Below are 52695 nucleotides of genomic sequence, written 5' to 3' on the forward strand. Positions count from 1 at the left end.
TGTCACACTGATGAGTCAGCCATCTGTATCAAGGTGTCCTACTTTGGTGTGTATGGTCTTTTCTCACTAAATGTTTTCCCTAATGTTTACTGAGGGACCAGCTTTATTCTCAAAGGATAAAACAATGACTTTACTTAACAGCTATTTACTATACAGTTAAGTCCTTCAGAGAGAAAATTAAAAAACCACAATCCTTAAAAAATCCCCAAAACCTAAAACTAGTCTCATTGTTCATAGCCTAAATTATGGAGCAGCAAATGCAGCCCTTGTGTTTCTGCAGAAAAAACACACGAAAGAAGACACTTAAGCTTTTACTGGCCTTAAGTGTCAAAACACACCTGCAGCTGAAATCCAGTGAGGTGATTTCTCACTGCTCAAAGTAGGAGAGCAGGACCGGGCACTATGCCAAAGCAAAGAAAGCACTCCCTATCCTGGAAGTGTGGTCCCACTTTGAAACACAGCTCTGTAAAAAAAAAAAATTTAGGACTTTCCCTCTTCTTTAAATCAAGTGGGCTCTGTTTTCCTAGCTGCAAACTCAGCCTGGAACTGGAGAACCAACTTGGCGCTTGATCATCAGTCATAAACATCCTGCAGCCAAAACCAAAGCGTTACTTACATCTGCACGGCCCCAGGCCTGTAAATTGGCCTCAGATATGAGCGTCATGTTTGAATACGTGTTCGCTTTAGACATTGTTAATATAAGGTTAATACAAGGTGCTAAGTGTTTCCGACAGGAGCTATTTCGCAAGGCCACGTTGCTCTTAGCTGTACTGCTGCAGTGGAACTGAAAACTTCAGCAAGTAATTCTTATGAAGGTGTACTCCAAGCTTACAGCAGCAGGGACTTAATTTTGGCATTAGCAGGAGGAAATATGGGGTGGAATATACAGGAGGACCCAAACTGTTTGAGAAAGAAGACGCCATTTTTACCACTTTCCATTAGCAAGAACATATTGGAAAGATACTGTAGCACAGAAGTAGTTTTGGAATTTGGAAATACATAGATAGATAAAACCACTTCAAAGTAGACTTTTTTACTATGTCACTCCAGCACAGCTGACAGAAATCAAAAAATGATCAAAATTCCTAATTCTGTTCCGTCTGCCAGTTTCTCTTCCGCAGGAAGAGATCTTTCTTCATCTGGGCAGTTGGCCAGCTCAGAGTCCGAGAGGGTTACTCCAGTTAGGAATAAAGCATCTTTAATGCAGTTTGGTTTATTTACAAAAACATACCCCCCTGCTTCTTTGAGCACAGCGTAAATCAAACAGCTGGAGGCAGCTTCTTTAAACACAGCTCTTTCAGCCAGCACCTGACCCAAGACCCCTTTTGTAGTGCTTCTCCTACCAGTTCTCCATAGAGCAGCACGTTGGGTGCTCCTCACCGCCATCGAGTATGTCTCAAAGTCTAGCTGATACTCCAGAGCTGCTGATGAGCTGTCACACAGCCATTGCCCGCCCCAACGTGGGACAGCCTGCTTGGGCTGCCACAGCTAAGCAGTGAGGATCTGTTAATCGCCAGGCTGAGATTACTGACCTATTAACGCAACATGTACCTTCTCACAGCAGGCCCAGAGAGACGTGCAGGAGGAGACCTGGGAAATATGAATCAGTGGGTTATTTTAGCTGAACAAGATCTTCCTGCAGCTGTAGCTGTCTGGGTGGCAAACCAATAGTTAAACGAATTGAACAAAAGCTAGTAAAGATGCATAGAATACATTTTCTACACCTTTAAAACTCAGCCATGTCTAAAGGGACTGAAAATCCCACCATAAAAGCTCTCCAAAAACTCGCACAGCCAAACAGATGCTGTTAAAGGGTGTAACTATTTAAGTGTTTGTGGTGGGTTGACCCTGGGTGGCTGCCAGGTGCCCACCAAGCCGCTCCATCACTCCTCTCCCTCAACAGGGCAGGGGGAGAAAATAGGATGAAAGGCTTGTGGGTTGAGATGAGTACAAGGAGAGCACTCACCAATTACCATTACAGGCTAAACAGACTTGACTTGGGGAAAATTAATATAGTTTATTGCCAATTAACATCAGAGTAGGATAATGAAAAACAAGAACGAATCTTAAAACATCTTTGCCCCCATCCTTTCCTTCTTCTCAGGCTCAACTTCACTCCCAATTTCTCTACGTCCTCCCACCAAGCGGCACAGGAGAATGGGGAATGGGGGTTCTAGTCAGTTCAGCACGTGCTCTTTCTGCTGCTCCTTCCTCCTCACACTCTTGCCCTGCTCCAGCGTGGCATCCCACCCATGGGAGACAGTTCTCTGTCAACTTCTCCAGCGTGGGTCCTTCCCATGGGCTGCAATTCTTTATGAACTGCTCCAGTGTGGGTCCCTTCCATGGGGTGCAGTCCCTCAGGAACAGACTCCTCCAGCACATGCTGTCCGTGGGGCCACAGGTCCTGCCAGGAGCAGGCTTGACCTTGGGCTTCCCATGGGGTCACAGCCTCCTTTGGAGCACATCCACTCGCTCTGGCGTGGGGTCCTCCATGGGCTGCAGGTGGATATCTGCTACGCTGTGGATCTCCATGGGCTGCAGGGGGACAGCCTGCCCGACCCAATACAGCGTTTCTTTTCCCCCCACAGGTCCATGGAAAGAAGGGCTAAAGCTCATTTCTCCACTTAAAAGAGTTCAGGTGTGTTAAAGCATTCCTTTTCAGTCCTGTGATTAAATTCACCTTTCAACTTTCTAGTTCAGTACACTAAAATATTATTTAACTAACTGAATATAACTTTTCAAAAGAAAATATCTTGGTGGGGGGAATATCCATATACAACACTCCTCTGACAAATGCGAAGATGTAAATCAGCTCTTCCCTCTGAGCGTGCTTTGCAGCTCCATTTGCCTTGTGAGGATGGAGCTGGTCGGCAGCACATTGTGTATTAACAACTGAGAGGGAAAATGTTTGAAAAGGGGAAGGATGCCTACCAGCCTAAATGGAATATTAATGTCAGCATGCAGCACCCGTAGGGCTATTATTACTTTAATAAGATCCAAAGATTATGAAGAAACGTTTATGTTTGGTCGTCTCCTGCTGCCTAAGTGAGTCTGGGTCCCTGGTAATGGTATTTCAGCTCTTTCCAGCATCCATTATTACCTGTGGAACTCCAGAGGCTTTGCATATCCATGCAGCCTCTACTTAATACCAAGACATTAAGTAATGGTTTTACTATAACTGTATTTCATTTCAGTAACTAGCCCTTTTAATCATCATTTCTGCCAGATACCCATTTAGCTGCAATTTGAATCATAAAAAGGGCCACTGCCTTAGGAATGACGCCAGGTGGATAAATAGCCCTGGAAAATTAGGGTCACTCAATCAGAATGGAGAGAGCTCCATCCTACACCTGAGACAGACAATGGGCTGTGTATGGACAAAGTACATCACCTGCATGAAATCTAAATAAAAACAGGAAGAAAATAAGTAAAACATGCTAAAAAAAGGTGTTGCGAGGGGGGAGTGACCAATCAGCATAGCTATGTGTGGCTGAAGCCTGAAAGAGAAAAGCAGGAATGCAACAGGAATCCAAAATCACTTTCCAAGAAGTGGTTGTTTTCAGATTACAAGTCAGAACATTATTTTTGCTTTTCAACAGCCACACTCAATCACTGCTTAATCACAGCCCAGGCTGCACAATGGTATTTAAAAACTCTGCCGGTCCAAACCGAAGCACAGCCTAAGGCCTGAAGAGCATCAAAGTGTGCTTGATGGTCATAGATTGAATTAACTGGTTTTGTGCATCTTACCTTCTTAGTGTGGCAAACAGGTTAGATGCAATCCAACTATTCTTTAAATCACTCTGTAAGGTTTCTGCAGGCAACCTCAAACCAAAGCTGTTTGGGGTTGTGGTTTTTATTTCTTTTGTCCTTTTTTTTTTTTTTTTCCCTCAGATGTGTTAAATAGCTGGAGTTAGCTATGCATGTTATTTAAAACATTTCAGCTAGCCGCACATTAGATGTGGTTCCCAGGATTTACCTCTTCTTCAACAACACAGCAGTTTTGAGAGCCAGGTTTAGTGCACTTGTGGTTCCACTTTTCACCTTGCCTGCTCTAAAAAGAGCAGCCTCAAACAATTTGCTCCTGCTGCTTCCCCGTGCACCCCCATGATGGGGACTTTGGGATCGACAGGCTGATCCGATACAAAACTACTCCACGAAATAGGTATTTGCATAAAATCAGCCTGCAGCTACTTGAGGCTAACAGCAACGGTGGTGGGAGTGCACTGCAGGACCCCCGTTGGGCAGCTGCCTGTGGTTGCCCCACATCGGGTATAACACAAACCCAAACCCTGCTGGGAGAAGAAACCATCGTTCTTTGGTCGCTCATGACCCTCCAGTGCAGGCACCAGTGCAAAAAAGTACTGAAAGCTACGGGACGTACGCTGCATTAGGAGACACAGCTTGGGATTATCACCCAGCTCTTTCTTTGATGCAGTATTTGTTCGTGAAAAATGCTATGCAGGAGAATTTTACTTATTCTAAACAATTATTTTTTAATTATTATTATTGCAGGACAACTTCCAGAGCTGCCATGCTCCATATTGGCAGGGAAGCGAGGGAGCTTGTACTTTGAAAAGACTGGTTGTCACCTGTAGCGCTTCTTATCTGGCTTTCAGATATTCCCACCACCTCAGGAGAATGCAATGGGAAAAAGCTAAGTAGAGATGGCAGGTAGAAAACCGGTCTTTCCCAAACTTAAATGAACAGCCATCAGAAAAGCATGTCAAGAATGATTCTTTAAGAGGGAACTCACAGTGGAAAGTCTGGGATGGGAAACTGGAAAATGCAGGAAGTAGCTTGTAGGAAACAAACTGGGCTCATCTGTGTAGGGAACTTAAAAGAGCTTGGTAAGGAGCATCCTGTTTCGATTTCTGATTTGGGGTCATAGTGAAAGTCAAAATATCTTCTTGCATCATCATTAAAATATGGGGCAATGAGCAGTTCTGCCCTCTGCATAAAATTTACTTCTCTGTCATCACATTCATGCATAAACACACTTTAAATCAATGCCTGGAGAAACACGAAAGGATATGAATCCCACTGACTGCAAGGTGAGGTAGGTAGCAACCCACAAAGCTCTGACATTTAAAAGCTTACTAGTATTTATAAAATATTTGAAGATTTACACTCTTAATTAGCAAAAATGTAAATTAATTCTAGCTATGTTAGCTGTTCTTAATTGGAATTTTCCTTGGATGGGAATAAAAATAAGGATTATAAGTAACCTTTCTAAAGTCATATAAATGTCACTTGATTTCCAGGAAACTCAACAGTTCCCTAGCCTGAATTTTGGCTCCTACAGTATAATGAAAAGCTTATTTCAGAACACAAACCCAGACATTACCCAAGATTAAGAAAAAAAAAAAATTGTTGCGTGAACTGGGGTGCCTGATCTGACTGTAAATGAGCGGATTTTCCTGCTTTAAGCACACAGGCATAACATTAAGGGAAGTACCCATTTCATTTTACTGGATTGCTGAAGTGAGAAACTGAGAAACCAAATGCCCACTGCAAGTGAAGTGACATGATGCAATTGAGCAAGTGTTTACTGTTCCACAGGTTTTCCAGGAGGACAAGTCCAAAACGCAGCAGTGCCAAGCATCCCTTGCCCTAACAAACACTTGCCAAGACGTCAGCAGTCCTCTGTGAACCTCTTCTCAGCCTCCACAAGAAGTGTAAAGCTGATACTCTTTAAAGTCAAATTTATCTCCCAAACAAGCCTCCCCAGGACTCGGAACTGTTCGCAGCCTCTGCCACGATCTTCTAACACAGCCTGAACAACCCCACTTCTGCTCCCTTTGTATTCAACGTGGCCGTGCCCTCCCCACAGAATTGTTTCTCCAGCTCAAACATCAGCTCTCCCCACCTTCTGTGCCCACTTCTTTCCAAGACAACTCTACTATCCCAGCAGGCCAGAGTTCTGCCTTCCTGCAAACGCCGACAACACAAGCTACCTTTGCTATAAACCAAGAATAAGGAGCGGAGACCAGAAGAAGGGTTTTGCCTCTCGCACCCACTAAATTCATCTTGGAAGAGCGTATTACTTCTGTATACAGAATGCTCTCTTTAGACTCAAAAGTTCATTAATCAATCTCCTCCCTGTCCCAGAAAATGAAGTCCATCCCACATAATTTCTAAACTCTTCAATGCAAAACCTAGCTCTTTTCAAGAGAGCACCAGGCAGCAAGTACTGCATTTGAAGTTTCCGGCTAAACATTAGAATGAAGGCCTGACAGAACTAATCCATCGGAAGACGTCTAGAGCAGAAAGTATTCCATTGCCTCCTGAGGAAGTTATGCTTCCGTGCTTTGGGGTGTGAATGGATAAAGTTTTAACTGGAGCAAGGGATCAGGAGGCCAAGTTGGCTGTGAGTGCCTTCATAAAGTACACGTTTGCACTGCACTATGGTGTACATCAATAGCCGAACATTTTCACTGGTGAACGCAGTCTTAAATCAAAGCCAAGCGGCCAAAGTGCAGTCGCTGATCTCTGGGAGACCTGGGTGAGGCAGAGGCACACCTTGTGTTACGAGGCGACCCGGCACTTCAGAGATGCTGCGACAGCAGCTGCCGTATCAGACCCTCCCCTCTGTCGCAGTCTTGTGACACTCCCTTCAGTAAACACCCAAAGTGGCATGGTTTTTGAATGTGTGATTCACACTGGTGCTGTTTTTGTACAGAAGCTAGTAATGTGTAATCTCTGGAAAAAAACGAGGAGTTTAATAAACCCGCAACAGCGTTTAATAAATCCCCAAATACTGACATTCAGCAGATGCTTTCTAGACCACCTCGGTAACTTCCCACAGCCATCCCACGGCACTGCACTGAAATTCCCACTTTCCTGAGCTGGCTGCACCCCTCCAGTAAGTATAACCAGGTCAAAACCGCACAGCTTCCTCCCCATGACCCCCTGTAAATACCCAGTGTGTGACCAGAAAAGCCTTGGTCGCTGCAGATTGTCAAGCTCGCTATGATTTAACCCACCATTTGCAAAATATGACCTTAAACACACATTCTCATTTCAGGACAAATATATCAAAGTATATTTTATTGATACTCTCCAAACAGCCTGCTAGAGAGAAATGACAGTATTTAAAAAAAAAAAAAAAAACAAAACCAAAAACCCAAACCAAAACTGTAAAGCTTCTAGCTTGCATTCAGTGTAAAAACTTGGGAGGTATAAACAGAAGCCCGGAGTAAAAATATTAAGTACATTTCCAATCCCACAGTGCAGAAAACCAATAACAATCGTATTTACTCTACATTAGAAGTGTTTCCATGTTCAATTCCACATATATGTTTCTCTTTATATAAATCTGGTAACTTATGTACAAATAAATGTCCAACATCTGTTCTTTAATATAAATATGTAATTTTCATAAGGAAACATTACAACAGATTGATTGAAAGAATAGAAAAAGTTCATTTAGTATTTTTTCCTAATGGTAGCATTTATAAAAAACAACCCTTGAACCCAAATGACCTTAAAATGATAGGTGTTTCTTCACCATAAAAATGCATTGCTCATTCAACATGCAAAGTATTATTGCATACAGGAGTCACTTGAACTACAATAATTAAGTGTGAAGGACAGGTGCTGGACAGCCCATTCTAGCAAGTACTAGCTGTAAGATCATATGTATCACAGAAGAAAGCATAAGTACTAGTGTATTTTTAAATAAAATGCTACAAACTCAAGTATTGTCCTTGCACTAAGACTTAAGGCAATCAAGAGTTGGGAAGCTTCGGTTTGGCATAACTGCATTAAGCTCTCCCCTTATCCCCATTAATACATTTGTTTTAACATATTAAGATTTATTTTTAGAGTGCTGCTGCTAAGTTTTTGCTATACATATTACTACAACTCAGTGTGAAGTGATTAATCAGTAACCTAGTTTAATATCCCCGCTTACACTGAGCTGATCTAATTTAAGCAACATTTTCTCCACCAGCAAAGTTTTCCAGCATGGATTTCTAAAATGGTAAGAGAACAGAGAAAATATTAAACGTCTGCCCTCTCAGTGTAACTGATTTTATGACTTGCATCCATTCTTGGGGTATTCTAGAATTTAACAGTTCAAAATAGATTTGACAGTTAAATAATGTTCAGCTTTACAAAGGATGATTATTTGCAGTAAAAATACTTTATATATAAACATCCACACAGTAGATCAAAGTCAACAGGCATTTCTTTATGGCTTTTTTCACTGAGGTACTGTTGTAACATCCAGCAACAGGATGCGAGTGTTCATACGGTATGAACGCCACATTCATCAGCTGTGCCACCAACTCATGACAAGTGGCAACAGGCTGCAAATCCAGCTTTGCTGCAGGACTGCAGAAAAAGAGTCTTCCCTTCTATGTGGAGGGTCTCAGTGCAAGCTACAGAAAGCCTCAAAGGCAACTGGCATAAGTGTGGAAAGTCAAAACGAAAAGTCTCACTCAGTCAAAAGGAGAAAAGGTACTCATGGCAAATTAGCGTCTCGCAGTCAGGCCGTTTCTTACCATTAACAGCAAACGTTTGGGACTTAATATTCCAAGGCAGCAAGGGCGCATAGCACAGCAGCCACACTGTAAGACTTGAAATGTGTCACTAAGCTCTTGCATCTGATCCTTAAGCGAAGTGCATGCACAGGCTCAGAGCAGCCACGCGGCTATCGCAGCGTGGCACACCGTGAAGGGCCGCAAGCCAGAGACCAACGCTGTCGGGAGAGAGGAGGCTGACAAAGGACACGACTTCAGCTGATGCCACAGCAGACAGAAGACCCCTGGTGACCACAAGTTTATTCCTCAGCTGTAAAAAAGTTATTTGGGAACTCACGTTTGTTTAGTTGCACCTTTCCCTCTTTGTTTTACACGAGGGGGAAATGTATTGTATTTGTATTTATATTGCAGATGTAGATTATGACTATGTTCCTAGTCACAGTACTTCCAATCCTAGTACTCTTAGCAAAAGGGGAAGCGGTTTATGTTAAGATAGTGATTGTTGCTGTATGTATTTAGTATTCCACCTTTACATGAGAAAAAAATGGTTTTTTGTTGTTTGTTTTTTTTTAAACAAAGTAGCCATATGGCTACTCCAGCCCAGACTTCTGTTTTTATTACACCTACGCCAAAAATGTGTTTCTGCAATAAATACTATTAAGAGTGAAATGGAAGTTCAAAATATGCTCAGCTAATCATGGCAACTAATTCTTTGCAACCAAGGTCTTTTTTTAACGCCGCAAACTCATTAAACAGCCTGCAGATACTTGAGTGAGTTCCTTATATGAGGATACAGTACAACAATTAAAACTCATAGCTTAGCCACATACAATTCATACTTTAAGTTACATACACTTTATGGCATATCACCAGTTAGATCAACAAATTCATCATCCCTCTTGACCAAGTCATCTTCGTCTTCCAAGTCTTTCCAGGTGCTAGTGGGTAAAGCTGGTTTGACAGACTGTCTCTGAAGTAAAGCAAACGGAAACAAGGATGACAAACGGGCAGAATTTCTCAGCAGCGGAACAGAATGTACATCTCCAGAAATCGCTTGACTATGTTCTTCATCCATTTTCACCTGCAAGCTTTGCACTTCCTCCATCAAGTCCAAAATCTTGGCAGCCGTGGCTATTGTACCACCACCATGAAGCTGGGCTTCAGGAATCCATCGTAAATACCGTTGTGCCCAGACTTTGATTTCAGGGCCATCGATGCGAGGTAACAGGAGGCCGTGATAGTCAACAGGTTTACTATGCCAGCTGTCATAAAATTCCCTGAAGCTATTGGGAAGTTCATCCGAAGAATTTATCAACTTGCCAATTCTTTTACCCAAAATGTTTTTAATGAAATGATCCGTTTCCTCCCTGAAAAATCCTCTCTTCGAGGAAGATTTTGTTGGCGTCAATGGCAAAGAAAGTTGCCGTTGATGCTTTAAGAGTAAAGAAAAGGAAAATATACTGAGTTAAATAGTTATGGGACTGTAGAAAACATCTTAAGAGGAAGAAAAACATAACTTGTGTTCAGAAAATACTTACAAGCAAAGTCACTTAGACTATATAGGAAAACAGTGGCTGTGTTTAAAACTGTTACTCTTCAATGGCTAATACACCAAATACTTCACACAACATAGTCAGTATTCCCAGATACTTTCCCTGCGCTGTAATTACAGCAATGAATTAACACTGAATAAAGCACTTTTCTTTGAAAAAGGAGAATTCTTTCATACATTCACATATTACAAACTTCCATGTTTAGTTTAAGCTAGCCACACAAATCAAAGAGCACTTGATTTAGAAGTTTTTATCCAGTGGTTCCTCATTGCATCCACTGCATAAGAGTTCCCTGATTAGTGCTATAGATCATACTGGCAGTGTCTCACCTGAAAATGCTTTGTACAGAACAGAATTTAACCAACATATTTGGGTTATATTACAATTGAAAAGGGCTACTCCAGACAAACTTTTCTTACTGAATTTGTGCTACTTTCCAGTAATGAGGCGGTGCACCTGTAATCCTCCACACCCTAGACAGTTTTTGTTGCTGTTGGTCACTCGTCCTAGTGCATACACATACTCCAGTTACACTCAGACAAAATTAGGGAGGCAATTATAAACCTGCTATGTATTTCTATTAGGTACTCCACAGAAAAAGAAAGTAAACTCACTTCAAACATGTCAGTGCAGCTCACCTGGCTGTTAACTCCCATGGGTTATCACTAAACTTGCACAAAAGTATGGAGAAAAAAGTTCACGGCTACACACAGTAACTGTAAAACAGTGATTTATAACTGAGATAGGTGCACACTGCATTCTTAAGACCCAGGTAAGTCTAAGGTGTATGTGTATTTTGTCAATTAAAAACCTTGCACCAATACTTCCACTGTAAGCACATTTGAAGTATGAGTTGTGCAAAATATTTTTATAATTAAAAAATAAAGTAGTTAAGCAGCATATATCTTACTTTGAATCGTGTAGTTTTCCTTTGGCTTTTATCTGGCTTTGGCTTCTCTGCATAAAGAGGGTTGTTCAGGAAAGCCTGGGCCTTGGGGTCAAACTGCACAGACCAGTCCCACACAGTAAGAAATCTGAAAGGACCGCTTTGTGTCTTGAGGCTTTCACCGCTCTGCCAAAGCAAACAGGTCACAATTAATACTGCTAGAAAGGAATTCTGACCAAGTCAAGGTGAAATTAAGAAAGAGGCTTTTCACAAAGGAGGCCACAGACTTGCAACACCACTCATGGTTTCTATGTATTCAATAGCTGAATAACGTTATTAGATGCGAGTACAGACACAAAGCCTATCTATGTATTATTCTCTGTAATGTCAGACAGTATTTCATTTGAGCAGTGCAATTAGCACCAAAAATGCCTTTCCCAGCTGAAAATAAGATTAAATAATCTGAGAAAAACCCGAAGTTTTGAAAATTGGGCAGGAGATAGACACCTGAATTTGTCAAACACAGGGGGTGTGTTAGGATCGCAGAATATCTCTCTCCAAACTCTGAAAGTTATGCAGTGCTACCAGTTTAACTTCTATGATCAACACTTTATTGAAAAGCAAGACAATGATCTTCACCATTATTTATTTTTTTTTAAGTCTGTGCAGCCTTGCTGAGGATATTCTAATTTCTTCCAGTTTCTTAGGCTAGAGAAAATCATGAAGCAAATGTAAATCAACATTAAGTAAATGTTGATTTTGGAATACAACACAATATACTGTAGAAGAATTTTGTAGATAACTTATCCTGCAGGACAGCATGATGTTCCTCTTAGGTTAAGGAGCTCCATTTTCACTGCAGAGCAATAAACATGAACCTAAAGCTACACATTAGAAGTAATATATTCCTGAGTTATCTTCCTTTTGCCATCATAAACTCCTAAGTCCTAAACTTGATTCATTACATGCAAAGTTGCACTCAGTCACCCTTCAAGGCACCACCCTTCAATCTGAAGTATGGAAAAACATGCTGCTAGGGATTTTTTTTTTTTTTTTGAGTGTTCCCTGCTTACTGTTCAAACCTGTTCTCCAACACATTGCATCCGCAAAGTAAGAAACCCTTACCGTATTAGTGTCTTTTTGATGTTGTGAGTTGAAGAAGAAAGTGCTAAAAATAGGCACATAGAGGCTGTCTGACAAGACAGTTAAGTAAGTTTCTGTGAACTCAAATGCTGGAGGATACTGCTGTACCAACTGCCAAACACAATTTAGCAGGAGCAGAAAAACAGGAGCCTAAGTAAAGAAAATATTGCATTGGTTTCAGAAAAGAATACGTTCTACCATGCAGACTACTTATTTTATAAAATTTAGTGTCTCCAAATACAAATCTTAAGGAAACCAATCTGATTAACTACAGAACTGCTGCCCCTGACGTTGGCCGAACTCTGAAGAAGTTATCATCGGAGCTACCTTTGGGGAATTGTTGCCAAAAGAGGTGAACACCTTCTAACCTGAATTTACACATATTAACTTGCTATGAAAGTTGCTGCTATGCGGCTTTTTAAAATTGGCAAAGCAAAACTAGGTTATATTGACATGATTTCCATTCTGTATAGAAATCTGATCTATTCTCAAAACATAAACAAAAATGGAGAGGTGAGGCTGCAAAGTTTAGCAATACAGTATAAAGTTAAACCCTAAATATGACAAGAATAAGCCATTCACTTGAGTTATTTCTATGGACACTACCACCATCTAACACAGTTTAAAAGAACAAAATAGTGACACTGTACAAAACATCAACTCATAGAACAAAACACAAAATTCAAGATCCTCAGAGTAATTGGAGCTTCTAGACTGACATCTAAATCCCTTCTTTTGCCAAGTAAACTTTAAATAGTAAGGAAAGTAATAAAATCATACCTCCTCCTTGTCACTTTTATGTAAGTGGTTACAACGATCCAAAAAGCCATGTCCTCCAACTACCCACTCTTTCTGAATAAGGCTCTGAAACCCTGACTTTGTTCTGCTGTACGAATCCATCATCACTTGCACCAGAGTAGAGATTACACAGCACAGATCAGTCGCACTCTCTTCTACAGAAGAGAACAGAAACCACATTGTCTACTAAGCCATTCCTAAAACTTTGGATAAGAAAGCAAAGTATTGCTAGCTTCACATAGACAAAACTGTATTTCAAGATCACAGAAGCACACAATTTCTTGGATGTGTTATACCATCAGAAAGAAGTTAATCCAATGTTTCCAATACTTCCCTTTGTAAAACTGTAAGGTTTCTTGCACACTTACACTAGGATAATACTTTGACAATAAAACCTGCAAAACCCAAGCTTTTACTACTATAACTTTGATGCCTATGCCCTTCAGTCTCCCGCAATGCACATACCGCTCCTCCTGCCCTGTGCTACCTGTCTGGCTATCTGCCCTTACCGTTCCTACCCTGCGTGCACCTTTTCACAAGGTGTGAAACTGCCTCCTTAAGCAACATGCATTCTTTCACCCTACAGGTGCCTTCTAGAAACATCTCTTCCCCATGCTAGGTTTCTCAAATGGCAGTGTGCGGAAAAAATACAAACAACCGAATTACTAATCCAAAAATAGCTTAATGGTTAACACTGAGTTTGGTTTTCCATGTGATTACTTCACTCAGTCTAGGAAAACAAACTGCTCAAGATGTGTACAATAATATCCTTTCATGTATTTTTAATAAAGAGACTACATAGTATTCAGTGTGTATCTAGAACATAAAAACATCCTTTCAGAAAGTTTTCATGCTCCATGTTCTTTGTGTAGGTGCATCCGCCCATGTCCTAAAGTACAGCAAAAGTTCTAGTAGACCTTTAAAAAAAATAAGTTAGGAAACAGGAATGCATAAACAAGAGGTAGCACGACTCTCCTGACAATTTATTAGCAGCTTTCTAATTCACAATGTATTTCTCATACTCTGGAACTATGCTTACCATGGTTTTTTTCTAACTACAGGAAGCGTTTCCAGGAGTGTGACAGATTTAGGTGTCTGGTACTTTGAGTACTCTATGAAGTTTACTAGCCTCTACTGTAATTATAAACATACAGCTTAAGCTACATCTAAAGAAATTCAAAATAAATTTAAAAAAAAAAAAGGATAATCTCATTAATTCTTACCTATAAGGAGAACGTTTGTATGCTGTCTTTCCAGACACTCAGCAACTTCTATTGCTTTCTTCAAGACTCGCCTGTTGTGGTACAGGAAAAGATAAGTGAACATTTTCATAGCATTTTTACAATTAAGTTTCTTACATTAGTTTCCCCTAAAAGAGGTTAGAATGTCATACTACTGAAATTTGACTCGTGCTCTAAAACAACAAAACCCATGCTCAATTTTTGTAAATGAAGAACTGTTTAGCCTCAAGAACAAACTTTCAAGAGGTATCTTTATTTGGCAATTGGTCATGCATTTCCAGTTGTTATCTTTGTACATCTGTAATACAATACTTTATTCTGGATCAATAGCATCCATCACACACACACTAAAGTATTACAGTTGCTAAGAGCCAGATCTTTACCCTGGAAAGAGTCGACATCACCACACTTATGTTCTAATCTACTACATACTACATTTCTCCCATAATCTGGTTTGAAGAGGCAGAGGGAAGGATCAGCAATCAGATCTTGTAAACATGCAGACAAAATTTTTTTGAGATAAACATTACACAAGTGGAACTAAAGATCACATAAAACCAGATGTAACGTCGGTTTCCAGACCTAACTCTTCATAAAGTCGGTTACTTTCAGCAAAAGCTTGCATACAAATTAGGATTCTTGCAACTGCTTAGGTTACTAACAGAAGCTGACAGCTTACTGTGTAAGTGTGGAGTTGTCAGATTCTTTGTTCTAGCATCTAGAATATCTGAGAACGCATTCCTACTAACTGCAAGAGCCAAGAACAGACTGATCCAGGAAGAACTGGATCAAAGCATGGAAACAACCAGACTCAAAACAACGTAAGGACAGGAACTTGGGCTGCCATTTACTTTAAACTACTTGTGATCTTGGTTATATCAATGCATTTCTCAACATACAATCTTCACTAGAACCTCCCATTCAACATACTTTTAAATTCTGGATTAAGGAATGAATAATTATCAAGAACTCAAGCTGACTGCAGAAGCACTTCACGGTAACAAGCTGATCACAGAATAAATTTGCAGACAACAGAGCTAGCACAAAGTAACACTGAAAACAAGTAAAGCCCCTCAACATTCCACTATAACAAGCCTTAAGTTAGCCAACACCATTCCAACACTTACTGTGGACTGCTGGGAGAAGAAAAAAGAACTTGAGGAACAATCAGGAGAGGAAGGGGACAAAACTGAGAACAACTAATGGTAGGCTAATCTCTTGAATACTGTAGTTCATCCCGTCCTAAAGGATATTACAGAAGTAGAGAGTACAGAGAAGAACGGCAAGGCTAGTCAGAGACACGGAATAGGTTTCATGCAAGAAACAAAAACAGGATTCTTCTACAAGACTGCACTGTAAAAATAACTGTCTGAACTCGTAGAAATAGGATATATAAATGGGACCATAAGTCTGTCTTAATTTTCTTTCATACTGGAGGTGAAGAATGTCATCATATTTCAAGAAACTAGCTAGAAAACCCACTACAAATGCATTTAACAACAATTTGAAACCCAGAAAATTACAGATATAGCAAACCTGATTATCTCCAGCCAGTTTGTGCTCTCCAGTAATGAAAACCATTTCACATCAGTTGCCCAGAAGTCTGTACTGTTATCTGCAAAAACACCAGGACCAAAAATTGGTTTACTCACACATATGTAGCACTAATTAACAGCCATCCATTGCATTGCTCTTCAGTTATGAACTGTTAGAAAACAACCAATACTAAGGAGCCAGTAAATTCTAGTCACTTAGAATTAAAGTCAACACCCTATAACTGAGGAAGTGAAGCAGTCCTATGAACACCAGTTTTATAGCACCACAAGCATTTAGAAAATGTATGATGTGGGTTCACAGCAACCAAACAGTAAATAAATCTGTTGACAGAATGGGAAAGGAAAAGAAACAAAGTCTAATCAGAGGTGATGGTTCTTCCAAGTTCCAGTTGCCTTGACTCTAAAGTATGATCTATATAAAGCTTAACATAATGAGGCTGGATTTTCAAAGTCATTACCATCGGAGCCAGAAACACAAATGGGTTTTAGAAGGAGGTTACACAAGTTTATGGGATGTAAGACTACCTCAAAAAGGTTTTAAATAGTTTTCACTGCAACTGAATAGGTGTTAAAATACACCAAAAAGGGAATAGCTAAGATAAACCACGAGGCCAAGTACAATACCATGGAGTCATTAAACTCTTATGAATTTCACTAGGATTTTTGTAGCTTCTTAAATGCAACGCAAATCTCTATTGCTTTTATTTCTATCAAAGCCAGTATTCAGAAACTGGAAAGCTGATGCTGTCAATTAAAACCAGAATAGATTACCTTTCCTGTGTAAGACACAAACCTTGAAGCCTCAGTTCTACTATTGAGAACGAACTGAGATAAACCACACTTCCCTCCTTCCCTACATTCCCTATACATTCCGTACAGGGATGGGACATCTACCACCTCTCTGGTCAACCTGGTCCAATGTTTCACCACCCTCAGTGTAAAAACTTTCTTACTTATATCTAGTCTCAACCTTCCCTCTTTTAGTTTAAAGCCATTACTCCTTGTCCTATTGCTACAGGCCCTGCTAAAAAGTCCCTCCCATTGTTCCTGTTGGCCCCCTTTAGGTACTGGAAGGCTGCTGTCCCTGCAGCCTTCTTTTCTCCAGGCTGAACAATCCCAACTCTTTCAGCCTGTCCTCATAGGAGAGGTGTTCCAGCCCTATGATCATTTTTGTGGCCTCCTCTAGACCTGCTCCAACAGGGCCTTCCTGACCCCATTCCTACACAACTGGGCAGTGTCTTTATAGCCCCTCCAGGATACCTGTTCCTGCATTTCCTTCTTGTCCTTTAGTTTGACCAGCAGCTCTCAACTCATCCATGCCGATCTCTTGCCTTCCTTTCCTGATTTCTTACACTTGGGGATCGAGAGCTCTTGTGCTCTGTGAAAAGCATCCTTAAAGATCTGCCAGCTCGGTTCTGCTCCTGGAGGGCAGTTTCCCAGGGGGTCCCATTGACTAACTCCTTGAACAGCTGGAATATTGCTTTCCTAAAATTCAGCCCAACCAAGTTACCTAAATCAAATTAACTAGGCACATATAGAACAAAAATAATAGTCAATGTGTTCAGATGTTGAAAAATAGTAGTAAGGTAGTCAATTCCTGCAAGATCTTAATACTTGCGCAAAAAGTTACCCGAATGATTTTTCTCAGACTGCTCGTGCATAGCGCTGTATTCAGAAACACTTACTGGAATGCAGTATTAGCATACTCAATTTTACTTCAAATGATGTAAGACGATACAATTGTACCACTGAAATATGCAGTATTTCCTGAGATGTGTTAAATGACTTAAATTCCAGCTTTGGCCTTTTTCCTATAGGAAGGTAAGTTATCAGAAGCTACATTAAAATATAGGTAATTTTTTTTAACTACTAAGATTTACTGTGGATTTGACAGTGTATTCTGGACAAAATCCTCAATGTGAGACTCTGGCAAGTACTTCATATTTTTTGGACTTCTCTTTAGACTGTACATGATATTGTTACTAGAAGACCATTCATACTATTTTGCAATCTATTATCAACTTACCAGCTAAATTCCATGTACAATACCAATAGGACTTGGATATTGGATGTAGGGTACACTGCAAATATACAGTTCCTCGATGCTGGCCAGTTCAGTTACGTCCAACATCAATAGCCACAGCTCCAGTGTTCAGCATACCACCAGACAAAGGTTATTGCAACATTTACCCTCATTATGCTGTAGAAGACCCACTGTCCAAAATGGCCCAGTGGCACACTGCAGAGTTGCAAGGTGGTGTGGTGCATTTTCGATGACTAGATGCGAGGTTGAAGTACTGTTTCATGACAGCAAAATAGTTAAGGAGTCCCAGAAAAAAAGTCTAAAACCTAGATTATATTTTCACATGGCTCTCATTTGTACTCCTTTCAAGTGGATTTACTATTTACAGCAGTCGTGGTTTAGTCCTACAGCTATAGACAGAATTTTAAGCAAGCTCACTCTTCCTATCTTTTGAAATGTGATTCGTTTGTAATACAAGCTAGGGCAAAAATTAATTGGCATTTAGCCTCAACTCACGACATAGCACAAAGCCTTAAAAGGTTAACACTTAACATTCAATTTCAATGGACCACAGAACACTGAAAAATCTCTAGTGTATTCCAACTAACATTTAAACTCTATAGTCACTCTCTTTAAAAAGTCATTTTCAGATACTACGAATGCTTAGCAAGAAGTAGTACGTCTAAGAACTTCAAATCTCCATTACCATGCCAGTCATAAGCACAGTCTTCAGTTACATGTTTAAAAGTCTGCTCTTAACCACCCTCAAAAAAAAGACACTAATCAAGATAAGGACTGCATTCATGAGACATAAACCAGCATTGTTATCCTTGGCATCTCAGTCACTTCAAAGCCAAGAGACTACTTTTAAAGTTTGACTTACCTATCAAAAACAGCTGTTTAAATCTTGTGTATGCAGTCTGGATATCCTGCAGAGATGGAAGGCTGCTTGACAAGTCATCCGTCTTCAGGAGCTCATAGGGAGCTTTGCTAATTGTCTTGTAGATTCTAAATCAAATCATCAAGAGATTAAAGCCTTCTGCTTCGTAAGTCAAATAATGCACCAATCATTACCACTGAAGAAAGTTCATAGGCATGGTTTGGGAAACAGCTGTAAGACCAGAAGATATACAACCTGGAAAGCTAATGGCCTCCATGCATGTTTAAGTACTGGCTGGAAGCTTGCCTACAAGCTTATGAAAGGTTTTGCTGCTCTTAACTGTTATGCCAGTAAAATGATATCCATGCATATTTGTGCAGTTATGAATATTACAAGCACTAGTTGATTTTTACTACTGCTTCTTTAGTATTGTCTTCACTAGACACACCAAAATTACTTTCTTAGCAGGCTTATTTAGAGGCGAATCCAGAAAGAAGAGATGGATAGAAATACCCAAACCTCCCAGCAGACACTATTTTTCTTGACCTTTACCAACCAAATTACATTCTAATACCTAGCTGCCGAGTCTGCTTATGAAACACATGAGAAAGAAGAAACAATTTGGACTCAAACAAGACAGCATATGGGCCTTTTACTTCCCTAAGTACCTGCTAATTTTTTTCCCTAGAGGAAAAAATACCAAGACAGATGAAGGTTCGGTTTGGGCCCAGAACGCTCCCTTTCATTCAGCCTCAGAGTATCAGCTTAGTAAATACCTCTGTTATCATGCTGACTTTTTATTGTCAAGATTTGTGAAAAGCTGCTCTATCTTGTATTTCAGACACGAAGCCTTGCAGGCACTTGCCCAGACAGGACAAAGCACTTTGTTTCCCGTAAGCTGTAGCATAGAAGCCTGCTTTAAGCGAGGAGTCCACATCAGAAATGCAGGTTACTAGACCTACCGGAAGAAGCATCAGATAAGGCAACTGAGGGAAAGCAATTACTTGTCAGTTACAGTATTTCCTCCAAGTTGAGGTAAACAATTTGTACTAGAACATTTGGCTCTAAACAGCTTTTTCAATAAAAGAAGCTGTTAATTGTAAACATCTGCTGTGTGCTTGAGTTCAGATTACTGTTACGTTAACACACCCTTATGGACAGTTTGTAGATGTATTTTTAAATATTAGTGGTTAACCACCAGTACCCTATAGCAAAGAAAACCACCCACACTGACCCAAGTTCACATGGCGCCAGACAAGGGATCAAAATATCAGTTGATACCTTGTTACAGCTTACTGCTAGTTTTACTTACTTTCACATTACGAAACAGCATTAAAAAGTGCTGGAAGTCATGTAAACTTCCCCATTTCAAGAGAGAAACACTAGAGAAGCTGCAGGAAGGGTCAAAAGCCTTTGCCGGGCAAATATAATCAATTTTAAAAACAAAAGAGATTTTAAGAGCCTAATCAAGCTATTTTCTGTTAGTTCTGTGTGATTAACAGGTTCTCCATCTACAAGGAAAAAAGGAGCTGCTGGTGAAGCAGCAGCAGCTGTGCACAGGAGCCTGATCTAACAGCTCGCTGATAAGAGAGAAGTTCTCTCCAGGACATCCAACAGCTTAAAAAAAGCCAAGGAAAAAAAAAAAAAGCAACAGGTCATTGCTGTAACTCTCAGCCAGGCAGCTGTGCTCTTCCCCGTATGTTAACTTTGGCATTTTTCAGACTGCTGAGCTAATTCAGCTCACTGCCTCAGCTGAAACAAAGTGCTGTCTGCCGCCGCATCTGAAAGTAGCGGTACTGAACTGCTAGATTGTCTCAGTCATTTTTGGTCACTTCAGATAAAGTTATTTAAGAACACGAGTCTTGTTGTGAGAAGACAGCAGAGTTCAGAGAAGTTTAAAACTCAGCTTGCAAATTCATCTTTAGAGATGGAGCCTAGACTTCTCTTTCTTGAAAACACAACTGAGCCCATCAGCTGATGATACTCTAACTGTACTTCCGACCTACAGGCTTTGGTGCTGCTTTACCTAATAACAAGCCACAGTTTGTGCAGAGATTCATCTGATATACACATATATACACACACGAACGTCCGCAAATAAGCCTTCAGTGATGTTACAGTCCTGCACAATTGACCAATGTGGTTAGGCCAAGGGCTTAAACCCATTCCACTAGAGAAAACTACTTTTAAATCTAGAACTTGTATCCTGATGCGGGCAAGCTTAAAGATACAGCATATATGGAAAAAGAGAAGCAAGGTCCATACCAAGCAAAGTGTTGTGGACAGAATAGCTATTACTGACCCATCCAAGAAGGCTTTTTGCGTTTGTGAAGTGCTGTCATCCTGTTCTTTGGGAAATGCAGACATTTTGAGAAGAGCAGCACCATTATGGCAAGACCAACACCAAATCTGCAGAAAGACATTTACCAAGTGATAAAAGTTGGTAAACTGTCCTGTATGAAGTACTTGCTTAAGTGACTGAGTGATACCAAGAAATTTCTCTATGCTGTGTTTTATTGAATTTTTGGTGCATTCAATGAACCCACCTGCAGAAGCAAACTTCTATATCTGCACCAAAACTACATTCCTCAACACACTGCGTTATCACTTGCAAGTTTTAAGTTAAGTTTTACACAGGCACAAGGAAATATAAAATGTCAGATTATATCAGAACACTACTTTCTCAATAGATGAAAAAAAATTGGTCAAACTGCCTACAGCCATATTAAGTTGGAAGATACGCCACAGCAAGATGGCTCTTGTAACTCATATATATTAGCCATCAGTTTCTCCATAAAGAGTAGCGTTTTTCTTACAGTTCAGCCTTGAGATAACTCACAACAGATACACTGTTGTGCCTTTCCATGTGAGCTACGCATAAAGGGTCATCTAGGCCTATGAAATAAGACATTAAACAAGAACTCCACAACTGAACCAGACTGCACAGTTAAGAGGCATTTGTTGTAGCAAGTCAGCCCTCAAAGCTTCTTACTTCCCTTTACACTTCCCTTACTTCCCTTTCCCTTGACTCACACCTGCTGCTTGATGCTCTCAAGCTGATCTTCAAACTTGCTTTGAACCTGGGAGTCAGAATCATTTTCATCTGGAATATTACACTAGCCAAATCAGGAAGTTAAAGTTCTGCTACCATTTTACAGTAGCCAAGAGGTGCACCTGAGAAGGATGCAGAAACCTCACAATCATAAAGAGTGGAAAAAGCGACTACATTGCCCTTTCAATGCCATTTCAAACTGATTTAATATGGTCAAGCTATTTTGACTGTAGCTTCCCAAAACAGATTTGGAAATAATTATAAGAGTTCTATAAGGCCTCTGAACAATGCAAGATGCAATTTAATTAAAAAAAAAAAAATCACTTCTATTTCTGTGTAACATCCACAGTAATTTGTCTGGTTGGCTATCAGAGAAAAAGTGAACCAAACTATTTTGAACTTCACTATCTAAAAGGACAATTTGGGCAGGACAGGACATCACTGTCTTCTCCATGGACTCAATTTAAGAGCATGAAGTAAATATGGTTTTCCTTGGAAAACTTGACAGTCATGCAGCAACTACTGTAAGGGCTCATAAATGAGGTTACTTTGCTCCCTGCTTCTGTCTACTGTGTCTTACTGGTTCTTAAATTGTGGTATGAGGTAGAAAGCCAAATCCAGCTCGCTACAAGGGTGCAAAACCGTATCTTTAACTTAATTTTCTGTTGAGACTGGTAGAACTAGTTTTTCAGCAAGGCTATTTAGCTTTGTAAAAATGCTGCATCATCACAGCCATACTACTTACCTGTACCCACGCCAGGCAGCTGAAGGCATTCAATTACATCTGCACATTCATGATCTTCACTTCAATATCCAAACAGCATTTCAAGCCCTATATCCTGCCCAGCTAGACAGCAGTCAGTACTCACTCTCACGAAAAACAGACTGGGGGATAGACAGACTAGTAGTATATGAAGACAATAGGACATTAGACACCTGATATAACTAAATGGGGGCTGTGAACTCCCATTTTGCTTTACACTGTTTAAGGGGAATACAGAATACTTTAAGCACCTCTTCTTCCAGCATCTATTTCCCTTTCTGTAGATGACTAGGTATAACCATGAGCTGTTGAAAGTAAGTTCTAAATATCATATGCAGTAACATCTGAAGTGCTCATTGAAATTATGTCTTCTCAATAAGATTTCTTACCCTCAGTAATGCATATATACTTACAGGAATGCCTCTGCCTTCATACTTCAAGATACTCTCTTCAGAAACGCATATGGGAACAACAAAATACAAAGGCAGCCTAAGATAACAGAAAAAGAGTTTCTTGCACTTAAAAACTGAACAAAGAAACATTTCCAAGCTCCTTTTAATGATGGTTGAGTGTTTCAGCCCACATGCTAATTATATTTTCACTCTTACAGCTACAATAATCTTTTCTACTAGATAATTATATTGTCCTCAACACCCGCCCTTTATCTTCAACTGGATATTTTCTTCCAATCTTGAGGTGCTCATTATTTTGACTGCAACATACCCCTGCCTTTCCAAGGCTGCAATTAAGTTCTACATTTAATTGTAACATCCAAGACTGATTGTTAAGACTGCCTTAGTACTCTAACTTTTCGTTGTTTCAAAAGATACCTTTGTACTATTATTGTACTAGCTCTATTTCCACGCCTTGCAAGCAGTTCGCATCACAATTCAAGGATATAATTTAATATATCATGAATTTCAGTATCAGCCAATGCTATTTATGTTCAAGGCTCACAGAAGAAAAGATAAGTACTTCAGGTCAGCTTGGGTCTCTCAAGACAGAGTTCTAGAATAAATAGTTGAAGACTGTTTTGAAAAACTGGTGTTTGTTTCTAAAGTCTGTGAAAGCTTATAGGATTTGACTATTAAACATCAGTAGTACACAAAGCCTTGAGTACATCCTACGGGGTTCATCGATAGATGCTACTTAGCTAAACTGGTAGAATTATATACCTATAACCTTCCACTAAAGAGAATGCAGCTTAACTTTTCATCAGCACATTTTGCAGATATACTTTAAACCAGTTACTCTTTCCCCACCCGGCCCCCCAACTAAAACAACAGAAAATCTCATAGTGCACGTAAGTTGAAATTTTACCAGATTAGAGGTACAGGACTGAGAAAATGTCATGCTAACCAGTAAGTATGACAAAAGCATAGGTGCCAGAGCTACAAATTTTCTATTCCATTTTAAGGTGGTATTCTCCACCCCTACAGATATTCAAAGCTTAACTGACCAAGGTCCTGAGTAGCCTAACCTAATATTGAAGTTAACCCTGCTTGAACAGGAACTGTGTAAAACGACTTCCTGAGGTCCCAAATAAAAGTATGCCATGAACCAAAATGGAAACCAGATCCTAGAAAAACCCCAAACAACTGATGCTCAGCATCAAAGGTAGCACTGATTTTTGCAAATCTTCATGAGATATATGTCTAAAGTTCACTATTAACCAGCGCAAGCTTACTTTTCAGAAACTCTGTAGCCTTCATTGATAGTCACTGCTTTGTATTTCACATTCCCTTTGGTCCGCTCCAACTCATCACGCCAGTCCTCAAGAGTATCAAACATCACAGTTTGGTTTCTTCCATCTGTCAGACATCAATAATGTTAACTTTGCAAAATACCAGGAATTCTAACAGGAAAGCATTCCTAAATCAAGTAGTTAGTTTTCATTAAGGTAAGCAGGCAAAACCTCTTGGGTATGGAAAGCCATGTGTAGAGATAAAATGCCTTTGTGCAACATTGCTTCTGTCTGATCTTTAACAACACATCTTCTGTCAAATACTGCTTAAACTAGTAACTTCAGGAATAGTTTCTCTTACAGAGCTTCTACACAGTTGAGGCTGTCCTCACATTGAGCCTAAAACCCAGGATGCTGTGCAGGAAATACCATTGTATGATAGTGCAGCTGACTGGCATCGAATAATACAGATTGAAATGTAGAATTAACAGTCATACCAAAGGCCTTTCTGCAATTCAGATATTGCATTTCGTTTAAAGTTTGTTCTTTCATCATGGACAGGAGTTTTGGACTGAACAGAACATTTTGGGCTCGATAAGAGCAGAAAATTGATTAGAGCAATTCAGTCTTAATCATTTCCACCGAGAACTTTTCCTGTATTTCCGTTAAGCCACCTCAGCAACAGTATTAAGTATCCTGCAAAACCAGCTAATAATAACCACCGAAATACCAAACAGAGCTAGAATTACCACAGAAGATATAATGGCAAATTGAAACTCCCCACTGTAAGAAGATAAGGTAGATGAAATATTTACAGCTGGAAACAGAACATTATTAATGATCTCTAAGGAATGAGTTAATATTTTAAGAGTATCGGACTGTAACAGGCATAAACCCCAATTTCTAAATTTTACTTGGTCTGTCCTGTAACATCTACAGGTTGAATGAGTTGGCTGTTGTTCTCGGCTCAGCGCTGGTGAGGCCATGCCTGGAGCTCTGGGTCCAGTGCTAGGCTCCCCTACGAGCACAGGCCTGCTACACCAAGTCCAGCGAAGGCCCATTAAGATCATTAAGGGCTTGGAGCATCTGATATGAGCAGAGACAGAGAGCTGGGACCATTCAGCCTGGAGAAAAGAAGGCTCGGCAGGCGCTCAGAGAGGCAAGAAATCTTCCCAGTGTGTATAAACACCTGACTGGGGACAGAAGCAGGGGAGGCGGGTAAAGAAGATTGATTTAGACTCAGTGGTATCCAGTGACATGACAAAAGTGTACACAAGCTGAACTACAGCAAATCCCATTTAAACATAAAATAAACTTTTTCACTATGAGTATGGTCAAATAATGAAACGGGGTGTCCAGAGAGGCTATGAAGTCTCAATCCCTAGAGATATTCAAAACCCAACTGGACATGACCCTGGTAAGCTTGTTGTACTTAACCCTACTCTAAACAGGGGCAGATAGACAGAAACATGACTAGATGATCTCCAGAGGTTTCTTCTAACCTCAATGATCTGTAATTCCTTGACATATTTTGGTAAGTGTCCAATTAATACCTTGGGTGCATCAAAACTTTCCTCTGTGAAAGGAACAGGCGTTCCTTGGGCACCAAGAATCAGGTTCCTAATTCAAAACAGTGCTATTACTTCAGTTGAAGTCTGAGCTGTGAAATGCTAGAAAGTGCACTGGCAACTTTTTATCCTGAATTTTGCAGCTTACTATATTATTCAGCTAAGCTTGATCAACTGGGAAGATTACGTAACAAGTTAGCTATAAGAGGAAGTCAGATGTCTACTGGAATCTTACTATGCAAACCTATGCTTTTTTTTTTTTTTGCAGTTGCCTAGGAGAAGCAGATCGCTTGCAAATAAGAGCAAAAAGGGAAATACTTTCTGTCAGATGCCACCAAAAATGTAATAATTTAAGAATTAAGAGCAGGAAGTTTGGTTCACTGCAACAGTACAGGAAAAACACATTGATAAAATAAGCAAAATATTTTCTAGATGAGAGCACTCTAGTCAGAAACACATGAAAAGCATTTGCACATATTGATCACAGTAAGTTTCCAACCCAGTGATGCTACTCTTGCTTGGAAAATTTCTGTGCAACTATACTGAGGGACACAGAAACCAACAGTAAACAATTCAGAGATTTTTAGCAACAAGTCACAACATGTAACAAAAGAATAATGAATCTTCTGAGGCTATCTGCCAGCAGGACAGAGACATAAGCCGAGCATAAACTCAGCTACTAAGTGTTCCAGACTGCTGAAGGAACTAACAGTATCCAAAAAATACAAATCAAAAACAGAAAAAACATTTACCTGTATTGTTTGGGGCTGCTGATGCATAAGAGAACAGAAACAAGCGTTTAAGCAGCTTAGGAGTCTGGCTATGATGAACTATACCACTGACAATCTAGGAAAGGACGAAAAATTAACAACGAAACACAGGCTAAGACTGTCAGAGTAAAAAAGATGATTTTTCACACCACCACCCCCCCCCCCCAAATTTTAAACAAAACTGTTCAACGGGTTCTATCCCCAACAGCTGAAAACTGACTTTTAGAAAGCTTTCTCCATTGTCTGCAAAACACTGTATATACTTGGTTAAATGAGAAGTATTGTACATGTTCAAGAATTACTCATTATTTAAATAAGGATAGTAGACTCCTAGTTTGGCGTTCAGATTAACCTGTGAAAATGTCACGGCTTCAGTTGGGGTACGGTAAGTCTCTTACTAGCAGCTGGTATAGTGCTATGTTTTGGATTTGGGATAAGAAATACTTTTGATAGTGCACTGGTGGTTTAGGTTGCTGCTAAGCTCTCAAGGCCTTCTCTGCTCCTCATACTGCCCCACCAGCAAGCAGACTGGGGGAACACAAGAAGCTGGGAAGGGACACAGCCAGGACAGCTGATCCCAACTGACCAAAGGGATATTCCATGCCATGTGACATCATGCTCAGTGTATAAAACTGGGGGCAAAAGGAAGGGGGAGACGTTCAGAGTTACAGTGTCCGTCTTCCCAAGGAACCATTGCACATGATGGAGCCCTGCTTTCCTGGGGATGGCTGAACACCTGCCTGCCGATGGGAAGCAGTGAATTAACTCCTTGTTTTACTTTGCTTGTGTGCACAGCTTGTGCTCTACTTATTAAACTGTCTTTATCTCTTCCCACAAGTTTTTCCTTACTGTTACTCTTCTGATTCTCTCCCCCATCACAACTGGGGGAAGTGAGAGAGCAGCTGCATGGTTCCAGCTGCCAGCTGGGGTTAAACCGCAACACAGAAGAATTCAAGTTATCAGAAAGCCATCAGGGGCCCAACTTAAATGCCTCTATGCAAATGCACGTAGCAAAAGAGGAGTTAAGAGATGTGTGCACACCTGCAGGGGTATCTTACTGGCATGACGGATGACTCCTAATGGGATGGCTCCTATGACTAGAGTGTTGGAATGGAAGGGTACAGGATGTTTAGGAAGAACAGGCATGGGAGACGAGGAGGGGGTGTCGCCCTCTATGTCAATGACCAGCTGGAGTGCATGGAGCTCCACCTGGGGATGGATGAGGAGCCAATGAAGAGCTTATGGGTCAGGATTAAAGGGAAAGCAGGGACAAACAACAAAGAGGAAGTTGAAAACACCAGGAAGACTGTGTGGATGAACAAGGAACTCCTGGACAGCCTGAAACAGAAGAAGGAGGCCTACAGAGGGTGGAAGCAAGTACAAGCAGACTCGGAGGAATACAAAGAAACTGAGCAGCCAGGGATCAGGTCAGGAAAGCTAAAGCCCAGGTAGAGTAAAATCTGGCCAGGGATGTCAAGGGCAACAAGAAAAGCTTCTATAGGTACATCAGTGATTAAAGGAAGACTAGGGAAAACATGGTCCCTCTCCAGAAGGAAACGAGAGACCTGGTCACCTGGAACATGGACAAGACTGAGGTGCTCAATGACCTTTTTGCCTCAGTCTTCACCGGCTAGCACTCTAGCCACACCACCCAAGTCACAGAAGGTGAAGGCAGCGACTGGGAGAACGAAGAACCACCCACTGTAGGAGAAGACCAGGTTTGAGACCATCTAAGGAACCTGAAGGTGAACAAGTCCATGGGACCCCATGAGATACATCCACAGGTCCTGAGTGAACTGGTGGATGAAGGTGCTAAGCCACTATCCATGGTATTTGAGAAGTTGTGGCAGTCTGGTGAAGTTCCCACTGACTGGAGAGGGGGAAAAATAACCCCCGTTTTTAAAAAGCGGAAAAAAGGAAGACCCAGGGAACTACAGGCTAGTAGGTCATGCAGCAGATCCTCCTGGAAACTCTGCTAAGGCACATGGAAAATAAGGGAGTGACCGATGACAGGCAACATGGCTTCACTAAAGACAAATTGTGCCTGACAAATTTGGTGGCCTTCTACAATAGGGTTACAGCATGGTAAATAAGGGGAGAGCAACAGACATCATCTACTTGGACTATGCAAAGCATTTCACGCTGTCCCGCATGACATCCTTGCCTCTAATTTGGAGAGACAATGATTGACGGATGGACCACTCAGTGAATAAGGAATTGGCTGGATGGCCATACGGAAAGAGTTGCGGTCAATGGCTCTATGTCAGGGTGGCAAGCAGTGACGAGTGGTGTTTCTCGGGGGTCAGTACTGGGACTGGTGCTGTTTAACATCTTTGCTGCTGCCATGGACAGTGGGATAGAGTGCACCGTCAGCAAATTTGTTGACGACACCAAGCTGTGTGGAGCAGTTGATACACTGGAGGGACAGGCATACCATCCAGAGGGATCTGGACAGGCTTGAGAGGTGGGCCTGTGCAAACCTCATGAAGTTCAACAAGGCCAAGTGTAAGGTTCTGCATGTGGGTCAAGGCAATCCCAAGCAAAATACAGGCTGGGTGGAGAATGGATTAAGAACAGCGCTGAGGAGACTTGGGGGTGTTGTTTAATGAGAAGCTCAACGTGAGCCAGCAATGTGCACTCACAGCCCAGAAGGCCGAGTAGATTCTACCCTCTACTCTGCTCTCCTGAGACCCCACCTGGAGTACTGCGCCCAGCTCTGGAGCCCTCAGACAGGAAAGACATGAACCTGCTGGAGTGAGTCCAGAGGGGGGCCATGAAGATGATCAGAGGGCTGGAGCACCTCTCCTATGAAGACAGGCTGAGAGAGTTGCAGTTGTTCAGCCTGGAGAAGAGAAGGCTCTGGGGAGACCTTATCGCTGCCTTCCAGTACCTAAAAGGGGCTACAAGAAAGATGGGGAGGGACTCTTTATCAGGGAGTGTAGTGATAGGACGAGGGGTAATGGTTTTAAACTGAAATAGAGGATATTTAGATTAGATATCAGGAAGAAATTCTTTACTGTGAGGGTGGCCAGATGCTGGAACAGGTTGCCCAGAGAAGCTGTGGAAGCCTCATCCCTTGAGGTTTTCAAGGCCAGGCTGGATGGGGCTTTGAGCAACCTGGTCTAGTGGGAGGTGTCCCTGCCCATGGCAGGGGGGTTGGAACTTGATGATCTTTAAGGTCCCTTCCAACTCTAACCATTCTATGAAAATAACTGCTTTTGTATGAAAAAGAATAGCGTCTAAAATGTAATAAAATCACATATTACAAATAGAACAGCTTTACAAGTTTGCCTGAGCTGAAGCTAGTTTCATATAGTACTCACAAGCTCCAGTTTTCTTCAAAAGAGCCAGTGCATCTGATCTTTTTAACTGCTACACATAGCAAAGTTTAATGAGTAAGGTTAGCTAGAAATCAAAATCTTTTATCTTCTCTCTTAATCAGAAAACACTTTAAGGGATCTCTCAAGGTGAATATCATTGTTTCCTCATCCCCACAACTAAATACCCAACACTAAGCTTAAAGACAAACAAATTAAGTTATTATACTTACTCTTTTCACTTCTTCTTCTTTTGTATATCTCAGGCAGAAATGAAATACTCTAAGATCTTTACAGTAGATAATTAGCTTCTCTGGGTATTTTCTCAGTTGTCCAGTTAGAAGTTTCTTTTTCTCATCATAAACTGCAAAATTAAAAAGTCTAAGTAAATATCAAAAAGAACTTTGCCATCAGTTGGTACAGCTATCCCTGCTTGACTTTTCCAAATTCTCAAGAAACCAATTCAAGCCCAAGTTTTAGCAAGTCAAAACAAGCATCCTACAACATAGACTGGCATGCTCTTGTGCTAATACACTCAAATTTTTCTTAAACCCACCCAAACTACTTCCTGCAAGGTAGAAACCAAACTTGCAGTAAGCCAGCTGCTCAGCAATTATTTCTGTTCACATGCTGCCTGCCTAGTAAGTACAAAGTTCTGAGATGCACGAAGAACATAATTTAGTAGTTTTGCCCAAGAAAAAGTCCCCAAACAACTAAGATCATTTTAAGTTCCTAAAAAAACCTGTTGGTTTTTTTTTTTTAACCACCATAAAATCCCCAAGAGAGGCCTTTGTTCACTTCTGTTTGAGGATGTATCATTTCACAACTTCAAGTGCTGCCAGCTAGGCCATTGTACATGAAACTAAATAGTGTCTTAGCACCAGCTTCCACTAGTCTTCCCCCTAGTCCGCTCCTTCATGAATCCAAACCACCATTCATGAATACTCTGAATACTCTTAACACTAGTCCAAAGTCAGGCTTCTCAATAAAGCCCTCCCCGCTATGTACAAATTACCAGCCCCATTCTCATTTACCCTTTTTAGCAATACAGGCATACCTGCAAGCCCTGCTGCAAAACACTCATTGATTTACTTGTAAATTAAAATGTTTTCCATCTCCTTTGATATTTTGAAGACGTTATAAATCTCACAAACCAAAGTTTCTTTAGACAAACAAAATATATAGTTTGGGAATCTGGTACCTGTACTGCTCTGCAGTACTATGGCTCAAATGAAGTGAATACCTCCATATTTATAGAAATAGTTGATACACTGGAGGGTGCTTGTGTACCAGTATTAATCACACACTTTCCACACTACAGTCCTCTTTGCATGGGATTTTGAAGGAATTGTTTTGTCTGTCCCTGCAAGATATTTAATCAAAATGTAGTTTTGACAAGCTTGAGGGACAAGACTGGATTCTGACAGGTCTCTTATCATCATTAAATATAACTGCAGCTGTTTTTTCCGGACTGCCCAATCCTAGTTTCCAACTCTATCAGTTTTCTGAAAAGGAGGTACGAGTACAAAGAACATCAGCGCTATAAGACACAGAGGTGAGGCATGTTAAATGAAAAGAAAGCTGACTTACCTCCATAGATTTGATCTACACATTGCAGGGTTATGTCATTTTCTCCTACAATCTTATTCTTAAGTTGTGGCTCCTAGAATGTGAAAAAGAATTCTTAGAAATCTCACTCTACTAAGCAGTAGCACCTTCTCACAAGCAAAAGATGTATTCCATACATATTTTGATATCAGTATTACTTCTTATAAGCTGTGTAAGGCAGAACAGTGAAGAACAGTTATTAAAATACAGACAGACGCAGGTTGCACAGGCGTAATTTATAAACTGTGTCTAAGCCATGCTTGAAATGCAGATAGTATTTTTACTTTTCAAATAGCTTCAAAGCATGCATTTCTATTGAGTCACTTTTCAAACTAGAATCATTGCAGTAAACAGGAAATACAGTAACTTGATGTAATTCAAGCCCTTTTATGACAAGTTTCCTTGCTATGGGAACCTGGCAGGAAATAGAAAGTCTCTTAAAAGAACAAGTATCCCAAGAATATTCCAACATAACAGCCAGATTTATCACTGGGTGAAAGACACACAAAGAGCCCAATTCTCTTATCTACTGTTCTGTCAAACTTGAAGTGATCTGGGGCTCCCTTCCATGAGCTCAGAGTTAAAAATGACATTTGAGTGATGCCTCAATTAAACACTGTTGTGTTAAATACGATTACCAGAACATTGATGTACACTACATCAGCAAATTACGTTTTACATGAGAACAGCTGTGAACAGAGTTAACCACACTCAAGTTATTTCCAGGTCTGCACCACGCTGAATCAAGTGGCTAATACCGAACTTTTGTTAAGAGAAACAGAGTTGACTTGGCATGCTATAAACCCAAGATTTCAAGTTAGTGACAGAATAGAAATTAGCATGGTCACTACCAGCTTTAGCATGAATCTCACGTGACCTGTGGAAAGGGTTCTGCAGCTCTGTCCAAATTAATTCCAGAAGGTCCAAAAATCTATACTTGGCTACAGAAGCCTTAGTTTAATATTTTAACTCCCTGAAATTTTACCCAAGAAACTTCCAACTACAATCAACGTGTGTCAAATCATATTCTCATTCTTCTTCACTATCAAGGTCACCTTGCACTCGAGAGTAATATAACAGGCTCTCTCCACCTTTATCACCCAAGTGGACCAGATTGCTTCACATGCTTAGCACATAAAAAAAAGTGTGGCACTACCATTCCCTTTGACAGCTCAATTTGGGCATCTAAAACAAAGGAAACAAGATTCAACTAATTTCTAAGATTTGGGGACATTTTACCTTTTTCAGTGTTGCCAACTCAATAATGCCAGGTTTTTAAATCTTTGCAGTCAACATCTGACTTTGAATGGAATAATTCAGAGCTTTACTAAGCCACACAAACAATTATCTACAGCATTTCCACTGAATATCAGCTTACTCAGTCTTGTGCAGCCCTGAAACGGTTCTGCAGATGTAGCCCAAAGTCAGACAGATGTTATACAACATTGTAAGTACGTTTGACATTCCAACTCTTGCAACTGCTACTAGATAAGCAGTCAGAAATCAGGTTTAAGCAAACTGTTGATTTAATTTTCAGAACAATTCATTCTTTTAACTTAAGCCTCACAAAATCACCAACTCACAATATACAAAGAGTTATAAAGTATATCTAATGTAGGTGTCCACATACAGGCTAGCACCATTTTTACTTAGTCATTAGAGCCTGAAGAAGGATCTGCATAGACCAAGCAAATGCAGACTGATTAAAATTAGTCCGCAGCCATCAGAACTTTTTATAAATCTACATTTTTTCTGTATCCTTATATAGGGAAAGATGATTATTTAGTCAGGAACAGTGTATGTCTCAAAGCCTGTTTGGTCATAATTAGAAAACTTGTCTTCCTACATTATCGTCCGAAGCAGAATCATCATCAAGGAAAGCAATCTTGAAGTTTGTGCATACAAGTTTCCCGTAGGTGCCACGATTTGACCCATCTTCTTGTATATACTTGTATACTGTGCTCGCCTCGCAAAGCAACAGTTCACCTGTATAAAAGAAACACTGATTTGCAACATAACAGACATTTATAACTGAATAATTTCAACTGTTATCTTAAACTCAGCATTAACTTCCTGACAGCTTCTCGTAACTGTACCCCTGAAGATATTTCATCACTGCTATACAAAAAGACTAAGAGGCAGCTCCTGGAACAGTACATTGAGAGCCTTTCAGGTTATTAACATTACTCAAGATGGACTGAACATTGTTCAACTGCACACGTTTTGGAGTTCTGTAAGCAGAGGTACAGAACTGTATCATGGACTACTCTAGGTGGTAGGAGAACAACGCCTGGAGTTGCAAAGAGCAATCATACGAGTATGTACTTAAAATGAAAAAAACAAAGCCCACTGCAAAGTAGTTAATACAGTCAATAAACAAGTTGAAAACTGCTCTAATTTTCCTTACTGCTAAACTCTAAGACTGCTGAAACATTTGAGTTGGTTATTACAAGTTCATCTTAGTTAATTTTTCATAGCTTTGATTAGAGATGTTGCTTATTTTACAGGTCCCAGGGCTAAAGTTCTCAAACACAGTTTGCATAAATAATGGTCAATGAAGTTCTAATCTTAAAATAAGCAGGAACTGAACTGCAAGTTTAAGAAAGTAAAAACAGGTTTTCATAGGTATAGTCTGCCAGACTTTTGGTCTTTCCCATAAAGTGCAGAAGACCAAACAGAACAATACACGTTTATTCTAAGCTTTTACTTGTATTTTATCATAGTAATTTCATCTTTCCTAAACTTGGAAAACATTATTTAAAAATAAAGAGTTGTAAGAAAAAAAAAATATCTGAAGAGTGAATGAGGCATCAAAGGCCTAAGCAACTCAAGTAGAAACAATGCAACTAGAAAGTAAGTATCACTAGTTCTTGGTCTTCAGTTCCCAAACAAACACCTAACTTTATCCTTTAAGAAACAGGGCAAACTGAAGTATAGGCAGTTCTTCACAGGCAGCTTACTGGAAGACACTGTACTCTATAAAAATTTCAATTTTTGTACTTTTTTCAACAACCCATGTAGAACTGGTATTTAAAACATTTCAACCTGTGTGGGTTGTTACACCAAAACCTCTATTTTACTGCTTGGGACACCGATGTCATATGAATGCTGGTGCACAGACATGGGAATATTGAAATATTGTTTACACAATTAATTTTTTATTATTTAATTCTAATACTATAATATACAACAGTTACCTGGTAATAAGCGAGGATTTACTTCTTTTTCTATGGGTTCTTTTATGTGTATTTCCTGAACAGAGAAAGAGTAATTATTACTTAGCAACGATCATACGTTCAACACGATATAAAAAACAATGCCCTCCCTCTGAATTAAATTCCTCACATTCTAGCAAATAAGCAAATTAAAATTAAGGGAAAAACTTCCCAAATTAAGGATAGTAAGTTTGCAACGTGCTCCTTCTGCTAAAGGTAAGTAGTCTACTAACTAAATAATTAAGTCAGTGGTTTGACACCCACTGTGTCAGTTACACGCAATTGTGAATACAAAAGGAAATGCATTACTTTTATATGTAACAGACAGAAATAAAGCATTACCAATATTTAAGTTCTCTCAGCACATGCAAATGGATAAGCATAAACATAGTATTACAACACCATCTCCCAGAGTTCATTCATAAGCTTTTCCACATATGACTTAATATTTATTTCTAATGTACCCTTCAAAATTTTGCAAGCCTCATCCTTCATTATCTGTATCTGATTTTCTTACATGTCTTATTGCAAACAAAGTACAAAAGTTACTTAAACAGTGCTACCGAGATTATAGGGAATGGGATTTCAGAATCTCAAAGCCGAGATGTAAAACCAGTCACAGGATATCCTCTAGTTTGGATGCAAACTGCACAAACCAAACCTACTAAACTCTCAGTATCACTTATTCTAGCCTTGAGGCACTGATAGTTGGGCTAAAATTTCCAGCTGAAGACTATTAACGAGAGGACATGCTACACCCTTCCTGCTCAGCCAGTTCAGAACTTCCTCCTCTGAGTCGGAATCACTTCTCATGCACTGGAGTCCGTCTGGAAAACTATTAGTTAACTGGAGACCTCCCTGGGGCCACAGCAGTTAGAATGCTAATTTTAGTTTGTCACCAGCATCCAAAGTCAGATATTGCAAATCAAGGCAAGCAATCAAAAGAAGATATAAGCAATAACAGTTTTTCTGGATTAAATACAGAGAAAAGAAAGCCCCTGAGAGCATAAAAATATCCCCTTTTGCCTTCATATAAACATTTGTTCTCAACACTCACAAGACCCAAAACAAAACTTGAAGGCTCCATAGCAAAACTAAAACCACCAGGAAACCATGTCATGAGAACAGCAGAGACATTCAAGACAGGTTGAAAAGAGGTAAAGGTTACAAAATGAAGTGGTGGTGGTGCAAAGAAAGAAATCTGTAACTACAGCTGGCAGCTCATGCAGAAAACAAAATACAATTTGCTGCCTTTGACTTCTAAGTCCGAATGTTGTACAAGAAAACTTTAATCAAAGTTCAAGCTTGCCAGCTAAATAAGTTACTAAGCAAACATGGCTCAAACTGAACACTGCCGCATTCAGAGAAGAAATAGATACACGTTTTCCCAATGTTGTCTCTTCACCACTGGTAGCTCTCAGCTAAACTTTGGGTTTACTACTGCCCTTACAGCTATGCCTTCTACTGTCACAATTTGTGTGCAACTAAATGCAACCCTGTTTGGTTACAAATTATATGCTAACAATCACTGCTACAGAACAGTAAAGTATTATACGCACTATTGGGAGATACCATAAGGCATGTGGTAACTATCATTTATGTATACACGCTGCTTGAACATTCATACTTACTGCTACGAGTACCAGTTTATACTACTGTTGGCAGATATGACCAAAAATAAAAAAATATTTGAACCCAGAGAAGTTCTCTGAGCTTACTTCTATTTGTTAAAATGCAATGAATCTCTTACAACAAGTTTCATAGAGGCAAATAATTTTGAACAAGTGGTTTGTGTTTTGGTTACAAGTTAAATTTGTTATTTTCCGAAAGGCATTAGAATTTTAATTAAATAGCATCAATAGAGACCTCAGTCAAACACCGAGATCGGCTTGCAAAACCCAGTTTCACTCTTTATTGACAAAAAACCCACAGACACTGAAGTGCTTACTATATGCAAAATTCCGATAACATATAACAGCTTCCAAGAGCCGAGCGTCCAGAAGAGTTCTGTTTGAAAGTCAACATTTATATTCCTATAATAAAATCATAAATATTTTAAAGACTTTTTTCATACATATGCACTAGGGATAGCTAGAATGCAAGCCATGAACATTGCTGAAGAGTCCAAGCTGCTGTACTCATTTTCCAAGGGTAAATGTTAAAATACATTAAATTCTACTAATGTCATATTTCATATTTGCTCTTCTAAGAGAGAAGGCAAAGATCTTCATGAAGGAAAGTTGTTAACTCACCATCAGTGCAAACTGTGTAGGAACCCATAAATTTAGCTAGTATCTCCACTCTGTTTCAATTTTATTTTGCTAGTGGATTTCAGTTTGGGGGCAACACAGATCTTAGTCCTAACTTAAGAGCCTGCTGACACTAAAATGCAGGCTTCTCAACACCTCTTTAATCAAGTCATACAGTTCATATTCACCCACCCACTCCTTTTATGCCAGGGTTTGTCTGACTACACGGTGAGGTAATTTGGTTCCTAAGATCAGCCGGAAAGTCTGTACTTGTGCTACATTTGGTTTTGTTGTTACTGCCTATTGTTAGCAGAACTGGCTCATCAACAGGTCAGATGAGCACAGAAACAAAAGAAAGGGAAGCAGCAGAAGCAAGTCTCTCCCTTTCCACAAGCTGCTAAAGCCACTTGGACCTCAGGAAACTTCACCCTCTGACTGTATGTTGAAGTTAAGCACTTCCCATTATGACCACTGAAAGCCAAGCACACCTCTGGACAGCTACTTCTTCCATCTGTAGCTTCCTCGCTCTGAAGGCCCCAAGCACCAACTTGGCACTTCCTACTCAAGAGACAACCTACCACCAGCAACAGCTAAAAGCAGATACCCATGGGATACCATGCAGATGAGGAATGGTGGAAACAAAGGTTTTAGAAACTTCTTACCCAGAGATGTTTCCCACCTGTGTGCTAACCTCGTGCCACATTCCTTTTTCCAGGTTATCAGAGTAAACCGTGGTAGGCAACACAGCAACACCCCAAAATCCTCAGTTCTAACGGTACAGAGTAACAAACTATACCAAAACCGCAGGCTGACGTGTCACACCATAAAAAATTAAAATGCATCATCCTTGTTAGTTCAAACCGACTTCAGCTGATAGCACTAAGAAACCATGAAGTGCCAGGGAATGGAGACACCATGTTCCTTGTGGATTCTCTGATTCAGTACAGGGGAGACAACACAATAGAGAAGCTGTCTTTTTCTTAAGAAAAGGCTCACCTCTTCTTCTTGGTTTTTACCCAAGTATAGGGAACAACTGCACAGTTTGCAATGCTCGGGGACTACATTCAGCTCTTCCCCTCAAAAATACGTAAAGCGGCTAAAATATATTCCCCAAGCCTGTCTGGAGAGGCATCTCTTTCCCAAATGATGAAGCACGAAAGAGCCAGCATGTGTGAGGCAACATCGAGTTAAGGCAGTAAGATAAACTAGCAATTATCCTATATTAACAGGGTAGGAGATTCCTGCTCTTTCTCCTAGAGACATAATTGAGAATAGTTCCTCGTCTCCCACTCCACAGAGAGGTAAATGACTGTGGACAGAAAATGAGTAAAAAGTGAAAAACATTGCTGGTATGTCAGCATCCAGATTACGCTGACCTTGTCAGAAAAATTGGGGTTTTTTTTGTTTTTTTTTTAATCAGTATTGCAAAATATGCATACAGGCCTATTGATATTGGATGTCGCTCCTCACTCTCAGCAGAGACTGTGCATACAGTCTTCTGCTGCAAATTATGTGCTGTAAACACTGAACCTACCTTACCCCACAGTAATGTTTCCATTTATCCATAGCCAGGTACTTGTGCTAGAGGTTCATTCCAACAATGAAAACCAACATTTTTAATAAACATACTGGGGAAAAACATTGTTTATTAGATTCCAGTGATGAAGGAACCCACCACTTCTAGGGAGTAGGATAACTATCACTTCTAGGGTATCAAGAGCACTTGCTGAAACACAGCTTCTTTCAAGGCTGACAGCAAATAGTACTACTGTGAGAACACAGGATATTCTAATGTTATTCTATAGTTTTCCACAAGAAATCTCTCCACAGGAAAGCTCTACATTGTGGTGAAGCTTGCTGTGAACATCCATTTTTTTCTTACTTATACTTCACTAAAAGACTAACAGAGGGCTGAGATAGCTTTATCAGATGTAAAAGTCAAACTGCATACTGAAATACTTGCAATTTAGTTGTGGTGCTCCAACAAGGGAATACAGTATTCCTGAGTAAAATAAATCAAACTTATGTCTAACAGTTCCACTGGAATTTCATGCAACAGAGGAAATACCTGTGCACATGCTTAGCATATATAACTTTGTATTCAGAAGCGAACCACAATACATACTTGGTATTTTCTGAAAGACTATTTCTTGGTCAAACAAGCCTAATCCCATGCTGTACATTATACAGTCCAGAGGAGATGCTTATTACACTCCAGTAACAGTGCTGAAAATCTCTAAATGCTTGTTTTCCTTCCTTTCACGGCTCCATTATCCAATAACCCATTAGATCATAGCGCATGTTTTCCACGTCCTTTTCATCTTTTATCCTTTCCTCTTTCCTTACATTGTCCCGTTCATCTCCTTTGACTTCAACACCCGGCTTCCCCCACGTCAGCCCAGAGCCCAGCTGTCCCCTCCGCTAACTCCTATTCCTTATGTCACCCTTCGATTCCACCACTCCAGTTTAGAAGGAGAGCCGTACTATTTTAAAAGTCACCACTGCACAACACACAATATCATACCAAGATTTACAAGGAAGGAATATTTATAGTGGTTATGAGCCAACAGCAACGCACAGTCTGAGAGACAAAGCACAGGAGGTACGAAAGTTACCCTCACAACTCAGCAGCCCGAGGTGTACCCCAGGTCTCAGGGACAAGCAGGAAGAAGCAGAACAAATTCTTTTAAAGTTTAAGGTCTAACAGAAGGACTAATATCCTGTAGGCATTAACATGAAGGATTTAACTTTTAAGAATAAATACATGCACAAAAAAGTCACATCAAGCTTCAAAGCCAGTTTAATATCTACTTTTTTATTCAAATTAAGAGTTTTAAGGAAAACACGATTCAGCTTGTTAGCCTTGAACATGCTTTCAGTTTTAAAATATTAGAATTAGAAATCACGAAGTAATTCACTGGTTCTTTTTTCTATGTCTCCATAGACAAATTATTCCTAGTCTATGATCAGGCATGTCAAAACATTGACTTTATAGCCGAGTATTCACCCCACTTCCTGCAGGGTAGCCAAGTCCGTCCTGAGGGGAAGTGTGTCACTAATATCAACATCCTACGGTCTCGCTCTCAACAGACCATTGATTGATCTGTGGTTCCATACAGCAGAGTACGACCAGGTTATATTTAGTCATATGTCAAAAACACCGCTTTTCCAGACACTCTGGGGTTTCACAGCGGAAATCACTTCTGTTCCTTTAATAAACAGCATTTTCTGTTCACTCCTTACTTCTATTTTGCCATATATTAACATGAATAGAGTTCCTGTTTCTTTTCGTATTCAAACAAACCAACCCCAGAAGCAGTTTAAAGCTAACTTCATTTTAGTTTTCTGAACATTACACAGTGTGTCCTTCACGTAGCTGAGGATGGACTAAACAACCTGAGGCTGGAACAAAATGCAGCTCTGCCCGTTGCATTTTCTTACTTTAGTGCTCCCCTGATGTAAAAGCAGCAGCTTTAGGTCTCAAAAAACTTTCCAGGCAAACAAGGACAAGCCCACTGACTCTGGAGGCTGCAAGCAAGGGGGACTACGGCATAACAGTACTCTATTGCCCCGTACTGCGTAGCGGTTGACAGAAAAATCTTGTTGTAAGTCAGAAGCATAACGAGACTCAAGGCAAGGCTCCGTAAGTTGACAGACAAATCCATGATTAACTCAAGTGCTATCCACCTGTAACTTCAAGCTCATGAAGTCCCTGAACTGCTGTTTCCCACCTTTTGACAGGGTCTATCAGAGGAAGCGTGACTCTAAACATACCCGTCACCTATACTCTTCCCCAAGCATCTGCTACTGAAAGGGACAGGATATTAGTCCGCCACAGTATGGCAGTTACACTATATTGATGAAAGGAAAGTTTCCAGCTGACCAAACTATTTTCCACATAAGAGGAATTGAAGTATTTCCACTGTTCTATCAGTCTAGCCCACATTTTAAAATTCAACTACATGAAAGTTAACAGGTACAGGAAATTTGCACTCAGAAAGTTATTTTTCTTACACACATACAGAATACATTTCCTTGAGACAGGCTCACTTCTGCTTATTTTTGGATATCTAATTAACATGTTTTTTCCAGATCCCCAGTTAACCTCACAGGTTCCATCACATATCTAAAGTTTTATTTTCAATCCTCATAAAAACCACCACAGTCTTCAGCTTCCTATGTAACCATCCCATTAAGGCAGTCATAGGCTGCAAAAAAGAGAGCAAAACCCAACAGATTAATGAGTTAAACTTGCTTTACTTGCTACTGGAATCTGACCTGTTTCACTGAGCTTTTGAAGCTGTGAAAGAGACACCAATTCCATGGCAGAAGCCAGGCCTGTATTTCAAATCTGCTGCTGCAAGAGGCCACGCAATTCTTGAACTTGAGTGCATCAAGGAGATGGTTAAAAGCAGCATGAGTAAGTAAAGCAAATTATTGCAACCTCTGGTGCATCAGGATAAATCTGGAAGGTGAAGCTCTTAATGAAGTAATACTGGAAGATGAAATCTTCATTATTTTTTCCTGCAGCCATCAGGGAGAGTTACTGTAGTTATAATCAAGTTAAAGTACTCTTTATTGTTTGGTATCTTACCGCATTACATATATTTGACTTGTGCCTTTTCCCACTGGCCATTTTTTCCAGCCAGCTTTTATCATCCAGCATCCTTGTTTAAACAGTGAAGTGTCTTTCAGTATGTCCAACAAGCGAAGCTCTTAACCTTCACAAAATTCAGTTCCTTCAGCACACACTTTTTTGTGTATTTGTACAACATACTTTCTTAAGGTGCAAGACGGACTTCACACAGAGATATATTTGCTGACTCCAGAAATATTTGTACCCTATCATTTACATCCATTTTCGTTGGGAAATACAAGGAAGATAGAAAGCTTTTAAAGTAAACTGATGAAACTACAAGTCACCAGGGCTGAACAACATATAAAACCAAAGCTGCTACCACAAAATAAGGACACAACTTTTCAACAGCACAGCTGATTTGAGCCATAACAACTCCGCATTGTTATTTCAGATTTAGTGAAAAATAAACCCAGTAGATTCTCCAAGGTCCCACCACTGATCAACTCTGTAGTAATAAACAAGACAGACAAAAATATCTTCCTTAAGAATCTCTCAAGAGAATTGAACAGTTAAGAAGAATCAGTTTAACACAGATTACAAAGAACTATGGAGGGGAAAAAAAAAAAAAACACAACCCCACAAATGGCTAGTTTCCATGATAACTGGTTTTCCTAGAAAACAGCTGTTTACCAGGAATAAGAATGAAGAAATACCGAATAACAATACTGATCTAATACCATCTGCTAACAACACGACCTCAGTAAATTGAGTCTAAAGCCACTTCAATCAGACTGCCAACACAACTTTCAATAAATAAATGAAAAGGACAACAGGAAGAACAACGTGGAAGATAGGCACGGCCAGGAGTTCAACACCGAGCTGCTAAAAAAGAGAGAGCCCGGGCTTCACAGCCAAGGAGCTGAAAAGCAGCAGTTTTGCAGGGACAGGGGACACACTGGGAGTGATGTTAAGGGACAGGAGAGTCCCAGCTGAACAGCCACAGCCTGACACCTGGCCACCGCTCACAGAAACAATTCAAGCGAACCACCAGAAACAAACAAACAAACAAACCAACCAACCCACAAACAAAACAACCAGCCTAAAACCGACCCGGCGACTATATTTTTTTAAGCTTTCTCGAGAAGCAACAAGCTCCCCCCTCCTTCTCGGGGAAGCACCTCGGAAGCACCAGACCCCCGGGGGGACGCACCGAACCCGACCTGCCCCCGTCCCACCGCCCAGCCCATCACAGCTCCCGCGGCGAAACCCCACAGAGCGCCGAGGGGGGCCCGCCCCGCTCCCCGCCGCCGCCCGGCCCGGCCCGGCCGCGCCCTGACGAGCCCCCCGGCCACCGGGAGGGCTCCCCGCCGTCTGACAGCCCCGCCGCCCGCCTCTCCACAGCCCCCTCAGGGGGGGGGCCGCCGCCGCGCCCGCCCCTCCGGCTCCGCACCTCCGGGCTGATGTAGGACACGAAGGAGGGCTTGGCCGCCTTAGCCCCGCTGCCCAACATGGCTCCGGCCGCCTCCCGTCTGCCCCTGGAGCCAGCGGCGGCACCGGCACCGCTTCCCGGGGCTCCTCCTCAGCGGGGCCGCGGCAGCACCAGCAGCAGCGGCGGCGGCGACAGGAGCAGCAGCGCGGGGCGGCGGTATCCGGAGCACGTAACTGACCCCGCCCCCAGCCCGCCCGCCTTTCCTAGGGCACCGCCCCCCCGCCGCGCCCGTTCTCACTGGGCAGGGCCGCTGTCAGTCAGAAGCGCGCCCTCCTCTTATTGGCAGCGAGGGTGGCGGGGAGGAGGCCAGGCGGGGCGCGGCCCGGCCGCAGGGGGCGCTGTTTCCCGTACCCCCGCCCACGGGCCTTGGGGACCAGGGGGCCACAGGGGCGGGAGCAGTGACCCACAGCATCGGGCGCTATTGAAGCACCTCTGTAAGGGCCTGGGGCCTGGGGGCAGTGCCCCACAGCATCAGGTGCTATTGAAGCATCTCTGTCAAGGCCTAAGGGCCTGGGCCTGGGTATCAGTGGCCTGGGTAGCTGTGGCCTGGTTCGGCAGCCACAGGGCTGGGAGCAGCGCCCCACAGCATTGGACACTATTGAAACTCCTCTGTCAGTGCCTGGAGGCCCTGGGGGCTGGGGTCAGCGCCCCACAACATTGAGCATTATTGAAGCACCTCTGTCAAGGCCTGGGGCCCAGGGGGCCTGGGGCCTGGTTCAGCAGCTGTGGGGCTGGGAGCAGTGGAGCAGTGTCCCACAGCATTGGGCGTTATTGAAGTGCACCTGCCAGTGCCCGTGTGGGTGATGAGCACCCACTTTTTGGTGCTTTGTGGACAACAGCGGTGCCTAAGTGGTGGCGGGAGTGCTGCCACCTCCTTGGGTTTCTTCTCCCACCCCTGGCCATGGCTTGTCCTTTGGCATATGGCGCACAGCTCGAGGTAACTGGCTTCCCACTGATTTTTTTTCATTTCAGGGTAACCATGTCTTTTTATTGTACCATTATGAAGACTGCCCACTCTTGCCTGTTGTTGGGTCCAGTTGTCACTTTAAGTCATCCATCGTACTGCTTGTTACATAGCTGCAAAATGGTTGTGTTGTATATGTGCACACTCATAAGAAGACTTAAAATCTAAACAAAGCACTGAGATGCTGAGTTTTACTTATAGCAGGAGATGTGCAAGGAAAATGACATAGAATGGGCTCTCCATTTAAATAATCCTTTAAAAATACTCTAAATTACTAGGTTAATATTATATACCAATTTTTATTTTATACAAATTGTATACAATTTTTAGAGTAGTATTATATATAAACTTCTATTGAAGTTTGTAAAGTATATTTTATTTTTGTAAAAAATATTTCCATTAAGTCTACCCTTTTTAGAAGATTTTTAGCAATCCTTTAAAACCCTACTGCTGATACACCCCAAGAAATCCTCTGCCCAATGTCTATTAAAGTGTTACAGTCTCAGCCTCCCTGGAATGTGTCTTTGGACACTGTATAATCAGAGCTGTAAATAAACACCAGGTTTACCAGGTATCTAGGTTACTTTTAAAAGCTTAACTTTTATGCGGGTACAGAACAATGCAAATATTGTGAACTGCCTGTGGCAATGCAGCAGGACTACCCAGCAATTTAAATGACAAACGGTAACCCAGGTGACAATTTGCATACAGAGTAGACTTCATGGAAATAATTTTTGCAAAAATAAAACATACCTTACAAACTTCAAAAGACCGTGGGATGTGAAAATGAATAGCTCCTTCAAATATTAATGATAAGCGCTTTTCATATCGCTCCCCCTCTTTTTGTGGGAATACTTTATTTACCTTGCTCCAAACCCAGACCTAGGAAAACTAAAGGAGAAAGAAAAAGAGGTACATAGTCATAAGACTGCATCTAGAAATACAAAACAGAATTCGTGGTTTAATTCAGAAATAATTTCCCTGTTTTCAGTCTCAAGGAATGAGAAGTCTTTTGGATTTAATCACCTTCTGCCTGAAAAGAAAGAAAACTCAGAGATTAGGTTTCATTAGTAGTTTTACAACAAAGACTATTCTGGTGTGGGGTCCCACGCAGATGATCTCTCACGTTTCACTCCACAGCTGCTTCCATATCATTCCTTTACGTTGCATCTGACCTCAGCTGCACAGGTCAAAAGCGCAGCCCAGAAGATTGCACTGGTGTAAATCGAGGGTGAGGGGAAAAACTGGGACAGCACCTCCGTGCTCTCTAGTGCATTAAAATACAAAAAGAAAAAGAACAGCACCATAAAAAAAAATACATTTTACAGCATCTGAGTTTACAGTGGCAACAGCAGGATTACCTCAAGGCACACCTTGAAGTTTACAGCAGACTGAGGCAAAAAGCAGCTACTGACTGGTGTAGAACATATCAGAGAGGAAGGGATGTTTTGACCCGAGGCCAGAGTCTTAACTCCGATGGGAAGTGCAAAAGGAGCTTTAATTCCCACAGAGCACATGGGAATTCATTCTTCAGCATCTCATCAAAAAAATCCCTACATCCCCCAAATAGGAATGCTCGCTGTTCTGCATCAGCAAAATGTCCACATAGTCCCATGTCCTGTCCTTGGTAATGGTTTGCTCCCCAGGCTGTCAAATGTGCTGGACTGAACCCATTGCAGAAAGGATTTGAAGCCTTTTTCCTGGAATTTGAGGGCCAGATTCAGATCCCCACTTAATCTTTTCTGGAAAGGGAGAAACAAAGCTACCACACATGGAAGTTAACTTACCTCAGAAAAGTACATTTGCATCTGAAAAGGCAGCTGCAACCCAGACACCCTGCCCCAACCCATTACAGAGCACTGAGGGCTTTGGGGATCATCCCTTTCCCTGGAAAGACCTCCATGTAGTCTTCTATGCAGAGAAGGGTCCAGAGAAGGGCGATGAAGCTGGTGTGGGGTCTGGAGAGTAAGTCTTATGAGGAAAGGCTGAGGGAGCTGGGATTGTTTAGCCTAGAGAAAAGGAGGCTGAGGGGAGACCTTATTGCTCTCTACAACTACCTGAAAGGAAGGTGTAGCGACGTGGGGGTCAGTCTCTTCTCCCAAGTCACAGGCGATAGGACAAGAGGAAATGGCCTCCAGTTGCACCAGGGGAGGTTTAGATTGGATATTAGGAAATATTTTTACACAGAAAGGGTTATTAAGCATTGGAATGGGCTGCCCAGGGAAGTGGTTGAGGCACCATCCCTGGAGGTATTCAAGAGACGGGTAGACATAGTGCTTAGTGACATGGTTTAGTGATGTGGTTTTTTGTTGTTTTGTTTTGTTTTTTGATCAGAGTTAGGTTGATGGTTGGGCTAGATGATATTAAAGATCCCTTACAACCTAGACAATTCTATGATTCCATGATTCTCCCTTTCTCTTTTAAAATCTTGAGCACTTGTCAGGAGTACTCACAAAAGCCAGCTTCAGCCCAACCACCTAATCCCGGCAAGATCCCCATGCAGACAGTGGCAGGAAATAGGCTCCTTCTGAAGGTAATGAGGGTACCCAAATAAACTCCTTGTTCAGAAGCAGCCCCAAGAGCCTGCCTGGTGCCCTGGGCACCTCGGGAAATTAGCTTGGCCAGACTGAAGTTGGCTTTTCTGAGCGTTCCCCTTCCCCACCTCGTCTTTATGCTCCCCATGTAGTTCTCTACTACCTCTCATTTATGTATTTATATATTAACTTTTCTGTTATTTTCACATGCTTGCTCCCTCCAGCATTTTTACTCTGTAGTGCATTTCTGAATCACCCCCTCCCTGTGAGGAAATAAGATTGATCAGCATTGTATCATTTGGGATTGTTCTCATCACTAACAAAAACTTTTTTAAAAGTAATTTCTGCAACAAATTGAAGTTCTTGGGATGGTGTATTATCAGGGTCTGTCTTCCCATGTTACTTCTAAACGGGAATTCTTGTTCCATGCTGCCAATTACTTCTGTCCATTGAAAAACACAAGCGAGCTTATAAAATCACATAATTTAGTTTTGTTCAATTTTAAATGTGTAACAATGACAGCCATGTAAATGTCGAAGAGTAAAACTTTTAAAAAGTCAAGTTCTAGTTTTTCTGTGGTGGGTGAAGAACATACGGCATTTCACTGCCCCCATTTTGTCCCGATATTTTGCATTCTTTCCAAAAATATAATCACAGTATTTACCTTTAAAGCTATCTGCGGGAAACTCACAGACCAGCTCTGCTCTTCCCATGAACAGAGATTGCTTTGTTTAAAAAACATACATGCCATTAATTTGAGTAATTCTTTGAGCTGAATTCTCAGCTGTGCCCAGGCTCGGTGAGAACAGCTGATGGAGGGGAGGCACGAAGGAGCTGTTTGCAGATTTTCTATCAGTTTTCTTTCAAGGATCCTCTTAACTACAACAAGTTGTATCTCATATTTTCCTTTGTGGCAGTCCTCCTTGTCAGGCTTGCCTTGGCTCTGGGAAATGAGGAGCCTGGATAAGGCATTATCCCAGGCAATATCTGCAGCGCAGTTGGCAAAGGTCACTGAATGTGGCTTTATATCACATTTCAGCTTGTCTGAGCCTGGGGCTTTGTAAACCTCAGTTTCTTGGGGAGTCCCAAGGGTGCTTGGATGGGCAGGAGTGCAGGTCACTGTGCCTTGTGCTTGCTTTGATGTAGGTTGGGCAGGTGTAACGAATTAAGTGTTAAAAGCCATTCCTGAGCCTTGAGCAAACTTGCGTGACTACACCTGAATTTCTACTCCCCATTTCCTCATTTTGAAGGAAACAAAGGGAGGTTTTGCCCTGCTGTAGACCTATAAAAGGCACGGATGTGTGCAGAGCTTCCATTCCAGAGGCGTAAATCACTGGCAGGACTCCCCCTTTGACCTTGCACCACGTCTGGATTGAGGTCTGAGACTGCTTTTAGTAATTGCACTTCCAATGGTGACACAGGTGACACAAAAGATTTTGAAGTAGCAAGTGGAAAGAGAATCACACAAAGTTACCATTTGTCAAGGCTTCATAATCCTCTTTTTCTATCCAGAGAAGCTACCTGGGTAGAATTTGAAGATTTTTCTTGCTTTACGCTTGCCTGGGCATTACTAGAACAATTGTCCTTAGGTGCAGAAATCTCGGTATTTCTATAGTATATGTATAATTAGTCTGACACTTCCCAGAGCATCACAGGTGGCCCTGCATGCTCAGAAGGTAGGAGGTGCCCCAAAAGCGTTGGATTTACCCCAACTATGCAGAGATTGGTTATGCATGCTGGGTCTGATACTCCCTATTTCTATTGTAGAAGACTTAAGACTTTTCTATTGTGGAAGACTTAAGACAAAGCTGGAAGTCAGATTACTGGAAACTATCACAGAAAAAATTGGAAATGAGAAATGTACTGTGATGTCCTTTGGGGAAAGGTCAGCAGATCAGTCTGCCTATAAACAGCCACCAGCTATCTCTGCTCTACGTAGGTTAATATAATTTCCTACTAAAAGTCATATATGTTAGCGTTATGCAAATTAAGACAATGCTATTAAAAAACATAAAGAAGGTAAAAGAGGGGCTCTACTCTAAGATGATGCTTTTAGGCTGGATTTATGTTGTCATTTTCATCTGCTGGTACCTTCAGGTGTCTTTTGGGAGTTAGTTTCCAAATTTGCTTCAGATTTCATCCTTTACAGTCTGGCACCTCCATAGTGGACTCCAAGGTAATATTTAGAGTGGTGGAATATAACCATTTGTTTTCATTCTCATTTACTAACGGTATGTTCAGCAATTGTATAATGCAGTCCTATATAAATTCTTTATCTTTTATCTTTGTTGCAGTGTTCTTTCTTTACTGACTGTATTGTGTGTTTCTTTTTTTACTAAGCAGAGTTTTCTATTCATTGTTGTGAGAACCTGATTTCTTTGAGGAGGTTTTGTGTGAACCCCCCCCACTCAAAGGAAAGCAGCTCTTTACCAGCTTCCCTCAGCTGAAACCTCCATCTCTGACTCCTGCACCATCCCACATCTCTGCCTGGGGACACGATGTGCCCAGTTCTTCCCTGAAGGTGCTTGAAGAGATGCATTTTATATCTTAAATAAAGCCATCTGTGAGCTCTCATGTGGCCAGTTCATGACTCAGATGGCAAGCAGCAGTTCCTTCAGCAATGGCAATATAGACCATTGCAATTTTGTCTTCATCCCCTAATTACTGAATGTTTCTGTTCTATGAATGTTTGGCTTCCAGATCCCATGAGCAAACTGAAGTTTTAAGTCTCGGTCAAGTGATAATTTAGATAGTAAAAGGCTGTAAGGAGAGGGCATCCCACACTTACCAGGAAGGGTCGTCTGCCATTTGAGGCATTTGGCATTAGTGCCAAAACACGAGTGCAGAAGAGTGCAAGACTAAATTAAGAAGTACATAATGAAGAGTAGGACAGAAGCATTAACTGCTGAGAACAAACCCTGGACTGGAGTGTTTAATTTAATCATAGAGATGCAGCTGGAAATTACATGTTTTAAACCTGAGGACGGAAAACAAAGTATTGCTATGAAAGCTGTGAAAATTGAGGGAACAAAGCACCTCACGTCTAATAGCAAAATCACCTCCTTCTCTTAGCTACAAGTGGGAGAAGAGGAAGTGAGTAACTAATAACTCTACCCACCCAAGGAAGCATGGGTATGAGAAACAAGAACACAGAAGCTAGGGAAGTTCCCCACCTTTTTTTAGCTGTCTTGAAAGCAAACGCCATTACTTGCTGATGGGCACACACAGACTTCTTTGTTGTGTGGTGAACCTCTTCCTTTTGTTCTCCTAAAGGCTGTGAATCCAAGTTACTTCAGGCAGGAGAATTCTCCTCAACAGTACCCAAACGGTGAGTCAAAGCCCATCCATATCAGGAGAAGGCCTACGTCACGGCTGGATGTGAGGCAGAGTTAAATCAAGGCTCACCTCTCACCCTCATTTCTTCTCAACCTGCAGTCCAAAGGGAGATGGTAAGGATCATGAGCTCTTAGAAAAAAAGAAAGATAAACAGATATATGGTCCTCCTGACATCAAAGAGCTTGAACGGACTCTACGTCTTGGAATGAACCCCAGGAAAGAAAAGATCAACATTCTGCTCCCAGTTTGGATGCCAGTCGCTGAGCTAGGTGGTGGAAAAATCTGCTAAGGGGTCCTTGCTGGAGTAACTGGGCAGCCCTGAATCTTTCTGCCCAAGTAACTTCTCCAAACACAATGTGGATGGAAAGTCCTTGGGGAAGATTTCCAGCTGGGAATGTGGTCCATCTAGTTAAATAGCCATTCCTCGTAGGACTCTTCCTGCTGGGCCTGAGGACTTCTGCCCTGGGAGGAGAGAAGCCAGTGAGAACTGTTCCACGTCCGAGTCATGGGGTAAAGAACATTCAGGTTGCAGTGTATCCATGGGGAGAAATACTCAGGGCTAGATGGTAGCCTCCTCTCTTTGTGAAGTACACATAGAGACCTGAAGCTTTTGCTACCGGCCTCTTGTCTCTTCTGTTCTTTCCCTTAGTGGTGAAAATGTACCTAGTGCAGGATTGAAGTAAAACATGTGCTTGTTTTACTTTGCCTACCAGGCTCTTGACATACTCTTGGCTTTGATTTCCTAATGAAAAATGCATGTGTGAGTCAATAATCATGTATCTGGGGTAGTGACAGAAGCCATCCAGCTAAATGCTCGTGCTGTCATCCCCAGCTCCCATGCAGCTGCTTACACAACTGAGAATTCCAGCCTAGATAATTTAAGAAACAGGCACAAACCTACCCCTTAAGGAAAGCTACATGCTCTTCAGCAGAAACTAATGGTAAACCACAAACATGAGTCTAGAGACTGGCTCTAGCTTCCCATTTTTGTCCCTGACTCCCAAACGACCTCTGTCTAAGCAAGGTAAACCTTTATTTGGCTAAGACAAATGAATCTTTGAAGCAACAAACCTTGTAGAAGCAGCAAGTCTTGTAAAAGAAATCTCATAAAATTATGTATTCTTTCTTCCCTTTTAGCAACTGTCTTCGATTTGCTAGAAAATTTTTCTCCAGAATTGCTGTGGTTTTCAGCTCCACAACTTTGGAAAGTTTTTTGACCAAACTTTCTAAACATATTCATGCTGATGTCTGCATGGGAATTTGGCACACCTGAATGTCAGATGGGTACCTGGAAACATTTGTCTAAGGGACTCCAGAACTCACCTGCTCTTCCAGAACTCCAGAAGGTTTTCCCAAGGAAATAAGTTATTTTCAATCTTCTATTTTTTTCTGATGCATGGGTGACATTTGTAGAGGGACTGTTCTTCAGGGGGGAATATATAAGCCAGCAGAGAGTTGGTGGAAGTTTCTTGTGTGGACTTTGTTGCAAGCCCTTGGCTTTCAGGTCTGTTTTTTCTCACTCGGGCTTCAGGGCTCCTTAGGAAACACTTCAGCCCTGGCTACTCCTGTAATAGGAGCTCTGAAATGGTCATACAGCTTGTAAATTGGCACATCTTATGCTTTTGGATATGCTGGAGAACATGCTGGGGACATTAGTTAAAGCATCCAGAATCCTGGTGTATGATTTACCACTGCCATATGAGGAATGCTTATCCTGAATCTATTGCCCTGAAATCACCCCTGGCAGCAGCTGCAAGAAGTTTCTTAAGAAATGGATGCAAGAAAACAAAAATGCGTAATTGCATCTGAAATGTTCCTTTCCTCCTGTTCCAAGTGATTTGCCAGATACACTCTGCTGATACACATTTTCTCAAGTATTCCTTTATAACCTTTTTCTTGGTTTGCCTTCCTCAGCAGGAATCCTTACCTGGGAGAACTTCTATAGCTCATTTCTTCTTTGCAGCCCCCCAGTGACTCTGGACAAATTGAATCTCTCTTCTCTCTTCTCCTACTCTGAAATGTTTCATTTCTTTACCCCCAAAAGTATTGACTTCTAATTTATTCATGTCTATTTCTAACTACTGCTCTCTTCGTATGCACTAGCAGAGATTTTGTTTAGCACTGGATTTTGCTGCCATGGCAACTTAGCTGCATATTTTTTATTTATTTATTTTTAAATTCCTTTAAAATGCATTCTTTGGTAATGGAGAGGAGGGCCGGAGTAGCAGAAACATCACAGTTTTCGCCTTGTGCGTTTCACAGCTAGGGGAAAATTTAACTCCGCCTTTCCGAACGGGAGCTGCTGCTTAACGACACAGCGCGCTCTGCTGGTGGGAGCACAGAAGCTTTTCAAATCTTGGCCCAGCTGAACCTGATGATTTGCTCCATAACAAACACTGCACTTCTTATTTTTCTTTTTTTTTTTTTTTTTTTTCTTTTTTGGCTGTGCAGCATTCCTTTTGATTTCCAAGTGTTTGGAGAAGTGTGCTCCAAACACTCCCCATCACTCTCCTCTTCATTCTCGCTTGAGGTAGGAGAGCATGGACACAAGACATTATGGTTTTGGCTGTGAAGTAGCCTAGATGAATGAAAGGTCAGTCCCTTCTCTTTCATCTTCACCTTTCCTCCCAGCTCATTTGCAGTGACATTTCATGTAGCATTTATTAACACCTGGCCTAAACCATTTCAGTCTCTACCTCCTCAATCATCTGGCACTTTTTTTTTTTTGTATTTTTTACAATTTTGTACAAATTTTGTACAGATTTCTTTTACAGATTTTTACAAATCATGTAGAAATCAGAGAGTAGGTAGTCTCTCTGTATGAAACAGCCTCTCTCTTCATTTACCCCCACTATTTTGTAGTTTGTAGCTGACTGGTTGACTGCTTGATGTAACTTTTCGTCCATTTTTAATTTAGGTTTTATTTGTAGCTCTCTAAGGGCGTGCCTCATTTTTTTTCCTCAGTTGGACCCATTTAATCAATTCTGTTCTTCTTACTGAT

At 41.2% G+C, this 52695-nt stretch overlaps 1 protein-coding gene across 1 annotated transcript; it reads right to left on the reverse strand.

Moving 5' to 3' along the window:
• Window positions 1-9342: 9342 nt before the first annotated feature.
• Window positions 9343-42881, reverse strand: MTMR12 (myotubularin related protein 12). Its single transcript, XM_074166347.1, has 16 exons — window positions 42822-42881; window positions 34526-34580; window positions 33175-33314; window positions 31311-31383; window positions 29954-30084; window positions 26386-26479; window positions 24069-24192; window positions 22795-22870; window positions 20869-20975; window positions 18570-18694; window positions 15644-15722; window positions 14090-14160; window positions 12849-13021; window positions 12051-12218; window positions 10950-11111; window positions 9343-9918 (listed from the first exon to the last, which is right to left on the reverse strand). Exons 1-16 carry the CDS (start codon window positions 42879-42881, stop codon window positions 9343-9345), a joined length of 2214 nt encoding a protein of 737 aa, XP_074022448.1.
• Window positions 42882-52695: the final 9814 nt, after the last annotated feature.

Source organism: Numenius arquata, chromosome Z (genome assembly GCF_964106895.1).
Source record: "Numenius arquata chromosome Z, bNumArq3.hap1.1, whole genome shotgun sequence".
Classification (NCBI taxonomy): domain Eukaryota; kingdom Metazoa; phylum Chordata; class Aves; order Charadriiformes; family Scolopacidae; genus Numenius; species Numenius arquata.

What these genes read in the sequence shown, in the direction of transcription:
- MTMR12 (XM_074166347.1), bottom strand. Translation starts at nt 42,881, where the DNA reads ATGTTGGGCAGCGGGGCTAAGGCGGCCAAGCCCTCCTTCGTGTCCTAC. An exon ending in TGTAGATCAAATCTATGGAG is followed by an intron (nt 30,085 to 31,310) that starts GTAAGTCAGCTT and finishes TTAATTTTGCAG; the next exon opens with TTTATGATGAGAAAAAGAAA. An exon ending in GGAAAACTACACGATTCAAA is followed by an intron (nt 9,919 to 10,949) that starts GTAAGATATATG and finishes TTACTCTTAAAG; the next exon opens with CATCAACGGCAACTTTCTTT.